At 43.1% G+C, this 62,621-nt stretch overlaps 1 protein-coding gene and 1 non-coding gene across 2 annotated transcripts; both read left to right on the top strand.

Moving 5' to 3' along the window:
- Window positions 1-34,303: 34,303 nt before the first annotated feature.
- Window positions 34,304-34,393, top strand: trnar-ucg (transfer RNA arginine (anticodon UCG)). Its single transcript is given in 2 exon segments — window positions 34,304-34,340; window positions 34,358-34,393. It is a non-coding gene; the product is annotated as a tRNA-Arg (tRNA).
- Window positions 34,394-60,573: 26,180 nt separating this feature from the next.
- On the top strand, window positions 60,574-61,476 carry LOC137312885 (probable G-protein coupled receptor 139). Its single transcript, XM_067979263.1, has one exon. The coding sequence runs from the start codon at window positions 60,574-60,576 to the stop codon at window positions 61,474-61,476; it is 903 nt and encodes a 300-aa protein (XP_067835364.1).
- Window positions 61,477-62,621: the final 1,145 nt, after the last annotated feature.

Genomic DNA, 62,621 nt, shown 5'->3' with positions numbered 1-62,621 from the left:
TGGGGAACGATGTATGTGATTCTCACATTAATGCACTCGTACAAAGTTGGGGAGAAGTCTGTGTGAATGATTTACTGGGAAATCTTCAAAACATTTCGAAAATTCTCCCGCTCACGAAAAAAGAAACACAAACTGACGAATTCATTCATTCATAAACAACAGGTGGAGAATCACAGACTGCAGCTCAACGAGATTGTGAGAGCGTCATTTCGCTGCGTGGTGTAGTTGGTTAAAGTGCCAATAGAAACATATTGACAGAAGTGGGCCAATTAGACCTTCGAGCCTCTTCCGCCATTCAAAGTCGGGGAACACTTCAACAGTCAAGGACATTCAGCCACCGACCTTCGGGTAAGCATACTCCAAGGCGGCCTTCGAGACACACGACAACTCAAAATCGTCGAGCAGAAATTGATAGCCGAGTTCCGCACCCATGAGGACGGCCTCAACCGGGATCTTGGGTTCATGTCACGCGACACGGATCCCCACCAGCGAACAAATGTTATCTGTTTTTAATGTGACGGGACATTTGCTGTCTTTCTCTTCCTTCCGGATGTCTCTTTGTTTCTGCCTTTCTCTCTGTTTTTTTTTGGTTGTTTGTATATTCGGTGGCCTTGTAGGTAACACCTCTCTGTCTGCACACTGTGATTGCCTTGGCAACGGGCAGTTGGAAAGACTGTCTGTAATCACCAGATATTGTTCTGTGATTTATAAATGCGAAGGGTTCGAGGATTTCATTTCCACAACATTCAGCTGAGGAAGGTGGAAGCCTCCGAAAGCTTGTGAATTTCAAATAAAATTGTTGGACTATAGCTTGTTGTTGTAAAATTGTTTACAATTGTCAACCCCAGTCCATCACAGGCATCTCCACATCATGGCCATTCAATGAGATCGTGGCTGATCTGTGACCTAAATCCAAATAGCCCCCTTAGCCCAATATCCCTTAATACCTTTGGTTCACAAAAATCTATAAATCTCAGATTTAAAATGAACAACAGAGTTCGCATCAACTGCAGTTTGTGGAAGAGAGTTCCAAACTTCTATCACCCTTTGCGAGTAGAAATGCTTCTGAACTTCACTCCTGAAAGTCCTTTCTCTATTTTTAGGCTATGTCCCCTATTCCCAGACTCAACAACCATCAGAAATCGGTTCTCTCTATATACCCTATCAGTTCCCCATGATGTCTTGAAATCTACGATCAAATCACCACTTAATCTTTTAAATTCCAGGGAATACAACTCTAGTTTGTGTAATCTCTCCTCGAAATTTAACCCTTGTAGTCCAGCTATCATTTTTTAAATCTACACTGCACTTCCTCCAACGTCAATATATCCATCCTAAGGTGCAGTGTCCAGGACTGAAGACAGAACTCCAGGTGTGGTCTAACCTAGCCTTTGTATAGCTGCAGTATAACTTCTACCCCCTTGTATTCTGGTCCTCTAGATATAAAGGCCAACATTTCATTCGCCTATTCGATTATTTTCTGTACCTGACCATGACATTTTAATGATCGATGTACATGGATCCCGAAGTATATTTGGACCTCCACTGTTTCGAGCTTTTTATCATTTATAAAATATTCTGATCTATCCTGTTTAGTTCCAAAGTGGATGACCTGACGTTTGCCTACATTGAAACCCATTTGCAACAGTTTTGCCCATTCATTTAATCTACTAATATCTTTAGTACTTTATACTTCCATTTACGTTGCTTACAATATTTGTGTCATCAGCAAACTTGGATATGTGGCTCTCTATCCCGTCATCTAATTCGTTAATAAATACAGTGAGCAGTTGAGGTCCCAACAAAGGTCCCCGCGGGAAACCACTCCTCACATCCTGCCAATTTTATAAACTATCCGTTATCCCTACTCGCTGTCTCCTGCCGCTCAGCCAATTCCCTAACAAGGTCAATAATTTGCCCTCAATTCCATGGGCTTTAACTTTAGCGAACAGTCTCTTATGAGGGACTTTATCGAATGCCTTCTCGAAGACTATATAAACACCATCCATCGACATTCCCCTGTCCAACACTTTAGTCACAATTTCAAAAATTCAATCAGGTTCGTCAGGCATGACCTATCCTTTACAAATCTCTGCTGTCTCTCTCGGATCAGCTGGAAATTTTAAAGATGTTTAGTAGTTCCATCCTAAATTAGCGACTCTCGTCATTTCCTGACAACTGATGTTAGGCTCACTGATCTATCATTCCCAGGTTTCCCTCGCTCACCTTTCTAAAACAGCGGAGTGCAATGTGCAATTTTCCAATCTAAAGGAACGGTTCCTGAATCGAGAGAACTTTGCAAGATTAAATTTAAGGCATCTGCAATATTCTCAACTACTTCCTTTAAGTCCCGGGGATGGCAACCTCCTGGTCCTCTGGGACTTGTCACTCATTCGTGCCATTATTTTATTCATTAATGTTAATGTGCTTACACTCTTCCTATGCTTAACACCATGGATTACCACAACTGATTCTGTGCGCTCATTTATTTTCTGATCCCGGAAACGAGAAGAAGATATGGGCAGAGATCTATCACTGGAGCTTCCAGAAGAACAAACGCTTTTTTCCTCTTAGTCACTATTCTCTGCTTCTGAAATACGGACTGTTTGCCCCATAAATGATTCAGAGTATAACCGTTTTTCTAAATATTGTATTTAATTATTCAACTTGCAGCACTCGGACAAATGTTTCTCGCCCTTTGTCCTGGATTCATGTCACTTTTCATTTGGAACCTAATGTGTTCTTGATTTGTCTATATCTCCTAGACAGGTCCCAATACTCTCAATACAGTGAACGTCAAAGATTCATTTTTCCTCTGATCAGCAGGTGTTGCTATGGTAGGGGAGAAAACACTTCTACTGTTAAACCAGCAATTTCCCTTTTCCAATTTCTCCTTTTCATCTGGTAACGATTCGTGGTCTATTGTCTGGGATATTAATAACCGCTTCATAAAATCTCAAAGCGCTCCCCATTTAGCAATTCCTGCGACCAAAGACTTTTTTTTGTGAGTCAAAATTTCTACTGCAACCTCAAAATTTTCTACGTTGGAGTTGGGCCCATGTTTCGCTTCTGTTGTCAATTTGTGGGAAGAGTCTTTCCAAGTCTCAAATTCCTCTTTAAAGTCGCCATATCTGCACATTAAAGCTTTACTTTCAGCTTCAATTAGCAGTGTCTTAGCTGCCATTTGAAGTCAAATCAGTTTGATTGCTTTTCTAAAAGTCACAGAATGCCTGAAAATTGTATTCTCCATCTCCTGATCCTTAATTACAAAATAAGATATCTCAGGATATCAAAATTAAGATTTCTAGTTAAGAATCAAAAACATTATGATGTGAAAAATTAGGATGACCGCATTCTCCACCAAAACTAGGGAGGAGCAAAAAGCTGCAATGTGATTTTACACTTTAATTTGGGGCAATGGTTTTTTATCTCCACGTGGTTTATTTTTATTTTTAATTTAATGGGCTTTTTCCCCGAAAGAGCTTCAGGCACAAACAAAGGCTTTCAAAGAAAACAATAATTTATTATTAATACATTGGGAAAATTGACATTCGAATGTTAACAAAATCTTGGGTTTATGCCTGATTGAGAATCGCTTCAACAAAAATAAAACGATACATTCTGAATTCCCAAAATGCATAACCGTTTGGAAATCAAATGTCGATCTTCGATTAATCCCAGGACGAAAGTTCTATACTGATGGTTGGCTCAAGCTTGCCGGGAAGATTCTGGGTATTTTGAGGGATACCGTTGGAGAGTCGCATGCCTTTCTCTTGTCGCCAGGTCATCTGCTTCACAGACAATCTGTGAACCTGCATCGAGGCACCAAGCTGTGTGGTAGCGAACAGTCATGAATAGTACAGCTGTGGTGGTGCGGGCAGGAAGCGAAAGGTGAAGTCGGGGCAGTCTTGGTGGATCTGTGCCTCTCCGCACTCACCTTCTGGTCAGCTTTTAAAGACCTTTTTAACACAGAGTCAAACCGCTGGGGCGGTGATTTGTCAACAATAGGTTCGTACTAATAGAGCCACGATTGATTGGCACTTCACTTGTTTTCTCTGAGGGTCCACAATGTAACCAAATTAAGTCGGCAGGTGTTCAAACTACCTCCAACGCTCCTGGGATTGTTCTTCTTGCTGTTATCCTTTGCTGTGTGTATTTTACAATGGGCCATTAACAATCATTTTAAAAGCCCGTCCACCTTTTAAGAGACCATTTCCTCCAGACATGCTGAAGCCGATTTAGTATCAGGATTTCGTTTAACAGATGATTTTTTTTACTGCACAGCGCATCTGCGAAACTCCCGCAATAAATAATGGGCCGGGTAAGTTACACAAGGCTGAGTGACGTTATTGTGCAGCCTCCAGGCATCATCTTTAGAACTGTCAAAATTAAATCGAAAAGAGTTTAACCCAGAAAAAAGGAAACATTAATTGTCTCACTGACTTCATCTGCTGCTGTTCTGCGAGTCAGCACTCACCCTCCAGGCTGATTACACATTTTGTTTGTATATTTAATGCTTTCTATGTTTTATTCTCACTCCTGACTCGAACCTCCTGTATTTCATATATTGGTCTGTCTTTCATTGTGTCTGTTTTCTGTGTATATCGTTCATCTCCATTTATTTTCTGTGTGTTTTCCTATCTAGTTATTTCTACTTAAATTTTTAATTCTCTGCCGCTGTTTTTGTCTCTATCTTTTCCTATCTATACTCTTGGCTTTTTTTTTTACTATTTGCCTCTCTCTGTGTCTGTACGACGCTGCCTGTCTTCTCTCTCTGCCTCCTATGTCTTTTTTTAACGAACGCCTCCCTGTCCCTCTCGCTCGTTGTCTCTCTCTCTCTCTGACTTCATCTGTCATTTTCTCTTTCACCTCTGTCTCCGCTTCCTCCTGTCCCTTTTTGTTTGCCCCTGTTTATCTCACTCTTTATTTCTCTCTGTGTATCTACTTTGACTGTTTCTTTCTCTCCATTTGTTTCTTCCCGCTCCCATTTTCACATGTCTTTGTTTCAATCTGTTTGTTTCTCACTCTTTCCTTTGCATTTGTTTCTGTATTTTCTTCCCTTTCTTTCTATCTCGGCTTTAATCTTTGTATTTCTTCTCCTCTCTGCTGTTTTCTGTTCTTCTTGCTTTCCATTCCTCTTTTTCTCTTCCTCTTACCGTCTTATTATGTCTGAAACTCTCGTGCTCTGTCTATCCCTCAGTCTTTAATTGATTTGGTTTGACTTCGTCTGTCTATTAACCACCCTGCTGCTATCACTTTATAATTCTTCATCAGTGTCTCTCTCTCTCGTTCCATCCATGTTTGCATTCTCTCTCTCTCTCTCTCTCTTCAGATATATATTTACCTGCTTTCTTTCTCCCTTTATTTTTCTCTTCTGTCTGAATAACTCTCTATTTATTTCTCTCCATCTCTGCCCAACCGTGTCTCTGCCCCTCTTTATTTCTATATATCTCCCTCACACACACTCCCACCCCTTTATGTGAACCTGTCTTCATTTTTGTCGGTGTTTTTTTATCATTACGTTTCTTTTGTCCTTGTATTCTCTATCCGTGTCCTACTTCCGATTTTTATTTTTGTCCCTGTCCATATCACTTCTTTCCTTTTGTCCATTTCTTGCCTTCTCCCTGTCTCTTTCCTACTTTCTTTTCCCTTTCTGTCTTTTGTTTGACTATCTCTGTTTATTTCTCCGATTATATCTCTATCCGTCTTCATGTCTTTCTAATCGCCTCTCATGTATTTTTTGATTCATCTTTTCTTTTCTCCTCCTCAATCACTGTCTTATTATTTTCCCTTTCCTACCGTTTCCTTTCTATCTTTCTCTCCCCGATCTCTTTCTGTCTTTAACTCTATATCTGTTTCTGAGTTTGAGTCTGCCATTCTCTCAATCTCCATTTCTGTTTGCCTTCATTAGTATGTTTATCTTCCTGTGCAACTGTGCCTCATCCTTTCCACACCTCCCTCTCTTTCTATATTCTATCTCTCTCTCACACACAAACACACAAACACAAACACACACATACGCACACACACCAGACACAAACTCGCACTCCGGAAGCAGCATTGAAAATCTTACAGGGATAGTTCCAAACAATGTAATTACAGTATAGTAGCAGATTTCAGCAAGACATCGACAGACTGGTGTAATGGGCAGGCACATGGCAGAGAAATTTAACGCAGGGAATTGTGAAGTGATGCAGTTTGGATGAAAGGGTGAGGAGGTGCAACATAAACTAAATGGTAAAATTTTAAATGGAATGCAGGAACAGAAAGGACTGCGGGTTTAAGTGCACAAATCTTTGAACGTGGCAGGACAGATTGATGAGTGTCACAAAAATCATACCGGTTCATTGGCTTGACAAATGGAGTCATAATGCATAAAAGCAAGGAATTTAAGCTAAATCATTGTAAATCAGTGATTACGTGTCAGCTGGAGTATTGCGTCTAATTGTGGGCATTACACTTCAGCAAGGATGTCAAAGCCCTGGAGATGGTGCAGAGGATATTTACTAAAATGGAATAAGGGAGGAGGGACTGCCTTGATGTGGTCTCTCTTTGTCTTGATCTCTATCTCCAACTATCTTTCTTTGTCTCTCCCTCTCGCCCTCTGCCTGTGTCTCTCTCGCATATTTCTTTCTCTCTCTCTCCCTCTGTCTGCTCATCTATCTCTACCTCTCTCTCCCTTGGTCTTTGTGTCCGTCTCTCTCTATACCTGTCTTTTCTTCTGCCTGTCTGTCTGTCTGTCTCTCTCTCTCCATTTATGTGGACTGCACCCATTCTGATCAGGCCTAAGGGAGCTATTTTGATTGCCAGTTTTGCCCATGTTGCGTGGCAGCCATTTAGTGGAAGTCCAGCTGAGATCTTTAGTCCGGCCATTTTGACCAACCATTCAAGTGTTGTCTGTAAAGCAAGCTCCGCCTCAATAAATCAGATTATCAATGAAATATAATATCAGAATCCGATTTAAGATCATGTCATGGCTCTGTGCTGCTGATATAAAATGCAATTTTCGTCCCCTGAGAAGTGTTGGGGGTGGATTATAAAATCGGAATTGGTTCCAATGCTTGAAACCCATCAGCTCCTTCTATGATCTCACTAATTTGACAATTAGATGGAATGGGTATTTCACCGCGTTCTTCAGCTCCTCTCTGAATTTAGTTTGGGTCAGGACATAAATACACGTGTTTGTGCAGGAACAGAAAAGCTGCAGCATCTTTGCTGTGTGTTCTGCGATATAAACAGGGTCAGTGGCAGAGTTATAAGACTGAATGTTTATAATTCGCGCAAAAATGTAAAATATAACCTGTGTTACCCATAACAATATAAAACTGCCCGATACGCTGAAGAGTATAATGATGGATTTCTTTCGGTTCTCCATCTCTGCATCCTTGTGATTCTCTCCATTGCTGTGGCCCCGGAGTCCACTGCGGGCTCGACTGGCCACTAAAATACGTCTGACCGTCAGAACATTGAGCAGCAAAATCAGACAGAACGGGACACAAGGGGTTAAAATGAGGTGAAACAAGTCAAATGCGGACCATGCGGGGGATGTACAGAAGCTCCGTGTTATCACACAAAACCAGGGAACATTATCAATTATATAGTCAGGTTTAAGTGTAAAGTGCCAGGGGAGACTTTCCAAACAGCCCAGCACACTCACTGTTCCCAGAACCACAGCCGCTGTTTTCTCGGTGCAATATTTTGTTTTCAGCTCCTCGCAACAAATGGCCACAAATCGATCAAAGGTGAAAGCGACTGTGAGCCAGACTGAAACCACAGCGGTTGCATAACTCAAGAAGATAATAAAACTACACACGGGAGTAATGTCCAGGAATGACCGTGGGAGATAAATCTGACCAATCCATCTCAATATCGGATCAGTGATAACGAACAGGAGATCGGCCACTGCCATTCCCACCAGGTAGCGACTGATACATTTGGAGAGACCGCACTTTCCTCGGGACAGGATCACAATCGCTACCAAGGTAACTGCAAGTGACAGAAAGGGAAGCAGAGAAATTACTGATCAGATCTGGAGCCAAAGCAACAATGAATCACTTTCCATCTAACGGTGGAAAGTGATTCATTGACCTGGGCAGCGCTTTCGGGCTGAGAATTATTTTTAAACACAATGATCAATAATGAATTGGGAGATCGATAAAGAAAGTGAGTAAAATGAGCATCTGATCCATTGGAATGGCTGAGTGAGGGCGCAGTTCCGGTTTGGAAAGGAGACGTGGCGTTACCGAGCTGGAATCCAGCGGATTAAAGCCGTATTTGGGCTCCTAACGGACGGGGAAAGAGAGCGAAGGGTCGGGAAGGCGAGGGGACAGGGGGAGATGATGTTGATTTGTTGCCCAGGGTTAAGAGAGTCGACAGGGGCTGGCACGAAACGGGAAAATCAGGTGGAGACGGAGCCAGTGAGTGACATTGGGAGGGAGATAAGGAAATGGACAAGAGGAGCTGAAGGGGAGTCCGGAGCAGATAGTTTGAGAAAGCGGATCAACTGAAGCAATCAATGAGGAGACAGATGATACATTGCAGTGGGTGGAGATGCTGGGATTCACAGGGAGAGACTGGAGCAGAGTGTTAGAGGAAATCTAATCTATATGTCCCACTAACACAATCCAACTCATAAATTCAACAGTTCTTTTCTGTGGTCATTGGTGTCAGGGGATAAAATGTGATCATCAAATTTACTTTGTACATTCAATTAAAGTTAAACTGAAAATTTTAATTAAACCAGCCTCGTTCTTTATTGAATTCAGCCGAGCTTTTAAGATAGGATATTCAAATAATTTATTACGATCGATAAATTACTGATTCTACTGTTTAAGTAAGGTTTAATTTTGTTTAGATTTAAGTTGGGAAACAAGGAGAATTCACAAAACAGATTGAGGACCTGACAGGGATATAAAAAAGGAGCGAATCCCTCAATAAAAACTCCCTCAATCTGTCCACATCATAATAATACCATCAAGTCACATTTTCTATGATTAATTGTATTGGAAGTTTCAGCAGTTCATTCTGACGAATTATTCATACCACAGCCTATCGCTTTCTCTCTCAGTCACCTTCTCTAACATTCGATCTCATCTCTTTCTCAAGTGAATTTTCATTCCCGATTAAATCCTATCATCGTACACCATCATTCTTTTCACCATCCACGTGTTCCAACGATCCTATTCTCAGTGTCAATTTGTTGAATGCTAAAGCCGCCAAGGCACAGTTCACTGTATCTGCAGATCATTCACCTCTCCACCTGTTCACCTGCACTGCCAAATCTTCGCACCTCGACATTGGGGAGACTACACACAGATTGGGTAACCGCTTTGCCTGACCGTCACCTTCTGGTCGCTTGCCATTTTAATTCTCTATCCCACTGCCACTCTGACCCCTGTGTCCTTGGACCCTTACACTGTTCCAACGAAACTCAGCGGAAGCTCGATTAACAGTAGCTCATCTTTCCATTAGTTACTTTACAACCTTCCGGACTCAACAGTGATTTCAATTACTTCAGATCATAAACACTGCTCTCATTTTCTCCGACTGTAGGTGCTGGTAATGGTTCTGCTTTTGCCATTTACAGTTCCTATAGACAAATCTTTTATTTATTTATTTATTTTTCCCATTGCCACCCGACTTATCTTGCATCATTTTGTCATTTAATCACTCCCACCTTCCACCCTATCACAGATCTTCCCCTTTGTTCTCTCCCCCAACCCTCCCAATCCCCACCTGCCTTCCTCCCCACTTTGTCGGGCTCTGTCCTTGCTTAAAAACTTACATTTTTAACTTCCCGTTCTGAGGAAAGATCATCAACCCGAAGGGTTAACTCTGTCTCTTTCTCGACAGATGCTGCCTGATCTTCTGATACTTTCAGGAACGTCTGCTTATTTCACCTAAACAGTTAACTTCATCTGCAAATCATAGAATAAGCAAAATCGAATACCTCTTCCAGACAGGTCTCAAAATAATTGAGATTCCTTCTCCTGCAATTATGAAGAAAAGCGATAGATGGCGCGATTGTTCAATTAACAAAACGGCAACAGAAAACGAATAATCCACAGATGAATGGCCTCCTGATTCTAACAATGCAAACTGACACAACATAACTACAAACATTGCATTTTACAATGACTGTCAGTAAATTCATCCACAGTGCAGCAGAGAAGGAGAGGTGAAAGAATCAGAAGCAAACTCAGTTCAGTTGCCAGACATCTAAAGTGGCGTCAGATACACACATGATGAAATAATATTACATAACAGTGATTCTAAATAAATTGAAATGCTAGTTAAACCGAAGCATGTTTTAGGGGCAGGAGGACTTTGCGCTGCCTCCTTGTAACACTGAGACCCTGGGCTGTCTCATTATCAATCACCGAAAACAGATTGATGAAAAAATATTCCAGGACAGGGTAGTTACCCGTCATGAATCGGTTAACAGCTCCTGGTGGTCTGATGTCAGCTCTGAACAAAGACACCTGGTACTTGTACATTCAGTACAGAGAATAATCCAGTAACAATGCTAGGTTTCGATACACAATAGATGTAACTTCTACAAGACCGAACGGTTAGAAGCTAAGGGCATCCCTTTATCCAACAATACATTCAGTACATAGACTAATCCAGTGATAAACCAAGGACATAAAAATGGTCTTTAAAGATATCAGGTAATTGTTATATGATCGAACATATCTGTGTTAAGGACATACCATCATTCGACAATATATGAATTACTGAGAACAATCCAATAACAATGCCGAGGCTGGATATAAAAATATCATCACGGATATAATGTAACTTGACAATTGAGAACGTTTAGAATTTAAGGACATTCCATGACTCAACATAGAGTAAGTACAGAGAATAATCCCGTAAGCAAGGCCAGGGTTGGACATAAAAACTTAATTACAGCTATAATGCATTTGCTACAGGATAGAAAGAGCAGAGACTTAACACATTCCATCATTCAGCCAGTGGAGCAGAACAGGCCACTGTGTAAAACATGCAGGGAGAAAAAATAATTTGCCAAGTATAGCAGCAGAGTTAACACCAACAACAGCTTACCTGGAACACCAACGGCTGCAAGAACAGGATAGTAAATGTCCTGTACCTGATATATTACTGGATAATGCATTCCTGCGAGAAGCACTGATTTATGTTGGCCTGGAAACCTTCGCTCCGGTTGGCACTCTGAGCTGGTCCGTTCCAAAAAGCCCTGATTTATACAGGGGATAAGTCTCCAGTGACATGTTTATACTCCTGATCATTTCCATTAGTTACAGTCAATTGATCAAACACATTAGATCAGCAGCACCTTCTCAAGGGCAATTAGGGATGCCGGCCTCGCCAGCGACGCCCAAATCCGATGAACGAATAAAAAAAAGAATAATGTGGTGGAGAGAACACAAACATCTCAAAGTCCAGGATATTATCTTAATCAGACCTCTCTCAGGAATCAAGTTAAAAACTGTACTCATACAGGACTGATCCAAGAATAATGAGCGGCTTCATTTACAGTTTTTCTATAGTTGAAATTTTATTGATCATGTTCACTCCTGGCGATTCATGTATAAATGTTACCGATTTCTCTGCAGTGTAAACTGAATCCAGGGACACAAGAATACCGGTTTCACCCTGTTCCTGCAGTTTCCCAGTTAAAATGTGAACTTTGAATGACAGACACAAGGTCAGTAAAGGGTAGGTTGAGGACCACAGCCTAGAAATGACTGTGGGTGATATTAGGGGACAGACACTGAACGTACCCCATTGGCATCCCTCTCTCCGCTATTTTAGTGCAGATTTACCTGTTTATGCTTCATTGGTTAACAACTGCAAGAAAATTGGCCCCGTGTAATACCGAGCTGAGCTCATGACCAGATTTGTCCTCCATCACAAAGGCCCCGTGATGCCCTCACCAGCCTCCATTCCTTCTTCTACCCATTGCCATAGAAACCCCCATCCATGCCACTGTCCCCTCCAGACTCCATTCCTCCAATGCCCTCCTGTAGACACCATAACTCTAGCTTCCGACGCGCACCAGGACCTCCTTGTTCTCACATTATCTTCCTTGGCTCCGAGATCGCCATCGCCTTAAATTTAAAATTCTCATTGTTGGGTTAAATCCCTCCATGGCCCACCACTCCCGATCCCCCTCCCCTCCTCCACACATGATATCAAAGAAGCATATAGCCCACAGAAGAGAAGAAGGCCATTCGATCCCTCATGCCGGCTCTTTGTAAGAGCTGTCTACACTTAGCGCAGAGCCTTGTAAATTTCCCCATACACCAACAACAAACCTACCCCTGACCCCCTTATTGAATGGACACTGTCCTCCTTTGTTGCGACTACCCTCGCTTGGTTCCACTCACCTATCTGATCACAGCCAGGAGATGCTCCTCTTCACAACCTATCACGGATTATCTCTGATGTTTCAACAGGTTGAATCCATGGTTCCCGTCTTTTCCTCATCTACAGGCTGCCATTTGGTGAAATAGTCCGCAGTCACAAACTGGTTTTCAGATGTACGCTTATAAAACCTCGGCTTCTCTGGACGCTTCCAATGTCTTTGTGTTTTTCAGACCGACATCGTGTTTTAGATGAGCCACGATTTCCTCCAGTTACAATTGGAGAATCATGCTCTTTGGTCCCACAACCTCCACATCGTTCTCATTGATTCCAACCCCATGCCTGGCCTTAGTCTGAGGCTGATCTTGACTGTTCATAACTGCAGCGTCCTATTCGACCACAAGCGAAACTTCTGACTCCATATCCTCTCCATCCCAAAGACAGCCTACTTCTAAATCCGTAATAACATCCCACCCGTCGAGCTCATGTGCTACTAAAACCCTCAGCCATGCCTTTGTAACGTCTTTGGTCTTTGATCTCCTCTCCGGCCTCTCCACAAACTTAAGCTAATCCAAAACTCTGCTGTCCGTGTCCTATCCCGCACAATGTCCGTCACCAATCACCCAAGTCCTTATTGGATGCAATGGTTTCCTGTCTCCTGAGCCTGCAGTTTAATTTTTCTTTCGTCTATGGGAGCAGAAGAAATAGGAGCAGGAAGAGGCCATTCATCCTCTCGAGCCTGCTTCCGAATTCAATAATATCATGGCTTATCTTCGACCTTAAATACATAAGAGCCTCACGCCTCCCAATCTCTATAATCTCCTCCAGCTCTACAGCCCCTCCAACTGCTCTTCAAACTTTGGCCGCTTGTGCATCTGCAGTTCATTTGCCCTAATTTTGGCAGACGCGGCTTAAGCCATATCCACGCTCCAAAATACCCGCCCTAAGCCCCGCTACCTTTCAGACCTTGCAAGAAACCAATTTCATGCTCCAAGCTTTTGACACGCCTCCTTATATCTCCTCCTTTGGCTGGGGGTCTATTTTTGTCTGATATATACTCCTGTGAAGCACCTAGTGATCTTTATCAATGTTAAAGGCGCTACAAGTTATTCTTGTAACATTTAACCGACTTCCACTCTCTCCGTCCCACCATTGGTGGCCATGCCTTCAGTCAGCTAAGTCTCCCACTCTTCCTTTTACATCCTCCTTAAACCTACTCTTTGACCAAGCTTTTCATTACTCCTCTCGGTATCTTCTTATTTCTGTTGTGACCGTGTTTTCTCATTTGTTGTTCACTATATGAGCAAATGTAGTTTCTGGGCGAAAATTCTTGTACCAGACAGAGATTTATACAACAGATGGGCTTGTTGAGATAAATTAACATTGTAAACTATTCGTCGACACAGCTTTGTTAGAACAACATAAATTGGTTTAAGTGCAGACATTGCATTGAAATAGATTTGTACAACTCTAAGGAAGCTTTTACTGATCTCTTGAACTGATGACTAGCATGACGCTTTATTAGGAACATAGGAACATAGGAACAGGAGTCGGCCATTCAGCCCCTCGTGCCTGCTCCGCCATTTGATAAGATCATGGCTGATCTGTGATCTCGCTCCATCTCCCTGCCTTTGGCCCATATCCCTAAATACATTTGGTTGCCAAAAACCTATCTATCTCACATTTGAATTTAGCAATTGAGCTAGTATCAATTGCCGTTTGCGGAAGAGAGTTCCAAACTTCTACCACACTTTGTGTGTCGAAATTTTTTCTAATCTCGCTCCTGAAAGGTCTGGCTCTATTTTTTAGACTGTGCCCCCTACTCCGAGAATCCCCAACCAGCGGAAATAATTTGTCTATATCCATCCTATCCGTTCCCCTTAATATCTTTTTAACATCGATCAGATCACCCCATAACCTTCGAAACTCTGGAGAATACAACCCCAATTTGTGTAATCTCTCCTCGTAACTTAACCCTTGAGGTCCGGGTATCATTCTAGTAAAACGACGCTGCATTCCCTCCAAGGCCAATATGTCCTTCCGAAGGTGCGGTGCCCAGAACTGCTCATCGTACGCCAGGTGCTGTGCAACAAGGGTTTTGTATACCTGCAGCATAACTTGTGCCTCATTGTACTCTAGTCCTCTAGATATAAAGGCCAGCATTCCATTCGCCTTCTTGATTATTTTCTGCACCCTTCAATGATCTATATACCTGAACCACTAAGTCCCTTTGGATATCCACATTTTTCAACTTTTTACCATTTAGAAAGTACCCTGTTCTATCCTTTTTTGACCAAAGTGGATGACATCACATTTGTCTACATTGAATTCCATTTACCACAGTTTTGCCCATTCACCTAATCTATCAATATCCCTTTGTCGTTTTATGTTTTCATCCACACTGCTTACAATGCCACCAATCTTTGTGTCATTGCAAACTCAGATACGAGACTTTCTATTCCTCATCTAAGTCGTCAATAAATATTGTGAATAATTGAGGCCCCAAGACAGATCCCTGCTGGACTCCACTAGTCACATCCTGCTAATGTGAGTACCTTCCCATTATCCCTACTCTCTGTCGCCTTTCGCTCAGTCAATTTCCTAACCAAGTCCGTACTTTTCCTTCGATTCCATGGGCTTCTAACTTAGCTAACAATCTCTTTCGTGGAACTTATCAAATGCCTTCTGGAAGTCCATATAAATAACATCCATTGACATTCCCATGTCCATTACTTTAGTCACCTCTTCAAAAAATTCAATCAGGTCAATCAGTGCGACAGGACGGTGTGCGGATAACACAGTGAACTGCTGAGAGTTTGGTAAGTGTGGGAGTTTTCGGGTTAATCTCGTTCAAATCTAGTGCATAATGCTTCCAACTGTTTAAGTTCAATTGCTATCAACTGTTTAAGTTCAATTTTGAAGTTAAATTTTTCTACTTTCTTTCAGGCTTCAGCAGAGAGAGCTGCTGTAGGAAGTTAATTGGTTAGCTAGATTAAACTGGTACCTGAAGGTGGGGCAGGCCTGACATCTGAGTCACAAACTGTAGAAATACAGGGGCCTGTCAGTGCGACAGGACGGTGTGCGGACAACATAGTGAACTGCTGAGAGTTTGGTATGTGTGGGAGTTTAACGGTTAATCTCTTTAAAATCTAGTGCATATTGCTTTCAACTTTTTAAGTTCAATTTTAAAGTTTACATTTTTAAGTTTTTGCCAGGCTTCAGCAGAGAGAGCTGCTGTCGGAAGGTAATTGGTTAGCTGGATTAAACTGGTACCTGAAGGTGGGGCAGGCCTGACTCATCTGAGTCACAAACTGTAGAAATACAGGGGCCTGTCAGTGCGACAGAACGGCATGCGGACAACACAGTGAACTGCTGAGAGTTTGGTAAGTGTGGGAGTTCGGTGAAGTGGGGGAAGGAGGTGCTGCTTTGCCTTGCTTTTCAGAACTTTTTCCACAGAGCGGCAGTGGACATCTGCGTTGAAGACTGAGATTGGGGAATAAAAGCAGCAGCAGACCTGCAATAAGAGAAAACTACCGTGCGACTTCACAGGTGAGGCAGGAGAGTCCGAGAGGTGAGCACAGTATAACAGGAGAGACCTACAGCGGGAGGAGAGTCTGAGAGTCTAAGGCAATCATGGCAGGACAGCTCACACACGTGATATGCTCCTCCTGTGGGAAGTCATGGACACTACCAGTGTCCCTGGCGACGATGTGTGCAGGAAGTGTGTCCAGCTGCAGCTACTGGCTAACCGTATTTCGGAGCTCGAGCTGCGGGTGGATTCACTATGGAGCATTCGCGATGCTGAGACAATCGAGGATAGCACGTTCAGTGAGGTGGTCACACCGCAGGTAACGATTACGCAGGCAGAAAGGAAATGGGTGACCGCCAGGCAGAGGACAAGGACCAGGCAGGTAGAGCAGGAGCCCTCTCGGGCCATCTCCCTCTCAAATAGATATTCTGCTTTGGATACTGTTGGGGGAGATGGCTTATCAGGGGAAAGCAGCAAGAGCCAGGTTCGGGCACCACGGGTGGCTCCGCTGCACAGGAGGGGAGGAAGAAGAGTGGCAGGGCTATCGTGATAGGGGATTCAATTGTAAGGGGAACAGATAGGCGATTCTGCGGCCGCAAACGTGACTCCAGAATGGTATGTTGCCTCCCTGGTGCTAGGGTCAAGGATGTCACGGAGCGGATGCAGGGCATTCTGGAGGGGGAGGGTGAACAGCCAGAAGTCGTGCTCCATATTGGTACCAACGACATAGGTAAAAAAGGGATGAGGTCCTGCAAGGTGAATTGAATGAGTTAGGAGATAAATTAAAAAGCAGGACTTCAAAGGTACTGATCTCAGGATTACTACCAGTGCCACGTGCGAGTGAGTATAGGAACAGGAGAATAGACAGGATGAATGCGTGACTGCAGGGATGGTGTAGGAAGGAGGGATTTAGATTCCTGGGGCATTGGGACCGGTTCTGGGGAAGGTGGGACCTGTACAAACTGGACGGGTTACACCCGAGCAGGACCAGGACAAATGTCCCCGCGTGGGTGTTTGCTAGTGCTGTTGGGAAAGGTTTAAATTAGAATGGCAGGGGGATGGGAACCTGAGCTGGGAGTCAGAAGGGTATAAAGTTGAGAGCAGCAAGAGAGGGGAAGACCCAGGGGAAATTTACAATACAAATAGTAGAAAAGTTGTTCAAGAACAAGTGAAAGGGAAAAGCGTAGAGCAGCGGAAGGAAAGTGTACTTTCGGCACGACAGATAAAATAAAAAATAGAAGGCGTAAGGCGATTAACCCAGCATCAAAGCTGAAGGTCAGGCTTGGGTGTGTGGCCCAACTAAGATTTCTATATACAAATGCACGGAGTATAAGGAATAAATTAAATGAACTGCAGGTTCAAATTCAAATTGGAGGAGATGACATGATAGATATTACTGAGACTTGGCTGCAGGATGGCCAGGATTGGGAACTAATTATACCAGGTTATATAAGGTCTACAGGAGAGATAGGGTAAATGGAAGAGGGGGAGGAGTAGCCTTAATGATTAGAGATGAAATCACTTCAATGATAAAGGGGGATATAACGAGAGGTAAGTAGCCAACAGAGACCTTATGCGTTGAATTGAGAAATAGGAAAGGATCTAAGACTTTCGTGGGAGTTGTATATAGGAGCCCTGGCAGCAGCTCTGAAGTGCTAGATTGTATAAATGCAGAGATTCGACAAGCTTGTAAGAAAGGCATTGTGGTCTTAATGGGGGACTTCAACCTTCACATAGATTGGGAAAAGCAGACTAGCAACTGTCAGAAAGCTGGTGAATTTCTTGAGTGTGTCCGGGATAGTTTTCTACAGCAGTATGTCCTAGAAGCAACAAGGGGGCAAGCCATACTAGATTTGGTAATGAGTAATGAACCAGATTTAGTTAACGGCTTAACAGTGCGTGAACATCTATCCAATAGTGATCATAACATGATCGAGTTCAATGCAGTGTTTGAAACGGAAAAAAGCGAATCAGCTGCTAAGATTCTAGACTCGGGCAAGGCCGACTTCAATGGGATGAGACAGAGACCGTCCACAGTAAACTGAGCAAATCTGTTAATGGGTAAAACGACTGATGATCAGTGGGAAATGTTTAAAGAAACATTTAACGTGATACAGAATCGGTTTATACCCCTGAGGGGCAAGAACTCTACATGGCAAAAAAAAACAACCATGGACAACTAAAGAGGTAAGGGACAGTAAAAGACAAAAGGGAAGGGCATACAAAAAGACAAAAAATGGCACAGATCCTGGCGAATGAGAAAGATACAAAGATCAAGAAAGGGAACAATTCAAGGGAAAAATACAAGGCGATGGCGAAAGAGCAGGGGAATGGGACTAATTGGATAGTTCTTTCACAGAGCTGGCACTGGAACGAAACAGCTCTAACCTCTGCAACAATGTGCAACATCGGCCTGGAAATTTTCTAATATATTCAACAATCGGTAACATAGGGCTGAAACATCTCTGATGTAAGCAGAAATGTGTAACATAGGCCTGAAAAATTTCTAATGTAAACAATGTCTAACATAGGCCTGAATTATCACTAATATATACAACAATGGGTTACATAGGTCTGAAACATCTCGAATGTATACAACAATGTTATAACACAGGCCTGAAACTTCTCTAATGTAAACAAAAATGGGTAACGTAGGCCTGAAAAATCACTTATTTTAACAACAATGTGTGACATAGGCCTGAAACATCTCTAATTACACAGCAATGTGTAACATAGGCCTGAATCATCTCTAATGTATACAACAATGTGCAACATAGGCCTGAATCATCTCTAATTTATACAACAATGTGCAACAGAGGCCTGAAACATCTCTAATGTACACAACAATGTGTAACAGAGGCATGAATCATCTCTAATGTATACACCAATGTGTAACACAGGCCTGAATCATCCATAATATATCCGAAAATGTGTAACATACGCCTGAAACATCTCTAATGTATAAAACAATGTGTAATATCCGCCTAAATCATCTCTATTGGAAACAATAATGTGTAAATTGGGCCTGAAACATCTCTAATGTATACAACATTGTGTAACATAGGCCTGAAGCAGCTCTAATGTAAACAACAATGTGTAACATGGGACTGAATCATCTCTAATGTATACAAAAATGTGTAACTTTGGCCTGAATCAGCTCTAATTTAAACAACAATGTGTAACATAGGCCTGAATCATCTCTAATGTACACAACAACGTGTAAAATGGGCCAGAATCCTCTCTATTATATACAACAATGTGTAACATAGGCCTGAATCATCTCTAATGTATACAACAATGTGTAACACAGGCCTGAAACATCTCTAATGTATGAAACAATGTGTAACATCGAACTGAAACATTTCTAATAAATCCAAAAATGTGTAACATAGACCGGGAATATCTCTAATCTTTACATCAATGTATAAAAAAGGCCTAAAGCATCTCTATTCTCAATAACAATGTGTTTGCGTAAGCCAGAAAAGTCTTTATTCCGTGCAACAACGCCAATCTCAACAATAATGTACAACATTGGCTGGAAACTTCTCTAATATCTGCACAATATATAAAATAGCCCTTAAACATTTCTTACCTGCAACAATTTGTAACATAAGCGTGAAAAATCTGTAATTGTTGCGAAAATGTGCAGCATAGATAGCTTTTTGCAACCAAAGGTATTAAGGGATATGGGCCAAAGGCAGGTATATGGAGTTAGATCACAGATCAGTCATGATCTTATCAAATGGCGGAGCATGCACGAGGGGCTGAATGTCCTACACCTGTTCCTATGTTCCTATGAAACATCAATAATCTTTACGACAATATTCAACATAGGCGTGAAACATCTGTAAGGACTACATAAATGTTTAACAGGGGACGGAAACATCTGCAGTTGCTCCAACGATGTCTAACATAGGACTGAAACATCTATAATCTCTAAAAAAAACGTGTAACATAGGCCTAAAACATTGCTCATCTCTGCAACAATTTATAACCTTGGGATGAAACATCACCAATCTGGACAACAAACTGTAACATTTGCCTGAAGTATCGGCAAGCTTTGCAATAATGTATAACATGGACCTGAAACACCGGTAATCTAGACAACAATGTGTACGAATTGGCCTGTGATATCTGCAATCACCATAACAACGTGCAACATTGTCCTGAAACACCAATAAATACTGCAACAATGTATAAAATAGACCCGAAACACCTCTAATCTCGTCAACATTTCATAACATAGGGCTGGAACATCTCTAATCTCTGCAACAATGTGTAACATCAATCTGAAACATCGCTAATCTCTACAACAATGTACAATTTCGGCTCGAAACATCTTTGATCTCCACAACGATCTGTAACATCGGCCTGAATCATCTGTAATCTTTGCAGCAATATGTAACACAGGTATTAAACCTCTCTAATCTTTGAATCAATGTGCAAGGTAGGTCTGAAACATTTGTAATCTTTGCATCAATATGTAACATAGGTTTGAAACATCTGTAAGCTTTGAATCAATGTGTAACGCAGGTCTGAAACCTCAATAATCTTTGAATCAATGTGTAATGCAGGTCTGAAACATCTATAATCTTTGAATCAATGTGTTACATAGGCCTGAAATATTGCTATCAATTGCAAAAATTTGCACCACTGTCGGAAGAACGAGGAGAGGCAATATTATCGAAAGGTTACAATTGTAAATGGGGTGCAGCAATAGAGAGACCTGGGGGATTATGCGCACAGGTCGTTGAAGGTGGCAGGTCAGGCTGAGAAGGCGGTTAAAAAACGAAAGGGATCCTCAGTATTATAAATATGGGCATGGAGTACAAAAGCAAGGAGGTTATGACCAACCTTTATGAAACACTGGTTCAGCCTCTACTGCTGTATTGTGTCCCGTTCTCGGCACTGTACATTCGGAAGGATGTGAAGGTCTTGGAGAGGATGTGGAAACTATTTACTGGAATTGTTCCAGGGATGAGGGACTTCAGTTGTGTGGATTGACTGAAGAAACTGGGATTGTTCTCCTTCGAGCACAGAAGATGGAGAGGAGATTTGATAGAGGTGTACAAAATCATGAGGGGGCGAGGCAGAGTGGATATCGAGAAACTCTTCCCAATGGCGAAAGGGTCGTGAACCAATGGACACAGATTTTCGGTGATTGGCAAAAGAACTATAGGCGAAATGAGGACATTTTTTTAGCGAGCGGTTATGATCTGAAATGCAATGCCTGAAAGGTTGGTGGAGGCAGATTCAATCTTGGCTTTGCAAAGGGTATTGGACAAGTGCTTGAAAGGAAACATCTGCAGGGCTACGCGGAAAGGGCGGGTAGTGGGGTTAACTGGATTGTGCTTCCAGAGAGCCGACACATGCTCAATGGCCTCCTTCTGAGCTGTAACCATTCTGTGAATATACGATTCTACGTGGGCCTGAAACATCTGTCATCGTTGCAACCATGTATAAAACAAGCTTGAAAAGAATGCAATCTTTACAACAACATGTAACACAGGCCTGGAACATCGCTTATCTCTACAAAAATATTTAACATACGTCTGAAACATCTGTAATCTCCACAACAACCTGGAGCATAGGCCTGAAACATCTGTGATCTTTTTAACAGTGTACAACTTGTCTATGTTGTAGGGCTTTGTTGTTGAGAATCGAGATGTTTCAGACCTGTGTTACACATTATTTTAATGATTAAAGTGGTTTCAGGACATTGTTACAAGTTGTACAGATTGCAAATGTTTAAGGCCTATGTCACACATTGTTGTAGAGATTAGAGATGCACCAGCCCCACGTTACACATTATTGTAGAGATTAAAGAAGCTCCAGGGCTAGGTTAAACATTGTGGTAGAGATTAGAGAAGCTCCAGCCCTATGTTACACATTGTTTTAGAGATTAGGGATGCTTCAGACCGATGTTAAACATTTTTTTAGCGATTTCAGAAGCTCCAGGCCTTTGTTACACATTGTTGTAGAGATTAGAGATGCTCCAGGTCCATGTTACACATTGTTTTAGAGATTAGGAATGCTTCAGGCCTATGTTAAACATTGTTTTAGCGATTTGAGAAGCTCCAGGCCTATGTTACACATTGTTGTGGAGATCAGAGATGCTCCAGGTCTATGTTGTACAATCTTTTAGAGATTAGAAATGTTTCAAGCCTATGTTACACGTTGTTGTAGAGATTAGAGATGCTCCGGGTCTATGATATGTATTATTATAGAGATTGGAACTGTTTCAAGCCTAGGTTGAAACAGTTTTTAATATAACGGGTCATTGACTGTCTTCCTTCTCTCTCTCTCTCTTTTTTTTTTTGGGGGGTGGGGTTTGTATATTCGGTGGCCTTTTAGGTGACACCTCTCTGTATGCACACTGTGATTGCCTTGGCAACGGGCAGTAATCACCAGGCATTGTTCTGTGATTTTCAAATGCGAAGGATTCGAAAATTTCATTTCCACACCACTCACCTGAGGAAGGAGGAAGCCTCCGAAAGCTTGTGGAATTTAAAATAAATTTGTTGGACTGTAAATTGGTGTTGTAAAATTGTTTACAATTGTCAACTCCAGTCCATCACCGGCATCTCCACATCATGGCTATCATCGACACCACAAACTGCCGGCTCACAGTGGAAAGGATATCCAAGAAGATCGCGTGTTTAGACACAGACATCAAGTTTTTACAGAGCTGCAAGAAAGCAGACAAGATCCCGAAAGGGCGACAGATCACGAACCCAATCAATTCCACATACAACTCGGATTACGCTGAGAGACTCTGCCGTCGTACCTCTCGCACACTCCGCAACCATCTCGTACACCAACTCCACAGCAGACGCGGCAACCTCGAAACTAAGATGGAGTCCATACTCTCAAAACTGTACTCAGGACACAGCAGACCAGCGACGATATACCGCCAAACAGACGAGGCAACGGAACTACGCTACCTGCATGAAAACAAAGAGCAGGAAGCTTGAGAAACTCGGCATCATCACCAGCAACGACCAAGCTTCCCCTGGTACCACGGTTGCTACCACAGGGAAGTCTATCGTCAATTTGTCCGAACACACCCTTCAACCAGACGAAATTGAAGTTCTCAGCCGAGAGCTCAATTTCTGCCCCACTACCAAAATGGACCCCACTAGTCTCGCGGCAGACACAGAGGAATTCATCAGGAGAATGAGGCTCCGGGAATTCTAACACAAACCCCAAGATTTCAGCAGCGAACCCAATGAGACAATCAACGATCCGGAACAGCAGACAGAGGGCTCCGCGGTACAGCAACCGAAGAGGAAAGAGTCACACTGGACTCCTCCAGAGGGTCGCTGCCCTCAGCTTGACATGTATGCTCAAGCTGTCAGGAAATGCGTCTATGCCAGATTCATCAGCCGCAGTCGGAAGACAGTCCAGAATGTCACCCGAGCACAACGCAACGCCATCAAAGCTCTCAAGACCAACCGCAACATCGTCATCAAACCAGCGGACAAAGGAGGAGCCATCGTCATACAGAACGGAACGGACTATTGCAAAGAAGCATACCGACAACTGGACTACCAGGAACACTGCAGACGGTTACCCACAGATCCGACCAAAGACCTCACCCATCAGCTCAACAAACTGATCAAGACCTTGGATCCAGACCTTCAAAACATCCTACGCACTCTCATCCCACGTACTCCCCGTTTGGGAGAATTCTACTGCCTCCCAAAGATGCACAAAGCCAACACACCCGGACGTCCTATCGTATCAGGCAACGGAACCCTGTGTGAGAACCTTTCTGGATACATCGAGGGCATCCTGAAATCCATCGTGCAGGGAACCCCCAGCTTCTGTCGCGAAACTACAGACTTTCTACAAAAACTCAGTACCCACGGACCTGCTGAACCAGGAACACTTCTCACCACGATGGACGTCTCGGCACTCTACACCAGTATCCCCCACGATGACGGCATCGCTGCGACAGCATCAATACTCAACACCAACAACAGCCAATCTCCAGACGCCATCCTACAACTCATCCGCTTCATTCTGGATCACAATGTCTTCACCTTCAATAACCAGTTCTTTACCCAAACACACGGAACAGCCATGGGGACCAAATTCGCACCCCAATACGCCAACATTTTCATGCACAAGTTCGAGCAGGACTTCTTCACTGCACAGGACCTCCAACCAACGCAATACACCAGATACATCGACGATATTTTCTTTCTCTGGACCCACGGTGAGGAATCACTAAAGAGACTACACGATAACATCAACAAGTTCCATCCCACCATCAAGCTCACCATGGACTACTCCTCAGAATCAGTTTCTTTCTTGGACACACGAATCTCCATCAAAGACGGGCACCTCAGCACCTCACTCTACCGCAAGCCCACGGACAACCTCACGTTGCTCCACTTTTCCAGCTTCCACCCTAACCACGTCAAAGAGGCCATCCCCTATGGACAGGCCCTGCGAATACACAGCGTCTGCTCAGACGAGGAGGAACGCGATGGACTCCTGCAGACGCTGAAAGACGCCCTCGTAAGAACGGGATATGACGCTCGACTTGTCGATCGATAGTTCTGATGGGCCACAGCGAAGAATCGCATAGACTTCCTCAGAAGACAAATACGGGACGCAACCAACAGAGTACCCTTCGTCGTCCAGTACTTCCCCGGAGCGGAGAAACTACGCCATGTTCTCTGCAGCCTTCAACATGTCATCGATGACGACGAACACCTCGCTAAGGCCATCCCCACACCTCCACTGCTCGTCTTCAAACAGCCACCAAAACTCAAACAGACCATCGTTCGCAGCAAATTACCCAGCTTTCTGGAGAACAGCGTCCACGACACCACACAACCCTGCCACGGTAACCTCTGCAAGACATGCCAGATCATCGACACGGATACCACCATCACACGAGAGGACACCACCCACCAGGTACATGGTTCATATTCCTGTGACTCGGCCAACGTTGTCTACCTCATGCGTTGCAGGAAAGGATGCCCCGGAGCATGGTACATTGGCGAGACCATGCAGACACTGCGACAACGGATGAACGGACACGGCGCAACAATCGGCAGACAGGAGGGTTCTCTCCCAGTCGGGGAACACTTCAGCAGTAAAGGACATTCAGCCACCGATCTTCGGGTAAGCGTTCTCCAAGGCGGCCTTCGAGACACACGACAACGCAAAATCGTCAAGCAGAAATTGATAGCCAAGTTCCGCACCCATGAGGACGGCCTCACCCGGGATCTTTGGTTCATGTCACGCTACACGTAACCCCAGCAACAAGGGGAAAAACAGTTTTCTGTTTTTAATATTTTCTCTCTCTCTGCCTTTAGGGTCTCTTTCTATCTGTCTGTGTAATTGGACACAATGTGTATTCGGCATACTGGGACCTACTGTTTTCCTTGGCTAACCTGTCTGAACACCAACGACACCTTTGATTGGTGTGATGGTGTCCCAGCCTAATATAAGATATGCGATTTGAGAACCTTTCACTTACTCACCTGACGAAGGAGATAATCTCCGAAAGCTTGTGATTTTAAAATAAAATTGTTGGACTCTAACCTGGTGTTGTAAGATTCCTTACTTGATTCGAACCGAATAGATTCTATCTTTGAACTCGGAAATACATCATCCATTGCTGGTGCTTTAACGATATATATTTTTGTTCAATTCTGCCAACCCCTGCTCCTTTTCTTTCCTTCCCTATCTTTCCTGAATACATTGTATCCAGGAATATTAAATGATCATTCCTCCCCTTGTTTGAGTCAGGTCTCCGTTACAGGCACCAGATTGTAATCCCACGTGGCTACTTGTGCCTGCAATTCATCAACCTTATTTACCACATTTATTCACATTCACTCGTTTTCTGGAACCACCCACCCCCCCGCCACCCCCGTCTGACCCTCCTACTTTTGAACTACTGTTAACTCTAATGCTGTTCGCCTCTCCCAGTCCGCTGCTTTGCTAACATTTCATTTCTTCATCCAGGTGCTCCTCTTCCTGCCAAATTAGTTCGAGTAATTCCCATCCACGTGTTCAATTCTAAAGTTGCACCTTTGTGAGGATAAAGTGCCCACTGGTCCTTTACATTTCCGTGACAAAATATGAATCAATCCTGGTATAAAAATTCAGCTGTTCCATGCGGTTCAGTTTTCCCCAGTGAGGTAGAGGAGGGAGCGAATCTTTCTGTGAGGAGGTTGAACCTGCCTCCCGGGGTAAGTTGCATTTTCTGCCTCAGCATCTGCTTCCCGCTCGGTAGCTGCTGAAACTTCTTTCTCGAAGACAAACTGATTCTAGTTTGGAGCTAATCATTCAGGGTTGAGATTAAACACAGACAAGCACCACAGGAATGGTTCTGGTTGATGGCTATAATCCTTAAACCAGAACTATTTTAGCAACGAGGTTAAAGAGCTGGATTCTAAATCGAATGGGAACCTAAGCACTGTTTTGACCCAATTTATACGGGTAATGAAGTGAAGTGAGCCTTCTGAATCCACTTTAGCCCTTCATTTCTAACTGTGTTTATTTTGAGTGACAGATTGAAACTAATTACGATTTCAGTTGTCAGTTTTCCGATAACTTGGAAGCTGATGAAGGGAAAAAATAAGGAAAGAGACAAAATGACACCAAAACTAGAATTAAAACAATCACTTTGTCTCCAGTTTTAAGGACCATTATTTCTCCCCTGTATCCTGTCCAATAATTATCCCCAAGCCAACATCACTAAAAGAGGTTATCTAGTCATTATCACCTCGCTGCTGTTTTTGGATCGTGCTGTGCGCATATTGGCTGTCGCATTTCCCACATTTAAACAGTGACTAAACTTCAAAAAGCAAATAATTGATCGAAAAGTGCTTTGGGACGTCCTGCGGAGGTCAAAGGCGCTATTTTATGAAAGTCTTCCTTTAGATGGCGCCATGGCTACCATTGCAGGTTGGAGCCTTGACGCTTGCTGATTCAGGAACACCAACACCCACCATCTGTGCAGGTCCGTTGTGGTGTTGTGGTTAGAATTCTGCGCTCGCGACCCGGCTCGATTCCCGCTTCGAACATTATCTGTTTTGAGGACCGAATCAATTTTAAGGTAACCAATTAAGTTCTGAATAAGTCATAGTTCTTGCAGTGTGCGGTAGGTTTCTATATTGCAATGTTGCTGAGAATTGAACTCACAATTCTTACACAGTTTTCCAAAAATGTGCATTTTTATTATTTATTTATTGAATTGATTTTATGCGGAAATTTTAAACAGTTTATTCCGATCAAACATAGGAATGTGGAAGCGGAGAAGGCCATTCAGCCCCTCGAGCCTGTTCCGCCATTCAATGAGATCATGGCTGATCTGTATAATTTGTTGCATGCACCCGCCTTGGCTCCATATCCCTTATTAACCTTAGTCAGCAAAAATCTATCGAGCTCAGATTTAAAATTATTAATTGAGCTCGCACCTACTACTTCTTGTTGGGAGAGAGTTCCACAGTTCTACCACCCTTTGTTCGAAGACAAAGTGTTTCCTAACTTCTCTCCTGAACGGCCTCGCTCTGAGTTTAAGGTTATGTCACGTTGTCCTAGAATTCCCCAACAGCGAATAAAAGTTTATCTCTATCTACCCGATCAATTCATTTCAAAATCCAAAAACCTCAATCAAATCATCCCTCGACCTTCTATATTCCAGGGAAAATAAGCCTAGTTTATGTAATTTATCCTCATAATTTGACCCGTTTAGCCTTTGTATCAATCTGCTGAATCTGCTCTGAACACACCCCAAGGCCAATGTATCCTTCTGAGGTTCGGTATCCAAAGCAGAACGTAAAACTCCAGGTGGGGTCTGACCAAGGCGTAGTACAACTGAATCATCACTTTTGTACTCGAACCCCCTTGAGATAAAATTCAATATTAACATTCAATTAGGCTTTTTGATTGCTGTTTTTACCTGTCCATCGACTTTTAATAATTTGTGAACATAGACTCCGAAATCTCATTGCTCCTCTTTTGTCCTGAGCTTCTCCCCATTTAGAAAGTAGTCTGATTTATATTTCTTTTGTCCAAAGTGGGTGACCTCACACTTGCCCACTTGGACTCCATTTGTCTTAATCTTGCCCACTCACTTAATCTGTCTATGTCCCTTTGCAATTTGCTGCTCCCGTCTACACTAGTTACTGTACCTCATCACTTATCCTCATCTGAAAATATCAATATCCATTCCTGTATTCATTCCATAGAACCATAGAACCATAAAAAAGAAAGAGCACTAATGGGGACCATTCGGCCCATCGTGTCCGCGCCGGCTCGAAGAACAACCAGGTGACCATTCGAATCCAGGTATTTTGTAAAAGAGTTGACGATCCCTGCCTCTACCACCAATTCGGGCCGCGAATTCCATATGCCCACCATCCTCTGGGTGAACAATTTAGACAACGTGTCCCAAAGCTGGGTGAAAAAGTTTTTCCTCATGTCCCCTCTAATCCTTCCGCCAATCAGTTTAAATCTATGACCTCGAGTTCTGAACTCTCCGCTAGGAGAAACAGATACTTCCTGTCGACTCCAGCTGGGCCCCTCCTAATGTTGTACACCTCAATCAAGTCATCCCTCAGCCTCCTCTGCTCCAAGGAAAACAACCCCAGCCTGCCCGATCTCTCCTCGGAGCTGCAATTTTCATGCCGTGGCAACATACTTGTAAATCTTCTCTGCTCTTTCTCTCCAGAGCATTTATGTCCTTCCTGTAATATGGTGACAAGAACTGCGCACAATACCCCAGCTGTGGCCTTACCAGGGTTTTATACAGTTCCATCATTACATCCCTGATTTTGCATTCAAAACATCGGCTAAAAGCGGAGAGCATTTCGTATACCTTCTTCACAACCTTATCTACCTGTACTGCGACCTTCAGGGACCTGTGCACATGCACTCCAAGGTCTCTCGCTTCCTCTGCCCCAATCAATATATTCCCGTTTACTGCGTATTCCATTTTACTGTTTGCCCTCTCTAAGTGCATTACCTCACACTTCTCCGGGTTGAACTCCATTTGCCACTTTTCCGCTCACTCCACCAACCCATTGATATCTTCATGGAGTCCACAGCTATCCTCTTCACTATCAATGACACGGCCAATTTTTTGTCGTCTGCAAATTTGCCAATCATGCCCCCTACATTCAAGTCCAAATAATTAATAGATATCACAAACAGCAAGGGACCCAACACTGAGCCATATGGCACACCACTCGAAACGGATTTCCATTCGCAAAGACATCCATCGACTTTTACCCTTTCTTTCCTGTGACTGAGCCAATTTTGGAATCAATTCGCCTCATTTCTCTGTATCCCATGGGCTTTTAAATTTCTGACCATCTGCCATGTGGGATCTTGTCAAAAGCCTTATGAAAATCCATGTAGACAACATCCACTGCACTTCCCTCATCAATCCTCCTTCTCACTTCCTCAAATACTTCAATCAGATTTGTAAGGCTTGACTTTCCCTGAACAAATCCATGCTGACTATCCCTGATTATCCGATGCCTTTCCAAATGAGAGTTTATCCTGTCTCTCAGTATTGATTCTAATAGTTTGCCCACCACCGAGGTAAGACTGACTGGCCTATAATTTTTCGGCCTTTCCCCCGTAACCTTTCCAAACAATGGTACTATGTTTGCAGACTTCCAGTCCTCCGGTACCTCCCCTGTATCTAGTGAGGATTGGAAAATGATCCGCAGAGCATCCGCTACTTCCTACCTGGCTTCCTTCAATTGCCGAGGAAACAATCCATCCGGCCCTGGTGACTTATCAACTTTCAAGCATTCTAGTCCCTCTCGTACTTCCTCTCTCGTTATGTTTATCTTATCCAATATTTCACACCTCTCCTCTTTAACTACTATGTCTGGATCATCCCTTTCCTTTGTGAACACGGAGACATAATATTCATTTTTTCTCTGTATTCCTACCCACATCCTCTGCTTCTATACACAAGTTACCCTTATCATCCCTGATACGTCCCACCTTTTCCTTAACTATCCTCTGGTTCTTAATGTCCTGATAAAGCATTTTGGGTTTTCTTTAATCTTACTAGCAAATATTTTGTCATGGCCTCTCTTTGCTTTCCTTATTTCCTTTTTTACGTCATCTCAGTACTTTCTATGCTCCTCTATTCTTTCATACAAGTCATTGATAAATATTGTCAACAGTTCAGGCCCCAGAAGAGATCCCTGGGGAAGACTACTTAAAAAAACTTTATCCCCACTCTGTCTCCTACCTCCCAATTAATTTTCGATCCATGTCAAACGGATACCACAAATTTCGTTCCCTCTCAATTTTGCCAAAGCAATTATTTCCTGTTTAATTAATTTCCTGCAAATTGAATATTACTAAACCCGCGAAACAATTCCTGTCGAAATGAAACACACATTACAGGATATGTATCGAGTATATAGCAAGAACCCCGCGATTTAATTATTAAACAGCGAGAATACGGATGTTAACACTGAGCGCCTGATCTGGATCGAACCCATTAGCCCGAGGTGACGGGACCCCCTCCGCGATTATGTTTAGCAAAAAATGAAAATCAGAATTAGCGAACGTTCGTATTTTACAGGACAGGAATCGGCTAATCGGCCCGCTGAGCTTGGACAGTAATTTCTCTCCACTTTGTTGTTCTAAGTGTGGAGTTTTATTTGATTATTTGTCTTTTATTTCCTTTCTCTGTACTTTACGAACTCAGTGTGAAAGAGGTACAGTTTGAGGGCTAAACATTTAGATCAAGATTTGACCATTGTTTATTTTAATTGTAGCTTGATGTGAGATCAAGCGGGAATTTAGTTGCCAGTTTTCTGATAACGCAGAAGCTGAAGCTCCAATTTTATAAAAGAGAGAAAAAATTAAATGAACGATGTCAACAGAATGAAAGCAAGGGGCAGATAAAACCAGAGTCTTTAATCACCTCGGCTCCATATTTAAAATCAGTTTGTGAACGGATAGGTCAGTGGTCATGCGGTCTAATGGACAAAGCTTACGACTCCGGTGTTAATCGTGATGTTATCAGAAATTTGCAAGATTGAGTCTGTCACGGTCAGTTCACAAACTGGGTGAAAACGCGTTCTTAATGGGTCGCAACTGTTTTACACCCGCCCATTTCTAAGTCTTTCCTGATGAAACGGCAATATATTAAAAAGCCAAACAAATAGACAGAAACAAAGCACGGGTATTTATCTAACGTTATAGCACGCTCCCAATCGGTTCATAGAAAATGAATTATATCTTAATTATGTTATGAACAGGTAAAAAAAAATCAAACTTACTTTTGTGAAACTTGTCAAAGTGTCAGTGTGATTGTAAGAATCACCCAGCTTTGGGACACGTTGTCTAAATTGTTTCCGGGCTGTCGAGTGAGGAGAAAGACTCAAATTAAACAAACTTGACAAGAAACGCAGGTTTGTGAGTTTCCCCCAATTCTTATTCCTGGGACAGACTGCATCATTGAAGGGAACAGTAGGTAGTTTATATAAAACCATCGGGAGTTGTCAGTGCTCCTCTGAGCCATGAATTCGAATCCACAAACACTTTCTAATCCCATGACACGGGTTCAGAGGTCAAACTGCAGGGATCAGCCGCTGACCACTGATATTCAGTGTAGAGAGGGGCCAGTGTTGGTCATTTGGAGATCAGCCGCTGACCACTGATATTCAGTGCAGAGAGGGGCCAGTGTTGGTCATTGGGAGATCAGCCGCTGACCACTGATATTCAGTGTAGAGAGGGGTCAATGTTGGTCATTGGGGGATCAGCCACTGACCACTGATATTCAGTGTCGAGAGGGGTCAGTGTTGGTCATTGGGAGATCAGCCGCTGACCACTGATATTCAGTGTAGAGAGGGGTCAGTGTTGGTCATTGGGGGATCAGCCGCTGACCACTGATATTCAGTGTCGAGAGGAGTCAGGGTTGGTCATTGGGGGATCAGCCACTGACCACTGATATTCAGTGTCGAGAGCGGTCAGTGTTGGTCATTGGGGGATGAGCCGCTGACCACTGATATTCAGTGTCGAGAGGGGTCAGTGTTGGTCATTGGGAGATCAGCCGCTGACCACTGATATTCAGTGTCGAGAGGGGTCAGTGTTGGTCATTGGGAGATCAGCCACTGACCACTGATATTCAGTGTCGAGAGCGGTCAGTGTTGGTCATTGGGGGATTAGCCGCTGACCACTGATATTCAGGGTAGAGAGGGGTCAGTGTTGGTCATTGAGGGACAACCGATGAACACTGCTATTGAGTGTATAGAGGAGTCAGTGTTCGTCATTGAGGTTCAGTCATTGACTTCTTCACCGACAACGCCAAATCCTCGGGATTAATGTCGGACAAACGCAAAACTTCAAATCTAAAATGTTATTCCATTTGCACAGAAACAACGTAATGCAAAGTCACTAAACGAAACGCAGAGCAAAAGAAATGTCAGTTAATTTTGGTATTTTCAAAAAGGTGGTGAATCATTGCAGACCGCTGTTAATGCGGTCGCTTCATTTTCTCGGCCAATTAATGGTTTAGCGTCGCAAATATTTCACCGTCTTTGTGGCGCAATCAATCAACTCGTTCGGTTATTAACTGAAAAGTTTGTGATTCTCAGCCCACCCAGGGCCGGAAACAGAAAATGAATTGACTTGTCCGTTAGATTTACAGTCTGAGACGTTAACCGTTTCAATGTGTCCTTCGGCTGCAATATTGTCCTCATCACAGGGTGAACATTTGAAGTCATCTGGTGCATTTTTCTGACTGGTTTTGGACCAGATTATTCAGCTCGTGTAATAAGATTGTAAATACTGATTCGGCTAAACAAGGATCGGAATAGACTGATTACGATTTCGGTATGAAATCAATTCAAATAAATATATAAACATTTTAAATGAAAACTATACACGAATCGGGAGTTCCACCCTCGGTATAATCGAATCTTTGAAATTCACACTCTGCGCAGGGCTTTAATAATTGTTTTTAGACCTTGAGTAGTTATCTTTAATATTATTGGCTTCTCAGCTGTTTTGTAAAAAAGTATTTTTTAACGCGGAATTGAACCCAGTTCACAGCAGTGAAAACACTGGATTATAACAGGACCTCCTGCTCAAATTACCGCCCATCGTTTCCTGCGTGCGCTGGTCGACAGGATTCTGATATGGGACCTGGCACATGGGGCCACCGAAAGAAAGAATGTTTTTTGATTGGGCCCTTCACACCCCAGGACGTCCCAAAGCGCTTTACAGACAATGAAGCACTTTTGGTAATGTCGTCACTGCTGACATGTAGGAAACGAGGCAGCCAATTGGCGCAAGGCAAGATCCCAAGCACAGAGATGTGACAATGATCAGATAATGTATTGTAATGACGCTCGTGGAGAGATGAATATTGAACGGGGTAGCAGGGAGAACAAATTGCCGTTAAAGGTGAAGAAAATGTGATTGTATCAATTCGAGTTCTGACCTTTGTAATGTGTTTTCTTTCCTTATTTTTATCATCTTCAGATTCCAACTGATCAGAAAGCTGACAACTGAACTCACACAGAATTTTCGATAAATCTGTCACTTAAAATAAACAATGTTATAAATAAAGAAATAAACCGGATTGAGACGGTTCACTTCACTTCACTGAAACGTCTAATTCCGGTTAAACCGGCGCGGCGGAGTCACAGCAGCTCATCGCTGATCTGCACCTCAACTCCATTTAGCGAAATAGAAACTGGAAAACTCATGTTTCGAGACGAGTTTACTAATTTCCTGAAAACTGAATATCACTAAACGATCAAAACATTCCCTGCCCAGATTAAACACACAGCAAGGGGATGTGTCGAATATATAGCAAGAAACCCGCGATTTTATTATTACACGGATAGAATCCCGTGCTCAATATTAACATTAACACTGAGCGCCAGGTCTGGATCTGACCCGTTAACCCCGTGGTGCGGGACCCCGTCCGCGTTTATATTTACCAAAAAAAGAAAATCAGAAAATAATAAACACACCCAGCAGAATTGGGGATTGTTCGTATTTTGCAGGACAGGATGAGGCCACTCGGCCCGTCGGGCTTGGATAGTAAATTCTGTTCACATTCTCCGCTCGGTGTTGTTCTCCGTGTACATTTTTAGTTTACCGATTTGTCTTTTACTTTATTTCCCCTCTCTCTATTTTTCAGGCAAAGTGCGAAAGAGATTCGCTTTGGAGGCTAAACACTTCGATCAAAGATTTGAACATTGTTTATCCTGATTGTAGGTTTCTCCGAGATCCAGCGGGAGTTCAGTTGTCAGTTTCCTGATTCATCGGAAACAGTAGAGCCAACTTGCTACAAGAAGGAAAACAATAAATGAACAACATCAACAAAGTGAAAGTAAGAGAAAGATCCAAGTTGAGTCCTAATCATCCCTGGCCCGGGTTTAAGATCTTCAGCTGAAACGTTGCAACAACGACCGTGTGGCCTAATGGACAAGGCGTCTGACTTCGGTATTAGTCGTCGATGTTATCAGAAGATTGCAGGTTCGAGTCCTGCCGCGGTTGTTTTTGCATTCCTTCGAACGTGCGCCGTTACAGTTTTATCCCGGACCGTTCCTTGCAGTGGCTGACCTCACAGAACGGAAATCCGTAAATTCCTTTGCTTGCAGTAGTTGACCCAACACTTTCAACATTGTCGGTCTGGGTGCTCGGGCAGGACATAGTGTAAAAGTGACTTTATTTCGACTGTTTGGATTCAGAAATGTTCGATTAATCCATTGTGCTCTGTACGGACGGGTCCGAATCCTATCCGTGTCGTTATTGTATTGAACTTTCGTTGCGGCCCTACAAAAGTTTCCACAATCAAAATGGGCTTGAATGCTATTATTATCAATCCAACACCGATGTTTTAAGTCTGTGTCCCTGGTTTGTTTCTATTTTGTTTAAATGGAGAGGGACAATTGGAATGTATCACCTGCTGTAATGAGATAAAGGGTGAGGAGAGAGGACAGATCGGAGACAGATCTCTCTGTCCTTCCTTGCTGCCTCTGGGGTTTACAGCGAATGAAAGATTAACGGGAATATCAAATGATAAGGGAGCTGGAACTTAAAGGGTTAACTTTATCAAAACTTTTTAACAATCTTGAACCAGTCCAGTTATTAGATTTGCACCAAGTCTGTACGTTTTTCTGTTAAATTTATGTCCTCTACCCGGTATTCATCAAGAAAAAATTAAATCGGGAGGGAAGTCCGGTCCAGATTTGAGCCCAGGATCTCTCTCAGTGTTAACAGTCTCCCGTTTTGAACTCGAATCCCACCCATGGCTCGGTTCCCAGTAACTGCTGCAGAGATTGAAGGACTTCGGTCCCTCCTGCACCTCCTGCATTTTACCATCTCGCGATTATTCGATCGGTATTTGGGAACATGGGAGAAAGCCTGGCTTTAAATCCCGAACATTTAAATCCTCAACAATCCGTCTGTTGATCCCATTCCACGGTGTCTTTTGTTAACAATAACCTCGGGAGTGCAATAGGAATCCAGTCCGCAGTTTGCTTCCTTCTCTGTTCCTGTACTATCTCGGTGTCTCTAAAACACGATACACTGTATGGATCAGGAACCGAGTTCTGATCAGACCTGTGACAGACAGGCAAGAATCCGTCACTGAAACCCCGAGACACAGGGAATGCTGTTCATTCTGTTCCAGGGAGACTTCGTGAGTCGCTGAAACGTTTGAATTCCTATTCCCACAAAGGACGGAGCCAAGCGGAGGAGGGACGTGTTTCTCAATGATCGGACATTGGAGCCCATCGAAGTGTGAGTTCCGATGGTCGATGGGTGTCTGTTGAACGCCGTGAGGGCTTTGGTTTCCACCCTTAAACTTGGACCCTTCAGTTCGCTCTTTGTGTTCAGCTCTTTTTATTGGTGTTACTGAGTCAGGAATGTTGGACAAGACAGCGGGAGAATTCCCTGCGCTTCTTTCAGCAGCGCTGGGTAATCTTTAACATTTACCGACAGGTTCTCATTTAATCGTCTCTTCTGAAACCTCCCACCAGTTATCCCTCAGGACTGCCCTGATCTGGGTTCCTTTGCCAATCACCTTAAACCTGTGCCTTCTGGTTACCGACCCTTCTGCCACTGGAAACAGTTTCTTCTCACACGCACAATTAAAATCGCTCATGATTTTAAACACCTCTGTCAAATCTCTTCTTAACATTCTCTGCTCTAAGGAGAACAACCTCAGCATCTCCAATCTCTACACATAACTGAAGTCCCTCATCCCCGGTACCATTCTTGTAAATCTCTCCTGCACCTTCTCTGAAGCCTTGATATCCTTCCTCGAGTGTGGTGCCCATAACTGAACACAATACTCCAGCTGAGGCTTAACTGGTGTTTTATTCAGGTTTAGCATAACTTCCTTTCTTTTGTACTCGATGGCTTTATTTATGAAGCCAAGGATCCCATATGCTGATTTAACAGCCTTCTGTACTTGTCCTGCCACTTTCAACGATTTGTTTACATACATCCCCAGATCTCTATGTTCCTGCACCCGATTTAAAATTGTACCATTTAGTTTATATTATCTCTCCTCATTCTTTAGGCCATAATGTATCAATTCACAGTGCTTTGCGTTAAATTTCATCTGCCATGTGTCTGGCCATTTCATCAGTCTGTCTGTTTCGTCCTGAAGTCTGTTACTACCCTTTTAATTGTTTATCACATTGCCCAGTTTCGTGTCATCTGCACACTTTGAAATTCTGCCCTGTCCATCCAAGCCCATGTTGTACACGATCTATTTCAATCCGACGCGATCAGACCTTTTTCCCAAAATCGTTCTCAATGTGCGCCTTGCATTATCAAGTAAGACTTTGCAGAATGTATGAGGTAAGAAACGACATTGGTGTCTGTATGTGCAACGTAATAAAGTGCTTCCTGATTTCACCGTGAAAATCCTAGCTCTAATTTTATGTTCCGCACCACCCCACCACGAGAGGAAATATCTTCTCTGTATCTACTCTTCCAAATCGTTTTATCATTATAAATACCTCAATCAGATCAACGTTTCAAACTGAAGGGAATATAATCCAAGTTTATGCAACCTGTTCTCATAATTTAAGCCTTTATGACCAGGGATGATTCTGGTGAATCTGCGCTGCACCCCCTCCAAGGCCAATATATCCTTCCTGAGGGGCGGTGCCCAGAACTGAAAGCAGTTCGACAGATGTCGCCTGACCAAGGCTCGATACAACTGAAGCATAACTTCCTCCTCTTTGTATTCCAGTCCCCTTAAGATAAAGGCCAACCATCCTTTTAACCTTTTTGATTACCTTTTGCATTGTCCACTAGTTTTTAGTGATTTGTGTACATGGACACACAAATCCCTTTGCTCCTCCACTGTTCCTAATCTCTCGACATTGAGAACATTTTCCGATTGCTTGGATCCAAAGTGAATTACCTCACACTTCCCCACATTGAACTCCATTTAACACAGTTTTGCGAGACACTTAATCTGTCTCTGTCCCTTTGTAACTTCCTGATTCCATCCACACAGGTAACTGTGCCTCCGATCTTACTGTCATCTGCAAACTTGGATACACAACTTTCCATTCCTTCTTCCCAGTCATTGATAAACATCGGGAGCGCATTCCCGAGTGTTCACTGAAATCCGGGTCATTAACATTTTGAGGAATCCTTGAAAGCCCACTGTGTTTCCCCACAGAGGTTTCAGTGAGCGCTTCAGTAAATCTCGTCCACGGGACTTTATTGGAAATCGTCAGTTTTTGCTGTTCAATCAGAATTGTCTTTGCATCCCGTGCTGGCGAGTCAGGGATTAGTGTTCCAAGAATCAGGAATAGGATCTGGAACCAGATCTTGCCGACTGCGCTCCTGGAGAAATATGAGTTCGATTTTTGTTTTTGATCCGCTCGATCAGATTGAATTTGACCCAGAAACAAGAAGCGGTTTTGGTGAAACTGATCAGAGGGTGAAGCGTGAAGGTGGTTGAAGCGATGAGCTGCTCAGTTTACACCTGCCACAGTTTATATCTGGATTCAGCACCAGGCAGAGAGATAGAAACAACTGTCTGGTGTTTATTGATCTGATCGGGAGGTTAATATCACCGACGGCTGATTCACTGAAATCTCCAGGCCTGTGCTCGGCTACCGTTTGGTTTCGTTCCCGGTTCGACGCGTGCTTTTGTCGGGTGAAGGAGACAGATTTTTGCTCTCCCCAAGTTGTTACAATACTGGACCGGCCTCATTTTCTGTGTGAATAACTGGGATAAGTGGACAGAGCAGGGACAGAGAAGGCTGTTCGAACCCGGAGTGGAAGAAGTTCGAACTTTTGACGGACGAGAATGATTTCACTTTCATTATAATCCTGCAATTGCTGGAACCTCGAGCCATAATGATGTATTCACGGCGTGCTCCGTTACCGATAGGTAAATATTGCAGCAAGTGAGATATGGCATGGCGTGATTTGCACATAATTTCTGGAACATTTGCGCCGCTCCTCCGAAAGGTTGAATTAAACGATAAAAGTTGCTTTCGTCGCTCAGCCCAACGTTGCCTTGAACGGCGATCGCCAAATGGCTGTATTTACGTCATTAATCGCGCCGCAGCACCTTACGATTGGACAAAAACAGCAAATGAAGTATGAGGCAGCAAGAAATGACTGAGAAAAGTCACAGACTTCAGCCTCTCAGCTTCTCACTCTCTTTCTCTCAGGCTCAGTCCTTTGTTCCTTTTCAGTCGTTCTTGCTTCTTCTCCTTCCTGTCTTCCTTACTTCTATCCATCACTGCCTTCTTTCTTTGAAAAATGGCGCTCCTGCCATCTGCAACAAGCGGTTTGATGATTTTTGACGAAGAACAAAATTCTAGTGATGCTTAACTGAGATTCGAAACCCGGATTTCTCATTTGGTAATCAGTGAAAGCCCCAAAGCGAGATTCACACCCGTAGATCAACGAACCATTGGCAATAGATCCACGCGGCCACGATAAAATTTCGCTGCCACCCACAGCCGATCAGCCATCCTTTCAAACGGTTCCTATCCATCAAATCTCGCTTTCTATTCCATGTACAGCACCATCGATTTGTGCACTAATTAATTCAAGTGAGCAATATCACCAAATTTGAATGTACAACTTGTCTTATCCAGTAAGACTACCTAAAATTTAAATGCTCTGAATCCACATTGTCGTTTGTGTGAGAATAGGTGCACTCGGTAGACTAGCGCTAATACTCATTTCCTAATGTAAAACACACACACATTAAAAAATTCTGCAGTAGTTGTGGGAGGTCACCCAAATGAGGAGGTCAAGGCCTGGAGTATCACAGACATTACTCACCAACATTTCGTGGGAAGAGATGCGAAATGTCATAGGATAAGACCAGATAGTGTGGAGAGAGTGTGGGAATACAACAGGATGAATAGGGCTAGAAATAAGATCTACTGCCAGGGGATAAGGAAGAGAGGGTCATGACTGATATCCATGGTTTCTCAAGCAGAGACCGATAAACAAATGATTGATGTTGTTGCGCAGACGAAATGAAGGGGAAGCAGCAACACAGTCGCTTGCAAAAGTATCAATGCGATAACTTTGGAAAAAGCCGACATGGATGTGGGCGCCTTGGCTCAGTGGTTAAAACACCTGTCTTGTAAACAGGGGATCCTGGGTTCAAATCCCAGCAGTGCCTTTAGCTCGTTTTGTTTCTTTGCTCACATTTTCCAACCGTTGTTTTCCAGAGAGCAGCGAGAGCAACGTTTCCTCTTCCTCATTTGCTGCTTGCAGAAGCCCTTGGTTTGCTTCACAGCCTCTCTGTGTTGACTGCCGAGTTAAATTAGTTCCAGAGGTTCCCATCCACGGGTTTACAAATGAGGTTAAAGTGCCCCCTGCTACTTTTAGATTTCCATTAAATAATATCAATCAATTGCCGAATAAAAATTCAGCTGTTCGCTGATATTCTGTATTTTCCCCAATCAAGTAGACAGGAGGGGATGAATCTTTCTGTGAGGACGTTGGACAAACTGATTCTAGGGTAAAGCTAAACATTCATGGTGGAGATTAAACACAGACCAACACCGCGGGACCGCTTCTGGTCAACGACTTTAATTCTTAAACCAGAGCTGTTTTAGCGAAAAGGTTGAAGAGCTGGATTCTCAATCTAAAGGGATTCCTACCCGCCGGTTTAACCGGATTTACACGGTTCACTTCACTCCAATAGGAAAACATTCGACAATTTCAAAAGATTCATACCCTCATTCTCGAGACCGGAAAGAAAGTGAAACTTCAAATTGTTTCTTGCAGAAATAGCAACAAAGATTCTTATCAGGATTGACTTACATTCAGAGCATGTGTGAGCACCAGAGGACAGAATGTACACGGTTTATTGACGCAACGCACGTGGAGAAAATGTTGGAATGTTTCAAGATGATGTGCAGATAGAAGCTGAATGTATATTTATCCAAATTCAGTTGATCTCATTGATGCAGAATGCAAAATGTGAAAACACAGACAAAAAACACCGGAGTGATAGGAATAGATTTCAAGCCAATTACATAATGTAAAAAACAATAGAACATTTATCGGTAGGGCTGCATCCAACTTGTAATACAATAGCGAGGAGAATGGGATTCGGACCCTGCGAGCGCACTGCATTAGCATCGCCTCATGATTTCGGCCACGTCGTCGCACCGGTAGCTTCAAAAGCCGTTTTATTTCCTTCTTTCTGAATCCAAACAGTAGAAATAAAGTCAACGTTACAACATGTCCTGCCCGTGCACCCAGAACGACAATGTTGAAATCGTACAGTCAGTAAGACAATGAATGTGTGTATTTACGTCAGGTCTGTCCTGAGTCTGTTAGAAATGGTCGGGTGTAAAACAGTTCCGGCCCATGTAGACTGTCGAGTCCGAGGGTCAATTGCAGTTATCATCACTGAGATAGATAGATTTCTGTTAGTTAAGGGTATCAAGGGATAGGGAGCAAAGTTGGGAAAATGGATTTAAGGCGAAGATCAGCCATGATCTAACCGAATGATAGAACAGGCCCGACGGGTTGAATGGCCTCCTACTGTTCCTAATGTTCATGTTGTCCTTGGCGTGAACTATTATAATACCACAGAAAACATCAAAGTGAAACTCTCTGGAATGGATAATAATTGAAATTAATGAACGGAGCAGAAACTGGAATCCCCACCGCAGCCCACAGACTCCTGGGGTTGTGGATTTCCGTAGAGCTTCTGCTTCATACTTGTCACAACCTATTCCAATATCGTCCAGGTCCCGATACCTCGGGTAGCGCTCTTCAAATAGAAAGGTGTCAGTTTCATCATCATCTGTAACCGTTAAAGTTCTTCATTTCAATGAAATCGACGTTATTTCAAGCCCTTGTCTATGGTTACATTAGTCCACCTGAGGTGTTCGAGCAAAGCCTTATGTCTTCCCGCCCGAAAGACATAAATTCCTAATTGAATAAAGAGCCTGAACGGCCACATTCAAGCAGATGGATAAATGGTGCAAGAGGGAGGGCTTCAGATTCCTGGGACATTGGGATCAGTTCTGGGGCAGGAGGGATTTTTTCAAAATGGACGTGTTGCACCTCAACAGAGCTGGGACTAATGTCCTCGCGGGGAGGCTAACTAGTGAAGTGGTGGAGCGTTTGAACCAAATTGGCAGGGGCATGAGCATCAGAAGGAAACAATGGAGGGGAGAAGCAAAGAACACAGAGGATTGGGAAGGTCAAATAACACTAGTTTAAAAGAGAGTTCAGAAACAGGAGATATCAGACAAGGTCAAATCCAAAGCAGTCTAAGATGAGTTTGGAGTGCATGTGCCTAAATGTACGTAGCGTGGCAAAGCAGGTTGGTGAGCTGCAGGCTCAAGTCGCTTAATGGTTCTATGATTTTGTGGCAATAACAGACACCTTGCTCAATGAAGGGGAGGACAGTGTACTTAATATTCCCGGCCACAAGGCATTCAGGAAAGATAGGGAAGTGAAGGAAAGAGAGGCAGTATTGATCGAATGCACTAACATAGCACTGGAAAGGGATGATGTAGTCGAGAGTTCAAAGACAGAAACTATTTGTTTAAAATTAAGATACAATAGAGAAGCCATTACGCAACTGGATGTAAACTGTAGACCACCAAATAGTGGGAAGGAGATAGAGGAGCAAATTTGGGGGCAAATTACAGAACGATGCAAGAACTATAGAGTTCTGATAACGGGGGATTCAATTGTCCCAATATAGAATGGGACAGTAAAGAGTGTAAAGGGCAAAGTGGGGAAGGAGTTCCTGAGATGTGTACAAGATAACGTTATGGGACAGGGTGTTTCCAGCCCACCGAGTAAGAATACAATGCAGGGTCTAGTTCTGGGGAATGAAGTTGGGCAGGTGGAGCATTTTACAGTGGGGCAGAATTTGGCGAACACTGATCATAATATCATTAGGTTTACAATAATTACGGGGAAGGTCAAGGAGGAGTTGGTTTCCGGTACAGAGTGGACACATCACTGAGAGGTAGAAAGGAAGGGCATGGAAAGCGAGAGATCCACGCATGACTAAAGATACGGAGACTAAAATGAAACAGAAAAAGGAGGCTTATCACAAATGTAAGGTTCATAAAACAGTAGAGAACTAGGCTGAATACAGAAAGTACAGAGGAGATCTAAAAAAGGGAATAAGAGGGGTAAAGAGAATATGAGAATAGATTAGTGGCTCACATAAAAGGGAAGACAAAAGTCTCATAATTGTATAAATATGAGAAGTCAAAGGAAGGGTGGGACCGATCAGGGACAATAAAAGGAGATGTTCTTGTGGAGGCAGATAGCATGGCTGAGGAACGAAAGGAAAACGTTACATCTGTCACACGTCTGATCACAAAGGGGGAAAAGAAGGCAATTACAGGTCAGTCAGCCTAACGTCGGCGATGGGGCAACATTTAGGGCCAATAATCTGGGACAAACTTAATTATCACTTGGAAAAGGTTAATAAGATAAAGTCAGCACGGATTTGTTGAAGGAAATCGTGTTTGACTAACTTGATTAAGTTCTTTCATGAAATAGTGGAGAGGGTTGACAAGGGTGGTGCAATTGTTGTTGTGTAAATGGACTTTCAAAGGGAATTTGATAAAGTAACACATAATATACTTATTACCAAAATTAAAGCCCGTGCGATTAATGGGACAGTTGCAGCGTGAATACAAAATTGGCTCAGAGACAGAAAGCAGAAAGTAGTGGTGAACGCTAGTTTTTCAGACTGGTGGGAAGTATACAGTGGTGTTCCCCAGTGGTCAGTATTAGGACCACAGTTCTTTTTGATATATGTTAATGACCTGGACATCGGTATGGATGTTATAATTTTAAAGTTTGCAGATGACAGGGAAATGTAGCAAACAATGTGGAGGATAGCAGCAGACTTCAGGAGGACATAGACAGACTGGTGAAATGGGCAGACTCATGGCAGATTAAATTTAACACAGAGAAGTGCAAGGGGATATATTTTGGTTGGAAGAATGAGGAGAGGTAATAAAAACTAAATGGTACAATTTCAAAGAGGTGCAGGAACAGAGAGAGCTCGATGTGCACATACACAAATATTTGAAAGTAGCAGGACAAGTTAAGAAGGCTATTAAAAGGCATAGGGGATCCTGAGCTTTATTATTAGAGGCATCAAGTTCAAAATTAAGGAAGTTACACCAAACCATTAGAAAACTCCCGTAATGCCGCAACTGGAATATTGTTTTCAATTCTGGGAACCACACTTTAGGAAAGATGTCAATGCTTTAGAGAGGGCTCTGAAGAGATTTAATAGATACTAGGGATGATGCATTTCAGTTATGTGTAGAGATTGGAGAAGCCGGGGTTTTTCTCCTTCGAACAAAAAAGGCTAAGGGGAGATATCATAGAGGTGTTCAAAATCATGAACGGTCATGAGGAAACATTTATTTTACACAGCGAGTTTTAGTGGTCTTAACAGCAGTGCTTGAAAGGGTGGTGGAAGCGGGTTCAATCGTAACTATAAAAAGGGGAATTGGATGAATACTTGAAATGAAAACATATAGAAAGGTACGGGGAAAGAATAGGGGAATGGGACGAAATGGATAGCTTTTTCAAAGAACCGGCAAAGGAACAATGGGCCGAATGGCCTCCTCCAGTGCTGAAACATAATATGACAATATGATACCACGTGTTTTCATCGCGGGAAGCAATGCAAACCCTTGAAGCATGTTTGAGAATTCTTGGTATTGAGTCGGTGCATCGACAGGAGTGAACCGTGTCACAAAACAGGTTGGAAATTGAACCTCGTTCTGTTTAACGTGTTGCAGTGATGCTGTCAGAGTCCGGCTTACTGTATATTGTTAGATAGAAATATGAACATAATATTGCACCAATCGTTGGGCTGTTCCATTTGAAAATACTTGCAATATCCTTTGGAATTAATTAGTGCAGCACAAACATCACAGTGAAGGGAATTGGGGGCTGTCCGAATGACTGGAAGTAATGTCAATGCTGCTGTTCCCTGATCCCACTGGATGTTTCCCTCGATTATAAATAATGATTTTCTCTTAATCTCTCATCTCACAGAGTCAGTTGGAGCCGTGTGTCCAGCGTCAAGATTCACCATCACTTCTCTGACAGAATGAGAGTTCCATTCACCGTGTATCCATTTACCGTGTTACCGCCAATTATACAGACAGTAATGATTTACTATCCGATTATAGCAGCCATTGGAGTCCCCGGTAAGTTATTATATTCATTTCCTAAATGTATGATTCAGAATTTAACCGTATTACGACTCTTATCTCGGTAACTGTCCTTATTTCACTGTGTTATTTCCAAGTTAAATCAAAGGCAGAAATTCAGTGACTGTATTTCCCGCTCTATCTTGTTCCTTGACTGATCATTCTATTGACAGTATAATGTTATTGTTCATCTCCATCAAAAGCTGCAGCTTATTTTGATCATCAAATGAGTTTCAAATTGATGCATTTTAACTGAGAATCCTTGCAGTTTGTGATACAGTGGATATATTTAGATTTAAAGTTATTTCCCGTGGTCCCAAAAGACTCCCTTTCCTCTCCTCCTTCCCCTCATCTAACACTCGGCAATATCCGTTCAATACCTGGACATATAACAGATTTCTTCTCCTCTGCTCCTTCCCCTCATCTAACACTCGGTAATATACGTTCAAGAACTGGACATATAACAGACTCCCTCTCCTCCCCTCCTTCCGCTGATCTAACGCTCGTTCATATCCGTTCTAAACCTGGACATATTACTGTGAATCCGAACAATCAGGAGTGGGATTTGTTCAATCCCATTAATCAGAACTTTCAGACTGTTTTCGGTCTTTTCCCACCAAAGTGTTGATATTATTCCTGGTGATCACAATCCATTCCCAGGGTGGGTTTGTGCTCCACGTCGAACACTGATTCTCCCCCTGATCTTCTCCCATGAACGGTTCTCAGCCTGAAATCAGCCACCCCTTCAACCAACGGGCCGGCATTTTGCGGCCCTCTGCCGGTGGGAGGCAGCTAGTTTATGTCAGACCCCTTTCTGTCACGATACAGGTGAGATTGGGAATCCAATGCAGTGATAGAGCGATTGAAACCGCGGAGCGGCGCTCCATGAAACTGTCCTGGGTTTGACCCGATTTGAGAAACCCGTTTCATCCTCCACCACCTGTATTTTACCCATAACAACGATTATATGCCGGGTTATGGCCCCTTTATACTAACCGGACACTTTTATCAGTTAGATCACTCACTTGCAGGTTGATACACCTGCTGCACTTTTAGCAAGTCTGTCCGCCCGGTCAAAACGCTGCTCGATACAAATTCACCTTTAATATCACTCAGATCCTTAGAGTGAGAAGATTGTTCTGATCGCATTTTGCCGCCCTGTCCCCATATCCCTTCATCACCTGTTCCTCCATCCACCTGTGATCGGAATAAACCATCAATATTTCGGCTGTTTGATTATAAAACTGTGAAGTCTGTTTAAAGATGTTGCTCAGTAAGAACCGAGTGAAGTGAGTTGCCTGACTGTCCCTCTGACTGTCACCAGTCTCAATGTCAATGCAGCCTAATACTCCCACTGGAAAATTCGCGCCTCTATTAATGAGTGTTTCTCTGAATATATCAACTCACAGGGTCAGTTGTAGCTCGGTGTACCGCACCCAGAGTCACCATCAATTCTCAGACACAAATAAAGTTTAATTGATTGTATATCCGTTCGCCGTGTTCCTGTTCTCCAGGTGGTGTTTGATGTTTGATTCAGAACAATTACTTACTTTATGAATCAGGGTTTAAGTAAATCAATGTTCTTGTTATGTGTCCGATAAATTGTTGTTTATTCTGAAGCATTTGTGTTACTGTTTCTCTCTCAATGTCAAAATTTCATTGAATATCAAATCTGCGTTTCCCTCCACCTTCCTTTTGTGATATTTTCATTGGGATCATAAGGTACTTGTAATGTCCAGCAAAAGCTCCAATCTGTTACAATCATTGAACGTGCTGTCAGCTGGTGTAATTTTATCTGAGAATATCTTCAGTACTGTGTGAAATGTTATATACCCCTAACTCCACATTCTCAAGTTATGCTACAATGTCAATTATTTCCGTGCTTTTGATAGTTTTCGCTCAAGAGAACATTTGCAAAATTGCGAACGTCTAGAATTGGAGTTAAATTGTGACATGAGTCGGTAATTGGTTGTGAGATAGGAGACAGAAAGTAGGGGTCGATGTTAATGGAATGTTGTCTTTTATCGCCAGGGGGTTTAATTGAAAAGTGGGGAAGTGCTACTTCAGTTGTACAGAGCTTTGGTCAGACCACATCTGGAGCACTCTTTTTAGATTTGGGCACAGAATCTCAGGAAGGATATATTGGCCTTGGAGGGGATGCAACACAGATTCATCAAAATGATACCGGGGCTGACAGGGTTCAATTATGAAGCCGGGTTGCATGAGCGTGGTTGTATTTCCGTGAGTTTAGATGGTTGAAGGATGATCTGATCTCGGTATTTAAAATGGTAAAGGGATTCGATGAGGTCGATGCAGAGAAACAATTTACTATGGTGGGGTCCTGAAGAAGAGGTTAAATTTAACATTAGAGCTCGGCCATTTTTGAGTGAAATAAGGTAACATTTTTTTCACAGTAAGGATTCTGGAAATCTAGAAATGAGCACTGAGTTCGATAGATCATTGTTGGGTCAGAATATCAGTGGATATGGAGCAAAGGTGGGTAAATGGAGTTCGGTTACAAATCCGCCATGATCTAATTCAATGGAGGTACAGGCTCGTAGGGCTGAATGATCTCCTCCTGTTCCTATGTCCTTATATCCCGTATCTAGGACCATGAGCCATAATTTCTGAAATGAGAGTTGCATTCATCGTATGTCCATTTCCAGAGTAACTGAAACCTTTAGAGGTGCAAATTAATTCCTGTGTTAATCTTGGAACCCTTCGAGTTCCCGGTAAATCATAGAAACCGGTTCCTGTTCGTATAAATCCGGGTCTCACTGTGTCACTGCTGCTCTTGCGGGTCTGGCCGTTTGCTGTATTTGTCCTGAAGTGATTCATTGGCTGATTTCGGGTGAGTGTCAGAAATTCAGAGAATATCACCACCTCCCTTTCCTCCATCTTTCTTGTGTGATATGTTAATTGATGTTATAATGTGTTTTTAATCTCCAACGAAATACATTGAATGTTTCAAGTTGATGCGGCTGTAATTCAGAATGTGAGCAATATTCAGCCAGTGGGCTGTTGTCAGGTTATGAACACTGTATTTCTGTTAAGTGAATGGAAAAGCAGCATGTGGGAGTTTGTGGAGATCAGAGAGATCCCAGGCAACCACATATGTGGTAAGTGTCCACAGTTCAAGGCGATTCAGCTCAAAGTTGTTCAGCTGAAGTCCGAGGTGCAGACACTGCAATGCATCCGGAAAGGGTAGAGTTAATTGGACACTTTCATCCAGGAGACATTCACACCCCTTAGATTAGGTTGTAGTTTAGATTCGTTCAGTGGTCAAAAACAGGAGGGTGTGATTGCGAGTCAGGCTGTTATGGGGACCCTGGATGTAATGTTGGAGGAGCCACAGCATTTGACCTTGTCCTACGGGTACAAGGCACTTGCTACCTTTAAGGTTGAAAGCAAAGATTGCAGGTAGGATGGGCAAAGATACCACGGCACTGTGGCACAGGAGGCCATTCAAGTCGGGGGAGTAAATGAATGTTGTAGTGGTCGGGGATATTATATTCAGGGGGATAGACACAGTTCTCTGCAGCCGCGACCGAGATTCCCGTGGGATGCGTTGCCAACCGTTTGCCAAGGTTATGGATATCTCCTCGCGGCTGGAGAATAAATTAGGCCATGAGGGGGAGGATTCATTTGCCGTGGTCCATGTAGGAGCCAACGACACAGGTAGAAAGAAGAATGAGGTTCTGCTGAGGCAATTTGAGGAGTTAGGGTTTGAATTAACAAACAGAATCTCAAAGGTGATAATCTCTGTAATACTACCTGAGCCACGTGCAGATTGGAATAGGGACAAACAGGTCAAAGAGTTAAATGCGTGGCTCAAAGAGTGATGTGGGAGACAAGGGTTTCAATTCATTGAACATTGGCAACTGTACTATCGAAAGAGGGAGCTGTTCCATTAACGCATCAAAAAATAAGTTCAAAGTTTAGGAAATGATAAAAAGTTAAAATTAAAGGTTCTTTATCTGAATGTACGGAGCTTCTTAATAAGAGAGACGAATTAGTTGCACAAATAGAGATAAAATGGTTTGACCTAATCGCCATTAGAGAAACATGATTTCAAGGTGACCAAGGTTCGGAATGAAATATTCCATGGAACTTGACGTTCCGAAAGCAGAGTAGCAAATGAAGGGGTGTCGATCTGATAATAAAGGATGACATGAGGACAGTGGAGAGAATGGATCTTGGTTCAGAAGAACAGGAAGTAGAATCAGTTTGGGTGGAAGAAAGATTTAACAAGGAGTAGAAAACACTGGTGGGAGTAGGAGGATTCGAGTCCAGGAGCAGGGATGTCTTACTGCTGTTATACAGGGAGTTGGTGAGACCACATCTGGAGTATTGTGTGCAGTTTTGGTCTCCTTATCTGAGGACGGATGTCCTTGCCATGGAGGGAGTGCAACGAAGGTTTACCAGACTGATTCCTGGGATGGCAGGACTGACGTATGAGGAGAGATTGGGTCGACTAGGCCTATATTCACTAGAGTTTAGAATAATGAGAGGTGATATCATCGAAACATATGAAATTCTAACAGAACGAGACAGACTAGATGTAGGGAGGATGTTCCCGATGGCTGGGGAGTCCAGAACCAGGGGTCACAGTCTCAGTATACGGGGTATGCCACTTAGAACCGGGATGACGTGAAATTGCTTCACTCAGAGTGTGGTGAACCTGTGGAATTCTCTACCACAGAAGGCAGTGGAGACTAAGTTATTAGATGTATTCAAGAAGGAGATCGGTATATTTCTTCATGCTAAAGGGATCACGGGATATGGGGAAAATGCGGGAGCAGGGTACTGAGTTAGACGATCAGCCATGATCATTTTGAATGGCGGAGCAGGCCCGAAGGGCCGAAAGGCCTACTCTTGCTCCTATTTTCTATGTTTCTATGTTTGTGTTTCGATGGATAGAGGATTGCTTAACGGACAGAAAACAGAGTGCAGAGATGAACGGGACATTTACAGGTTGGCAGGCTGTAACTGGTGGGGTGTCGAAAGGTCGGTGTTTGGGCCTCAGCTATTTACAATCTCTATTAATGACTTAGATGAAGGGGCCGAGTGTAATGTATCCAAGTCTGCTGATGATGCAAAGCTAGTTGGGAATGTAAGCTGTGAGGAGAATACAAAAAGTCTGCAAAGGGATATACACCGGTTAAGTGAGTGGGAAAGAAGGTGTTAGAAGGAGTACAATGGAGGGAAATGTGAGGTTACTCACTTTGGTAGGAAGAATAGAAAAACAGATTATTTTTTAAATGATGAGAATTTATTGGATGTTGGTGTTCACAGAGATTTGGATGTCCTCGTACAAGGAACTCGAAAATAAACATGTTGGTCCAGCAAACAATAAGCATGTTGGCCTTTATTGCAAGGGGGTTGGATTACAAGAGTAAGGAAATCTTACTGAAGTTGTGCAGGGCTTTAGTGAGTCTTCACCTGGAGCAATGTGTACAGTTTTGGTCTCCATAGCTGAGGAAGGATATTCTTGGAGGCGGTGCCAGAATTTTCACTTCATTGATTCCTGCGATGAGAGATGTTCCGCTGAGGAGAGATTGAGTTGAATGGGGCTGTACTCTCTGTAGATTAGAAGCATGAGAGGTGATCTCATTGAAACACATAATATTCTGAGGGCGCTTGACAGGGTAGATGCTGAGAAGTTGATTCTCATGGCTAGACAGCCTAGAACTAGGGGGCATACTTACAGAATAAGCGGACGGCCATTTATGACTGAAATGAGGAGGAATTTCTTCATTCAGAGGGCAGTGGATCTTTGGAATTCTCTCCCCGAGTAAATCAATAAAAACTGCTCAAGTTGATCAGTGGATAGGACTGAACTGAATCTTTCATCTACATCTTTGCATCTCAGGCAATTCAGGCGGCCATGTGTGTACACATTGATTGGTATGGGGTGCTCGCACTGAGACCGAGGACAATCCATTCCATTGAATATCCCACCGAACTTTCTGACCATCCATTACGACCGCCTCATATTTATCAATATTCTTACCAGTTTCAATATAAATACACGACGTTTCACTGAGAGGTAAGCAGCTGAAAGTTCGACAAATACAGCTCCGTAATTGAGCAAGTTTTAAAGTCATCTTGGCTGGCCTGAGTTCGGGTTTCACCTTGTCCACGGCACGGACATTCTGCGATTCAACTGGCTTGGTGATCAGTTAGATACCTTCCCACCGGGTGGCGCTATTCCACCGGCGCTCCGCTCAAAGAACTTGTCGGTTGAGCAGAGAAGGATATTAGGCGGGAAACGCGCTGCAAAATTATGGCAGGTGGAGATTAATGTGGGCAAGTGTGAGGTCATCCATGTTGGAACTAAGAAAGATAAATCGGGGGATATTCTAAATGGTGAGCAACTCGGAAAAGTAGAGGAGCACTTTCCTTTTATATATCCTCTCTGACTTGTGCCTCAATACTGGAGTTTACATATGCTGCAACACCATCGCCCTCTCTCTTGACACGGTCTACTCTAAACAATTTACACCCTACCAGATAGGTATACCATTGATTGGAATCATTCCACCATGTCTCTGTAATGAAACTAATGTCCAATCTATGAACCGCTGCAATACCTTCCAGATCACCCATCTTAGTTATCAGACTTCTTCTATTAATGCAAGCGCAGCTTTTTTAGCTTTCTGATTTTTGTCTTTCCCATTTACTTTATCAATAATTTTAGTTTGTTGACCTCCCACTATTGGAATTAGACTCATTAAGCTTTGATTTGTGTTTTCACTGGTACACATAAAAGTTGCTCCAATTTAACTGGTGTTCTCTTACACTGACCGCAAACACCCCCGCATCCAGGTTAAACCCTCCCCCATCATTCCAGCTATCTTGCCTGCCAACACCTCTCACCCCAACCACCTCCCACCACAGTTGTACAGGTAGAGGCCATCCGGTTTGTAAAGGCTCCCCCTATTGCAAAAGACCACAAGACCATAGGACCATAAGAGATAGGATCAGGAGTAGGCCATTCGTCCCCTCGACCATGCTCCGCCATTCTATCAGATCATGGCTGATCTGATTTTTACCTCAACTCCACTTTCCTGCCTATTGTCCATATCCTTTGAATCCCTTGCTGATCAAAAATTTGTCTCACTCAGCCTTGAATAGGTTCAATGACTCGGCCTTCACAGCTTTTTGGGGTAAAAAATTCCAAAGATTCACGACCCTCGGGGAGAAGAAATCACTGCTCATTTCCGTCTTAAACGGGCGACCCCTTATTCTGAGTCTATGCCCCCTAGTTTTAGATTCCCCCATGAGGGGTAACATCCTCTCAGCATCTACCCTTTCGAGTCCCCTCAGAAACTTGTAGGTTTCAATAAGATCTCCTCTCATTCTTCTAAACCCTAATGAGTTCACACCCCACCTGTTCAATCTTTCCTCATAGGACAACGCTTCCATATCCCGAATCAACCTAGTGAACCTTCTCTGAACTGCCTCCAATGTAATTATGTCCTTCCTTAAATAAGGGCACCAGAACTGTTCGCACTACTCCAGGTGTTATATCACCAGCACCCTGTACAGTTGTAGCATAATCTCCCTGCTTTTACACTCCATCCCCCTCGAAATAAAGGCCAATATTCCGTTTGCCTTCCGGATTACCTGCTGCACGTGTATGTTGATTTTTTCTGTTTCATGGACGAGGACACACAGAACCCTCCGTAGCGCAGCATTTTGTAGGATTTCTCCATTCAAATAATATTTTGCTTGTTTACTTTTCCTCCCAAAGTGGATGACTTCACGTTTTCCGACATTATATTCCATCTGCCAATTTTTTGCCCATTCACTTAACCTGTCAATATCCCTTTGCAGACACTTTGTGTTCTCATCGCAACTTGATTTTACAACTATCTTTGTATCATCAGCAAATTTCCCTACAAGACACTCTGTTCCTTCATCCAAGTCATTGATATATTTTGCAAATAGTTAAGGCCCCAGCACTGAGCCCTGCGACACCCCAAAAGGTACAGATTGACATTTTCAAAATGACCCTTTTGATCCCGACTCTTTGTTTTCTGTTAGTTAGCCAATCCTCTATCGATGCCAATATATTACCTCCAACACCATGAGCTCTTATCTTGTGCAGCAATCTTTTATATCGCACCTTATCGAATGCCTTTTGGAAATCCAAATACACTGCATCCATTACTTGCACTTTATCCACCCTGCCCGTTACTTCCTCAAGGAACTCTAATAAATTTGTCAGGCACGATTTCCCCTTCATAAAACCATGTTGACTCTTCTTGATTGTATTATGAGTCTCCAAAAGTCCTGCTACTACTTCCTTAATAATGGATTCTAGCATTTTCTCAATTACAGATGTCAGGCTAACTGGTCCTTCGTTACCATTTTCTGTCTCACTCCCTTCCCTTCTTAAATAGGGGTGTTACGTTTGCGGTTTTCCAATCCGCTGGGATCTTTCCAGAATCTCCTGAATTCTGGAAGATTACAACCAATGCATCCACTATCTCTGTAGCCACTTCCTTTAATATCATCGGATACAAGCCATCAAGTCTAGCGGAATTGTCAGCCTTTAGACCCATTAGTTTACCTAATACTTTTTCTCCAGTGATAGTGATTGTTTTTAGTTCCTCCCTCTCCTTTGCCCCTTGATTTTCAACTACTATTGTTATAATATCAGTGTCTTCTAATGTGAAAACAGATACAACATTTCTGTTCAATTACTCTGCCATTTGCTTGTTTTCCGTTATTTTTTCGCCAGTCTCATCCTCGAAGGGACCAATGTTTGCTTTAGCTACCCTCTTCCTTTTATTTACTTGTGGAAGCTTTTACTGTCAGTTTTTATGTCTTGATAGTTTACTCTCATAATTTATTTTCTCCCTCTTTATTATTCCTTTTGTCATCCTTTGCTGTTTTTTAAACTTTTCCCAATCTTCTGGCTTACCAGTAATCTTTGCCATGCTGTATGCTTTTTCTTTTAAACTGATACCATCTATAACTTCCTTAGTTAGCCTTGGTTGGTTCACCATTTTTGTGGAGTCTTTCGTCCGAACAGGGATATATTTTTGTTGCGAGTCACAAAGTATATTTTTTAAATGTTTGCCACTGCTTTTCCACCATCATACCATCAAATCTATTTACCCAATCCACTTCAGCCAATTCCGCCCTCATTCCTTTATAATTGCCCTTCTTTAAGTTCAATACAATAGTTTCAGACATAGGAACAAAGGAACATCGGAACACGAGTAGGCCATTCAGCCCCTCGTGCCTGCTCCGCCATTTGATAAGATCATGGCTGATCCGTGATCGAACACCATATACCTGCCTTTGGCCCATATCCCTCAATACATTTGTTTGACAAAAAGCTATCTATATCAGATTTAAATTTAGCAATTGAGATAGTATCAATTGCCGTTTTCGAAAGTGAGTTCCAAACTTCTACAAGACTTTCTGTGCAGAAATGTTTTCTAATCTCGCTCCTGAAAGGTCTGACTCTAATTTATAGACAGTGCCCCCGACTCCTAAAATCCCCAACCAGCGGAAATAGTTTCTCTCTATCCACCCTATCCGTTCCCCTTAATATCTTATAAACTTCGATCAGATCACCCCTTAACCTTCGAAACTCTGGAGAATACAACCCAAATTTGTGTCATCCCTCCTCGTAACTTAACCCTTGAAGTCCGGGTATCATTCTAGTAAACCTACGCTGCACTCCCTCCAAGGCCAATGTGTCCTTCCGAAGGTGCGGTTCCCAGAACTGCTCACAGTAATCCAGATGCGGTCTAACCAGGTTTTTTTTTATAGCTGCAGCATAACTTCTGCCCCCTTGTACTCCAGTCCTTCAGATATAAAGGCCAACATTCCATTTGCCTTCTTGATTATTTTCTGCACCTGTTCATGTCACTTCAATGATCTATGTACCTGAACCCCGAAGTCCCTTTGGACATCCACTGTTTTTTTCACTTTTTACCATTTAGAAAGTACCCTTTTCTATCCTTTTTGGATCCAAAGTGGATGACCTCGCATTTGTCTGCACTGAATTCCATTTGCCACAGTTTTGCCCATTCACCTAATCTATCAATATCACTTTGTAATTTTATGTTTTCATCTACACTGATTACAATGCCACCAATCTTTGTGTCATCGGCAAATTTAGATATGAGACTTTCTATGCCTTCATCTAAGTCGTTAATAAATATTGTGAATAATTAAGGCCACAAGGCAGATGCCTGCGGGGCTCCACTAATGTCACTCTTTAGTGTTTTTATTTTCTTCATTATTGTTGCTTTACTTATGTTAATTTTATCGAGTTCCTGTCCCCGATTCAATATCAGTTTTCTTGGGATTTCCGGCATGCTATCCTCTTTTTCAACTGTGAATATCGACGCAAAGTAATTGTTCAACATGCCCGCCATTTCCCCATTGTCAATGACAATATCCCCACTTTCAGTTTTCAAGGGGCCAACACTGCTCCTGACCACCCTCTTATTCCTAATATAACTATTAACGTTCTTCGTATTGCTTTTGATATGCCTTGCAAGTTTCATGTCATACTTTCTTTTTGCAGCCCTTACTATCTGCTTTGTGACCCTTTGTTGATCTTGGTATCTGTCCCATTCGCCAAGATCTGCACCATTTTATGTCTTTTTGTATGCACTTTCCTTATGCCTTATACTCTCGCTTACCTCTTTTGTTGTCCATGGCGGTTTTTTTTGGCAAGTAGAGTTCTTTCACCTCAGGGGTATAAACCAATTATGTATCACGTCAAATGTTTCTTTAAACATTTCCCACTGATCATCAGACGTTTTACCCATGAACAGATTTGCCCAGTTTACTGTGGACAGTCTCTCTCTCATCCCATTGATGTCGGCCTTGCCCAAGTCTAGAATCTTAGCAGCTGACTCACTTTTTCCCTTTCAAACACTACATTGAACTCGATCATGTCATGATCACTATTGGATAGATGTTCACGCACAGTTAAGCCGTTAAATAAATCTGGTTCATTACTCATTACTAAATCGAATATGGCTTGCCCCCTTGTTGCCTTCAGGGCATACTGCTGTTGAAAACTATCCCGGACACTCTCAAGAAATTCACTACCTTTCTGACAGTTGCTAGTCTGCTTTTCCCAATCTATGTGAAGGTTGAAGTCCCCCATTAAGACCACTATGCCTTTCTTACACGCTTGTCGAATCTCTGCATTTATACAATCTAGCACTTCAGAGCTGCTGCCAGAGCTCCTGTATACAACTGCAACTATATTCTTAGATCCTATCCTATTTCTCCATTCAACCCATAAGGTCTCTGTTGGCTGCTTACCTCTCGTTATATCCCCCTTTATCATTGAAGTGATTTCATCTCTAATCATTAAGGCTACTCCTCCCCATCATCCATTTACCCTATCTCTCATGTAGACCTTATAACCTGGTATAATTAGTTCCCAATCCTGACCATCCTGCAGCCAAGTCTCAGTAATATCTATCATGTCATACCCTCCAATTTGAATTTGAACCTGTAGTTCATTTAATTTATTCCTTATACTCCGTGCATTTGTAAATAGAACTCTTAGTTGGGCCACACACCCGAGCCTGACCTTCAGCTTTGCTGCCTTACGCCTTCTCGTTCTTATTTTATCTCTCGTGCTTCAAGTGCACTTTCTTTCTGCTGCTCTACGGCTTTTCCCTTTCACTTGTTCTTGAACAACTGTTTGTACTATTTGTATTGTAAATTTCCCCTGGATCTTCCCCTCTTGCTGCTCTCAACTTTATTCCCTTCTGACTCCCCGCTCAGGTTACCATCCCCCTGCCACTCGAGTTTAAACCTTCCCCAACAGCACCAGCAAACACCCCCGCGAGGATATTGGTCCCGTTCCTGCTCGGGTTTATCCGTCCCGTTTGTGCAGGTCCCAACTTCGCCAGAACCGGACCAAATGTCCCATGAATCTAAATCCCTCCTTCCTACACCGTCCCTGCAGCCACGCATTCATCCTGTCTATTCTCCTGTTCCTATACTCACGAGCACGTGGCACTGGTAGTAATCCTGAGATCGTTACCTTTGAAGTCCTGCTTTTTAATTTATCTCCTAACTCATTAAATTCACCTTGCAGAACCTCATCCCTTTTTTACCTATGTCGTTCGTACCAATATGGACCACGACTACTGGCTGTTCACCCTCCCCCTCCAGAATGCCCTGCAGCCGCTCCGTGACATCTTTGACCCTAGACCCAGGGAGGCAACATACCTTCCTGGAATCACGTTTGCGGCCGCAGAAACGCCTCTCTGTTGCCCTTACAATTGAATCCCCTATCACTATTGCCCTGCCACACTTCTTCCTCCCCTCCTGTGCAGCAGAGCCACCCGTGGTGCCCAGAACTTGGCTCATGCTGCTTTCCCCTGATAAGCCATCTCCCCCAACATTATCGAAAGCAGAATATCTATTTGAGAGGGAGATGGCCCCAGAGGACTCCTGCTCTACCTGCCTAGTCCTTTTACTCTGCCTGGTGGTCACCCATTTCCTTTCTGCCTGTGAAATCTTTACCTGCGGTGTGACCACCTCACTGAACGTGCTATCCACGATAGTTTAAGCATCGCGGATGCTCTACAGTGAATCCACCCGCAGCTCCAGCTCCGAAATACGATTAGCCAGTAGCTGCAGCTGGACACACTTCCTGCACACATGGTCGCCAGGGACACTGGTAGTGTCCATGACTTCCCACATAGTGCAGGTGGAGCATATCACGAGTGCGAGCTGTGCTGCCATGACTTGCCTTAAACTCTCAGACTCTCCTCCCGCTTTCGGTCTCTCCTTTTATACTGTCCTCACCTCTCGGACTCTCCTGTCTCACCTGTGACGTTGCACAGTTCTTTTCTCTTGTTGCAGGTCTGCTGCTGCTTTTATTCCCCAATCTCAGTCTTCAACGCTCAGGTCCACTGCCGCTCTGTGGAAAAAGTTAGGAAAAGCAAGGCAAAGCAGCACCTCCTTCCCCCACTTCACCGAACTCCCACACTTACCAAACGCTCAGCAAGCCACTCTGTCCTGCCGCACTCCGTGCTGTCGCACTGACATGCCCCTGTATTTCTACAGTTTGTGACTCAGATGAGTCAGCCCTGCCCCACCTTCAGGTACCAGTTTAATCTAGCTAACCAATTTACTTACTACAGCAGCTCTCTCTGCTGAAGCCTGACAGAAACTTAAAAATGTACACTTTAAAATTGAACTTAACCAGTTGAAAGCAAGACCCAAGATCCTCGCTCTCAAACTGGATGTGAAATTCTATCATGCTGTGATCACTGCTTCCCAAGGGATCTTTCACTTTGAGATCGTTAATTAATCCTGTTTCGTTAGCCATTGCCAGATCCAAAATGGTCTGCTCCCTGATTGGTACCCCGACGTATTGGTCTAAGAACCAGTCGCGAATACACTCTGTCAACTGCTGCTCAGGGCTATTTTGCCAATTTGATTTGTCCAATCTATGTGAATCATGAAATCGCCCATGATTTTTGCATTACATTTTTTTAGAAGCCCCCCTTAGTTCCTGATTAGTATTGTGCCCTGCAGTGTAGCTACTGTTAGCGGGCCTATATACTTCTCACATCAGTGATTTCTTTCCCTTGTAATTTCTTACCTACACCCAAATTGTTTCGAAACCTTGATCTTCTGAGCGAAGATCATTTCTCAATATTATACCAATTTCATCCTTTATTAACAGAGCCTGCCCACCACCTTTACCTTTTTTCCTATCCTTCCTAAATGTTAAATAACCCTGAATATTTAGGTCCCAACCGAGGTCACCTTGCAACCACGTCGCTATAATGACCACGAGATCATACCCATTTGTTTCTATTTGTGCCGTCAATTCTTCGATCTTATTACGAATGCTGCATGCATTCAGATAAAGAAACTTTAAATTTGTCTTTTTACCATTCTTTCCTACCCAGGCCCCATTTGCTAGTGCACTCTTATGTTTGTATGCTCTGTCCCTTCCTGACACACTCTGTTTATCTTTACCCACATCGCTTTCCTGTACTGCTTCCTTTTCTTTTCTTTTTATTAATCTAAACTTCATCCCACCTGAGCCCTCCCCCACTCTATTTAGTTTAAAACCTTCTCTACCGCCCTAGTTATTCAGTTTGCCAGAACATTTGTCCCAGCTTGGTTCAGGTGAAGCCCGTCCTAACGGAACAGCTCCCTCTTTCCCCAGTATTGGTGCCAGTGCTCCAGGAACCTAAACCCACTTCTCCCACACCAATCTTTGAGCCACGCATTCTTCTCTCTGATCTGATTTACTCTGTGCCAATTTGTTCCTGGCTCATGTCATAATCCAGAGATTATCACCTTTGTAGTTCTGCTTTATAATTCAGTCTATAGCAGCTCAAACTCCCTCAGCAGAACCTCTTTCTTAGTCCTACCTATGTCGTTGGAGTGCCACTGTTTGAGGAAACGAAAGCCTGAGTCCCGACACCAGAGCCTTCGCCACGCGTTGGTGCCGAATTACCCTGTGTTTCTCTTCACTAGCATGTGGCTCAAATTTGTCCAAGTGCTCAGTCACTCTGTCCCTATTAACAGATTCTGGTAATTTTCCCACAACTGACTTTAGAGCGGCAGGTATATCGTTGTATAGTTTCTATCTCCCACCCTTCTCAAATATTGGAGAGTCCATTGTAATTTTCCAATCCAACAGCACAATTAATGAATAATGAGATTTTGAAGACTATTTACGAACGCAGCTACAATTTCCTCAATTACTTCATTCCAGACCATGGAGACAAATTCTTCATAACGCTTTTTTGTCGGAGTGATATTACAGATGGATTCAATTCAGAGGTATGAATGTCACAGACAATCTTTCTGAAGTTGAATCTCGGCAGGTACTTTGTTTCCATTGGTGGAAATACAGCCTCTATTGTCACTTTCACTGGTCTGTTCTGCGATCCGTGGACCTGGTAGAACGAGAGACTCTATTATCAATTGCACTGGTCTGTACTGTAATCCGGGGACCGGGTTGAACGACAGCCTCTATTGTCACTTGCACTGGTCTATTATTCGATCTCGGGATTGCTGCCATCATTTCCCTTTGAGGTCGGATTGTGTCCCTTGTTGCATCCTGTACTTGGGGGGTACATTTGTTTTTTAGGCATAAAAGAACAAGATAAATTTGTCCGTTGCTGCTCATTACTAACCCTTTGCCCCTTGCGGACATTGTTGGAGTTTCCCCAGATGGTGTTGGACTGTGGAAGTTGTCGATGACAGACATGGGTTTTGCAGCGATGGAAAGTCTTTTGACCATGTGTACGGTTCAGCTGGGGTTTGTGAAACGAAATTGCTGCAACTTGGTCGAGTTCAAACCTGCCAAGTTCCCTTGTATGATGATGTTTGACAGCAGAGTTTTGCTGCAATCTGTTGTCACGACCTCCAGTCTGAGAATAAAATCTGACAACTCCGAACTATTTCCGACCACCACCTGGTCCACTCCCCTCTCCTGCTCACGGGTCCAAACCCAGCCAGTTGAGATCACCCTTCGGGGTCCCCATTTTGCATTGACCGCATTTTGAGCTGGCATAATTTTCACTGCTCCGCACTGATTAATTATCTCCCAATTTATAGTTGACGATTTATTACTTACTTGCAATCTATATTCTTACGTTTTCTTTCCATTATTTCATTTGCCCTTCTGACTTACAACTGATTGTAATTATATATAACATATTATCTCGCTTTGTTTTTGGCAAATGTTCATCAATGGCATTAACAATCCTTGGTGCTGCGCTGGGTTTACACTGCTCCTCTGGCGAACTTACGGCGTCAGAGAGGGTGCAGTTCCGAGCAAATTCACAGCGAATGTCTTTGATTCATTCCTTCCTCTTTACTGGGATTATTTATTTGTACTTATTTACTCACCACTCTAATGTACTCTCATAAGCTGTATGTTTCACACAAGATACTGTGAAGCTGAATTTTTAGCTGTAACCTGAAGCGTGATTCCCTGTTTCTGTTTGTTTCCTTTTTACAGCTAACGTGATGACGATTGTTATGCTGTCCCGAGGAAAGTGCGGTCTCTCTAAATGTGTAACCCGCTACCTGGTGGCCATGGCAGTGGCGGATCTATTGGTCATTATCAATGACGTGGTACTGTTTCGGATTAAGGAGTATTATTTCCCGAATAACTTCCTGTTCCTCACCCCTGTGTGCTCTTTCCAAACTGCCCTTAACCATGCTCTCTCAGACATTTCTGTCTGGTTAACAGTCGCTTTCACTTTTGATCGTTTTATAACCATTTGTTACCAGAAGCTGAGGACTAAATATTGCACAGAGAAAACTGCAGCCGTGATTATAGGAACTTTGTGCCCGCTGTTCTGTTTGAAAAATATCCCCTGGTACTTTGCATTTGAACCTTACATTATATTGGACAACGTACACTGGATCTGTCGTGTAAAACCAGATTGTTATACTTCAGCTGCATGGGTAGCATTTACATGGATTCACCGCTGTTTCACTCCACTGCTCCCAGTATTCCTGATATTGCTGCTCAATTCTGTGACTGTCGGAAACATTCTGGCTGCCAGTCGAGTCCGCAGGAGGCTTAGGGACAGCAAATGTGATGCGAATCACAATGATCCGGAGATGGAGAACCGAAGAAAGTCCATCATTTTATTGTTTGCGATATCCGCCAATTTCATACTGCTATGGATGACGTATGTTTTATTTTCCCTATCAATGCAAATTACAAACCGTTATTATTCCACAGGTTTCAATGACCCGATGTTTATCGCAGATCAAACCAGCTACATGCTCCTGCTTTTGAGCTGCTGCACAAACACGTTTATTTATGCAGTGACCCAGACTAAATTCAGAGAGGAGCTGAAGAATGGAGTGAAATATCCTCTCAAATTAATATTTAAATTAGTTAAACGAGGACAATAGCGGCAGAATTCCCAGCATTAGAACTGTATTCCGTCTCATATCCCATCCTGTGCTCCTCGATTGGTTTAGCGGGTCCCAGCAGGCGGGCTCTGCTTCCCGACGTTTCACAAACACAACGCTGGGAAATATGTGACAAAGATAGCATGATCTATACATAGGAACATAGGAACAGGAACAGGTCATTCAGTCTCTCGAGCCTGTTCCGCCATTCAATGAGATCAGGGCTGATCTATCCCCTAACTCCATTTACCCGCCTTGGCTCCATATCCCTTAATACCCATTGCTGCCAAAATCTATCGATCTCAGGTTTTAAGTTATTGATTAAGCGAGTAACTATTGCTTTTAGTGTGAGATAGTTCCACACTTCGACCACCCCTTTCCAAACTTCTCTACTGAATGACCTGACTCTGATTCTCAGGTTCTGCCCCCTGGTCATAGACCCTTCACAAGCGAAAAATGTTTCTCTCGATCTACTGCATCAATTCCTTTCAAAATCCGAAGAAACCTCAATCAAATCACCAGTTAACCTTCTGCGTCTGTGTGAGAGCTCAAGGAGGATCTGCCAACATCTGCCAACATCGCGCCTGTGCTAGAGTCCCAGTTCCCCCTCACATTATAAACGCTCTGATGTTGCTTTACACTCTAAACACGCCCTCTCTTAGATTCATTATCGTTTTCTTTCTTAAATGCCCCTAATAACGCTTGCTGCGTGCCATTAAGTTGATCACTTCTCTTTTTGTCTCCAAACAAATACTTTGAATGCTGTTCTTTTCATAACTCGCATTTTGTTCCATATTGTCACCCAGTAACATTGATCACGTGTTCCTTTTTAACATGCTATTAGCTCAGTTCTCTTAGTTCATTCACGGATCTCTTGGTTTGCAATACCCAGTTGCCTCCTACTGGGAGAATGTTTAAGTTGTACCTCACTCATATCTTACTGAAACTTTACTAATCTGTGTGCACATTTAGCTCCTGAAAATGCCACCCCAGAGTTTATATCTTTTTATTTAATCTTATTTTGTTACAACCTCCCTGTTTATCCCTGGAACCTCTGTCAGTGATGTGACCCATTCAGCCTTTAACCTGTTCTTTATCCATCTGTTATTTCGCCGGCCCCACAGCTGGTCCCGTTTAATTTACCT

This window comes from Heptranchias perlo, unplaced genomic scaffold, assembly GCF_035084215.1.
Source record: "Heptranchias perlo isolate sHepPer1 unplaced genomic scaffold, sHepPer1.hap1 HAP1_SCAFFOLD_44, whole genome shotgun sequence".
NCBI lineage: Eukaryota > Metazoa > Chordata > Chondrichthyes > Hexanchiformes > Hexanchidae > Heptranchias > Heptranchias perlo.
The sequence above is the reverse complement of the archived record's forward strand: the minus strand, read 5'-3'. Positions and strand labels throughout refer to the sequence as shown.

What these genes read in the sequence shown, in the direction of transcription:
- LOC137312885 (XM_067979263.1), top strand. Translation starts at nt 60,574, where the DNA reads ATGACGATTGTTATGCTGTCCCGAGGAAAGTGCGGTCTCTCTAAATGT.